This window comes from Aphelocoma coerulescens (genome assembly GCF_041296385.1).
Source record: "Aphelocoma coerulescens isolate FSJ_1873_10779 chromosome Z unlocalized genomic scaffold, UR_Acoe_1.0 ChrZ, whole genome shotgun sequence".
In the NCBI taxonomy this organism is placed as follows: Eukaryota; Metazoa; Chordata; class Aves; order Passeriformes; family Corvidae; genus Aphelocoma; species Aphelocoma coerulescens.
The window spans coordinates 69,541,882-69,607,715 of record NW_027184085.1 but is presented as its reverse complement, the minus strand read 5'-3'; the positions used below and the strand labels follow the sequence as shown (position 1 = coordinate 69,607,715).

Sequence of the window (65,834 nt, the reverse complement as noted above, 5' to 3'; positions counted from 1 at the left end):
TGCTGGAGCAGCCTGCACGGGCATCCCTCCTCTCGGATCTCCAGTCACTGGGGGGCCAATCCTTGCTGTCATTGTTTTCTTTATGTTAAGCTGTTTCTGTTCTGCGCCACAGGTGGTGCGGAAGACAACGTGAGAATTAGATTAGGTGATTAGATGACACCATTAGAGTGGTTTTCTTAATAATCTTCTCTTTACATTGTCAGTTAGGTTTGCACCAGAGGTGGGAGAATCGTCTTTTAGTCCTGGGAAAAGTAGCAAAAACCTTTAACCCTTGCAATTGTTGGGTCTGCAGAGGGCCAGGAGAAGCTGAAGACTGGCTGCTGACTTCGGCGGGGGAAAACATGCAGACAATCAATGTGATTGATAAAGCAAGCTTCGTTTATTAGCAATACAGAGGCACTTATATCGTGTGAAAGTACATGCTTATCAGTTCTTTAATTACCTTAAACTTACAAAAGCGCATTCTTACTTGTACATAATTGGGTTAGAGAAAAGACTACATTTGGCAAGCTTCTATGATTTATGTTTTGACTTGAGAGATCAAAGATCTTCCTCCCTTCTCATGGTCAGTATATCTTATCAGCACAGGACTGTACCTCCTTAAAACTCCCTTTTGGTTCTCAGGCCTGTTTCTCACACAGGCATTTTCTCATGCAAACATTTTCTCTTGCAGGCCTTTGCTTGTACAGTTCTGTTATTGATTTGTACCCTTTATCAATGACCCATGTCCCTGATCCTCTAACCGTTCTCCAACAACTGGCCATGGGTAACATCACAGGTTACCTCCAAACTGGTCAGGGATATGTTCTGTAGGGTATATTAGACTGTTGTTCTGCTTGCTACCACAAGTTCAGGGAAATCAGTTAGGAATCAAGGTCTATGACCATCTTAGGGAAAAGCAGTCAATTGATGCATGCCTGGCTGAAGTGAGCATGCAAAAGTGGGGAAAAGATGAATGGCCGCCTGAGCGAATCATACAACACTGTGGAGCAGCCACTTGGAATCCAAATGAATTAATATCAGGTGCCAGACAACCCATTTATAATTTAAATTGGATAATTAAGTTACAAGCCGTCTTTAAAATAATAACCAACCGGACAACTACAGCTCTTGACCTTCTTGAAAGTTAGCATATGTACTGGTTCAAACATGGAAAAGACAGGAATGGGACACGTTTTGTGGTTACCTGGTGGACTATGGGTTAAACGAATGCTTTTTTTTTTCCTCTTATGTGCTGTAGCAACTCTAATATTTTTGCCATGCATGACACCTTGCTGAGCTCAGCTCCTTCAGCAGGTGATCAAGGGGATGCAAGTGGCAGCCAGGCTTCCTGATCCAGAAAGGGCTACAGAAGGAGAGAATATGATGTCACTGCAAATAATAGCAAAAGCAAAAAAGACCCAGGAACAGAAGTTACCCAGTCAATGGTAACTAAAGTTTGTAAAGACAGTTCTTGAGAAAATAGAAAGAGGAGAGATTGAAAGAAATGAGAAGGAGGTGTGTTTACAAACTGTGGGTCTACTGGTAGATAAAGCCAGATACGGAGAGGTGAAAGAAGCAGTGGGAGGAACCATACATTCCATAGTGTTATAAACAAGTTATTCAGAGTTGGCTTTCGCCGTATGTTGTATGAGTTGAGAGTTATATTATGAATCATATTATGAGTTGGAATATTAAATATTGTGATGTTCTCCTTGAAAAGTGTAAGGATGGGGGGATATGTTGGAATGTTGTTGGGGTGGTCTGGTTATGGGGCTGGCTTTTGTGGGGGTTGTGTGGTTTTGTGTGTGGTAATGTCAGTTCTGTAAGCTTATAATAGGACAAGCTGCTGCTGCTAATCCGACTTTGAAGACGCAACCATAAAAGGAGTGGGATTCCATCCAACGAGGACCCCGAGGAGCACAGCAACAGAACTGCGCCGGCTCCTAAAAGAGTGACGTGGGGTGAGACTATGCAAAACTGTACACCAGTGTGCATAAGGCTGATGCAACCACAGGGGTATAAAAGGTAGCACCACCATTTTGTGATTGAGCCTCTGGCCCCTGGCCGTGCTCCCAGCACAATCCCTTTTGCTTTGCTGAATTTTATAGTTCTCGATAAAATTTTTAATAACTCATTTCCATATTGGATCTGGGTCGTTTACAACAATAGGAATTCCATTAATTGACACAGACTGTTACTCAAGACTGCGCTAAATCCCTGGATTTAGAGAAAAAGAACGGAGACACAAGGAAAAAAGTAAGAGGGGGGTATACATTAGAAGGGGGTCTTTATTAGGCGATTTGGGAAGTCTGTACCTCTCAAGTACCTCAGCCAATGGGGAAAGAGAGAGGGAAATGCGGCTGGGAAATTAGGATAAAAAGGAGGCTGCATCCTCCAACAACTTGAGAGACCCCATGGGAAAGACTCCATGGCCTCTCCCTTTATTCCAAAAAAGTAAAAGGACTCCTCTGTCTCCTTTTTGAACCTAAACCTCTGGTGTTTGTGGATTAATTTTCCTGACAGGATCAAGGGACTTGTACAGGACTCCTGTGTCTCCTTTGTGGACACGAACCTCAAGCGACATGAATTTTACCCACTGCGGGGTGGGTGTGGGGGGTGCAGGAGCTTGACTACCTGGGGAGGGGGGAGTATAAACCAGTATAAACCAGTGCAGAGTGGGGCAGGTGGAGAAAATTCCGAGTCACAAGGGGCCAGCAGCAGCGAGGCAGGGAGGGGCGGGAGTGATCGGCCGGGGAGGGGGAGAGGGGGAAGTTCCAGCCTCAGCCGGACCCCCCTCATTGATTGACAAGGGGGGAGCGGCTCCCGCCCAACCGGCGGGCGGGGAAAAGCGCCCTCAGCCATTGGCTGGGCGGGACAGGGGGCGGGGCGAGAGCTGTTCCCGCCTCAGCCCAACTCCCCTCAGCCATTGGCTGGGCGGGTACACAAAGGGACTCAGAAAAGGCCCAACGCCTCCTCGGAATTTCAACAAAACTGACGAAAATGGAATAAATTTGAATAGCTACGAAAGATTTAAGGCTCTATTTCAGTTACATTTAAACAGTGGAGAGTTGAAAAGGCATATTGTGCACTGAAGTGTGGAAAACCCCCCCAAAAAAAACCCCAAAACCCCTTTAAGAATCCCTTGGGATTAAGTAAAATTGAGTGAAAGCATAATAAATATGAATAAATATAAAGAAGTTAAAGCCCTTTTTAATGTATAATTAAAAACCGGGGCGGTGTGAAAGGGGCTTTGGGTGCTAAAATGCTTCAAGAAAGCACCAAAACACGCCAAGCACCAAATTCCCCTCCTGCCGGGGCTGACTGTCCAGCAGCTCAAGTAGGAGAGTCCTCCAGGAGCTCAGGGGAGCTGCAGCCCCCGTGCTGAGGCACAGCCCGTGGAGAAAGGGGTCAGTGGCCAGAATGCGTGCTTTGGCAATCAGAGCTGGGTTCCTAAATCCTGTCAGAACTCTCTCTCCCAGACCTGTGGTGGCTGAGGGTTGTATGAGGGAAGGGTTTGCCAGCCATGAACTGGACTCTTTGATCATCTGAGCTCCGTTCAGGGGCAGTGTGGGAGCCTGTTCCTTTCCCCTTCCCCAAGGGCAGAGTGTTGGTGAGGGCTGGAACTGGAGGCTGTGTCTGCCCCCACAGCCGGTACCGTGGGGCTGCGGATGCTCCTGCCCACGTGGGCTTGTCTGAGCTGGGCTTTCTGCCTCTTTCAGGCGTCCTTGCTGCAGTCACAGCTGGCCCGAGACCAACAGCACTGGCAGAACTACACTGAGAGGTGTGCAAGGACCAGCCAGGAGCTCAGAGCTTCACCGGGAGCTGTCCTGCTCCTTTGCAGCTGTGCTCAAGGAGCCCAGAGCTGCTGTTCTGGAAGCAGAGACTCGAAGCTGCATCGGTCTCTGAAGCTGAACTTGGCAGTGACATCCCTGGGCTGTCAGTCTCTGGAGAGAGACTGGAGAGGCCCTGGAGAAGGCAGGTGCCGTTCTTCTCTTCCCCAGACGATTTGTACCCGGCCAGAAACCAATTCCTGTCAACTGGGGCACAAAAATCCTCCCTAGAACACAGAAAAACGCTCTCAAGATGAGGGAGAAAAATATCTACCAAAGCTTTCCCAAGCATTTGGTTCTGGAAGGTCTGTTCCTAGCGAGGAATCTTTGAAATAAGCAGCAAGACTTTTCTTCTGCCTAAAGACCTAGTGATATATTGCCAAACAGAGAGCAGAGAAAAAAATGCACTCGTGTCTGTTTCAGGATTCTTCATCTCTTTTATGAGCCTTAAACACTGCAACTCTTGGCATTTCTCTGTAGGAATTTGAAAAAACCCTGAAACACCATTTCCTCCTCATGGGGCTGTTCTAGATGCAAAGCTTTACTTTCCATGAATATTTGTAAGCACCAAGAACCTTTTTAGGCTTTTTCTTACAGCTCCCCTTTGTCAGGGGAGACAGACGAATTCCTGTGACTCAGGAACTAAGCGCATCCCTAAAGAGCATGCGGGTCTCAGGAATGCTGAGCCTTAAAACTGATGCTGTCTGGGCCAGCAACTTTGAACTCATGTTTTGAGCCAGGTCCCTGCCCAGCTGCCCAGCTGGGCTGTGGGGATGTGGGGGTGCTGGTGCAGGTGCCGGGGCAGCAGTGAGCTGGGATGGGTGGAGAGCCAGGGGAGGGCCTCTCCAACAGCCCCTGGAATGTTGTGGTTTGGAGCCTGGAAACCATCAACAGCCCCTGGAATGTTGGGGTTTGGAGCCTGGCAACCATCAACAGCCCCTGGAATGTTGGGGTTTGGAGCCTGGCAACCATCAACAGCCCATGGAATGTTGGGGTTTGCACCCTGGCAACTGTCAACAGCTCCTGAACATTGGGGCTTTGACCTTGCAACGGCCAACAGCACTTTGATCTTGTGCTCTTGACCCTGCAAAGGCCAACGACCTTTGGAGATTGGGGTTTGACCCTGCGAAGGCCAAAAGCCTTTGGAGATTGGGGTTTGACCCTGCGAAGGCCAAAAGCCTTTGGAGATTGGGGTTTAGACCCTGCAAAGGCCAAAAGCCTTTGGAGATTGGGGTTTAGACCCTGCAAAGGCCAAGGGCCTTTGGACACTGACATTTGGTCACTGCTCGTGCCAAGGGGCAGATGGAGAGCCGGCGGGTGAGTGAGAGAGCTGCTGCCCTCTTTGTGCCAAGCCCAGCAGGGGCCTGGGTGGGCCTGGGCTGTGCCACTGGGAACAGTTCCCTTGGGGAATAGCAAGGGATTAACAGTTGGCTGTTCCAGAGCTGGCAGCAGCTTTGGTGCTGGCCATGGGGACAGGCCTGGGAGGGAATGGGGGGGCTCCTGGCCATCCCAGAGCACACCCACATCTCCTCCTCTGTCCTTGTCCCACTGGAGGGTGTGGGCACAAACAAGGGAGCAGCTTTCACTGCCTTCCCCTCAGCCCAATTCACAGCGCAGCCTGAGTGCTTCCCAGAGACAAGAATGGGTTTCTCCCAGACATCTCCAAGATGATCCCCAGTGGTGCAGAAGAGGCCACGAGGATGATAGGAAGATGCTCCAGGGGCTGGAGCACCTGTGCCAAGGGAAAAGGATGCAAGAGTTGGGGTTGTCCAGCCTGGAGAAGGTTCCAGGGTGACCTTCCAATGCATGAAGGGGCTGGAAGAGAGCTGGAGAGAGACTTAAGCCAGGGGCCTGCAGGGAAAGGACAGGGTTTAATGGCATATTGGGAGGGAATTCTTCCCTGTGAGGCTGCTGAGGCCCTGGCACAGGTTGCCCAGAGAAGCTGTGGCTGCCCCTGGATCCCTGGCAGTGTTCAAGACCAGGTGGGATGGGGCTCTGGGCAATTCCCCTTGTGGTGTTGTAAGAAGTGATGAGACACCTTCCAGCATGTTTGTTTGTGCTGCTGTCAACCTACTGGGCTGAAAATATTCCCAAGGAGGAGAGGAAGGAGCTGAGCTGGAATTCCAGGCTGGGAAGCATTTAGAGGCGACTGCCTCAGGGGCAGCCATGCAGTCTGAGTGTGCTCTTCCCTGTGCTCTTCCAGGGAGCTCGAGGCCTTTCTCACCAGGGACGTTTCTCCAGAGCCCCTGAGGTGAGTAAACTGTGCTGAGCTGGCTCGGATTTGAAACTGGTCCTCCACGGATGGACACTGGTTCTTGTGGAATCAGAAGAGGCATCTCAGTGGTACTTTGGAATAGGAACAGAGTACCTGCCTAACAGCTGGATGTGGGCTTTCAGGTGCTGTTAGACGGCAGTGACAGCATGGCCAGTTCCATCACCGGCGCTGACCGTTCCCAGCATGCAGCCTTCAGGAACCGCCTCTCAACTCCGACATCCACTCATGCACAGCATCCCTTGGACTTGGTTTGGGAAGCCACAGAGAATTGTGGGCGCTTGCAGCGATGTTTTGAGAAAATGGAGGAGCAATGCAAGAGGCTCAGAAGCCAGCAGGAGCACATAGACTCTGTGATTGAAGAAATCAGAAGGGGGTGAGTGTTTCTTCCTCCTGCTCCTGAGTTCCAGAGGCAATCTGCATCCAGGTCTGGGAGTTCGGAGGTGTTCTGGGCGAAGAACTCACCTGCCCTACCATGTGCAGGCCTCAGTGTGGCTCTCGAGCATCGTCCTGTCAGGGCTTTTCATGCTCTACTGTGACTCCCAAGGCTGCCTGGGAGATGCACAGCGATGTTGGAATAGAAGACTCCTTCCTCTCACCGTGCTGCTTCCCTGAATTCTGTTCTTTGAGAGCCCCTGTCCAGCCACTGCTTGTCACTGAAGGAAGGCAAAATCCTGCCTTCCTTTCCCTTTGCCTCTGGAGGATTTGCTTGGGAGGGAAAGAGCAAGGTCTTCCTTAGCCCACTGCCCCCAGCTCCATGGTGGAGGGCTGAAAATGGGATCGATGGCTCTTCAGGCCTCTTCCTTCTTCTGGCTGAGCCTTGTCTCTGCAGTGACTGTGAAAACCTTGAGAAGTCCAAGGAGAAGCTGCAGCAATGTACTGGAATTCCGGAGCCAGGAGCCTTGAGTCTGCGCCAGAAGAACACCAAGCAGCTGAAGGAAGTGTCAGCCCAGACAGAAAAGGCGGAGCAGCAGGACAGGATGGAGGTTGGTTTTGGAAATGAGGCTGGTTTTCCGTTGAAAACTTGTCTTGCCCCTTCTTGTACAGTGGAGGACTTGGCTGCACTCGAGGGAGAAGACCCATCACTGCAGAGGGAGCTGGAAGTCAACAGGCAGGCACTGGAGGAATTGCAGCTTCAGAGGGAGCTGCTGGAGCAAGAGGGGCATGATGTTACCGTGGCTCTGGACACCTTATTCCTAGGCAGCACCTGTGGGAGTGGGAGTTGTGCCAGCCAGATCAGGCCAGATGCCGTTTCTGGCAGTAGAAGAGAGGGACACGGCTGTGCACACCTGGCTCAAGATGGCCCACGCATTTATTAGCCAGGCATATGCATGTTCATCAGCAAAGGGTTACATGCTTCTGCAAAATTTGTTCCTTTGGGCAGCCCCAGAGCTTCTAAAAGAGGGAACGGAGCTGGGGAAGGGTCTGGAGCACAGGTGTGACAAGGAGTGGCTGAGGGAGCTGGGGGGGCTGAGCCTGGAGAAAAGGAGGCTCAGGGGGCACCTTCTTGCTCTCTCCAACTCCCTGTGACAGGAAGGTGCAGCCAGGTGAGGGTTGGTCTTTGCTCCCAGGGAACAAGGAACAGGACAAGAGGAAACGGCCCCAAGTGTGCCAGGGGAGGTTTGGATTGGGTGGTACAGGAGAGCTGTGAGAGAAGGGTTTGTTTCTGATGGTCTCTGTCAGACAGTCTCAGTTCTGGAGTATGTGGTAGGTTTGGCAAATACACAGCAGAGGTTTTGCTTTTGAAGACAAAAGCTCAAAAGCACAGTGTAGTCTTCAGGCTTGAATACCAGCAAGGGCCATGAGACACCTTCTTTGTGTAAGACAAGTAAATGGTATTGTTGGTGTGAACTGCTGCACAAATAGAGTCTGCTTTGGCCACATCAGCCAGACTGCCATCAGTCACTAAAGGACTGCTCACCACAAGAGCTGTTTCCCTGCCAGGCATGCCCTCGTTGCAGAGAGCTGCTTTGCACACTGGAGGAGGGGACACTTGGATGTGGGTTTTGTCCAAGAAGGAGAAACCCAGTGAATTTTCACTTGCTTCAGCAAGCAAAATTGCTTTCCTCAGCCATCCTGAAAATGTCCAGTACTGGAATAGATCCTGATAGACATTTTGCTGTTAATGATTGTGCAAGGAGAATTGGTGTGATTTTTTGCAAGGCTGGAGCTGTGGGAGATGGCAGGCTATGGGGCTGTGTGGAGCATGCCCTCCATGTCTTCTACATTGAATTTGGGGAGGTGAAAGGTGAACAGGGCTATCTTTGAGCCCAGGAATGAGCCCTCTCATAGGAAACTAGGCAGAAACATCAGCTTTCCATTGGGATTTTTGTGCTGCTCTTGTGCTCTGTTTTCCTAAGACTTACCTCGGAGGATCTTCACTGTTCTCTTATGGGTCCTCTTTTGGTGTGTACTGGTCGGAGTCCATAGCCAAACTGAGTTTGTAGGACTTTTCTTTTGTGGGCACAGGGAGGGCGCAGCGGGAACGCTGACAAGAGACAAATCTTTTTGAAGACTCGCCTGGAGTATTTCTGAACAGCAACCCAGAGATGTCTCCTGGGCTGTGTTCTAAGTCACTTCCTGGGGAGCTGTGTCCCCCCCAGGGCAGACAGTGGCCCAGGGGAGCAGCAGCCAAGTGCTCTGAGAGCGCGTGAGCCCATCAGTCTTTGCGTCTTGCCACACAGAGTTTGCAGGGGAAGTGTCAAGCCCTCTGCTCTTTCCTTCTGTGCAGGTCCTGCTGGAAAAGCAGAAGGAGAAGAATTCTTTATCAGAGACACTGCTCCAAACTCGGGGACAGCTAAGCCAAGCCTGCCAGCAGGTGCAGCAGCTCAGGCAGGAGGTGAAAGAGCAGCAAGAGAAGGGGCAGGTAAGTCTGAGCAGGCAGGGAACAGAGTGCAGGGCAGTGGCAAGGGCACAAAAGGCAGGTGCTGGGAGTGAGGAGGCAAGGGCTGCTTCAGGCCCTGGCAGCACAGAGCCTGGCAAGCTCCAGAGCTCAGGCCCGGGAAGGAAGGCTTGCAATGGAAGCAGAGCTGGGTAGAGAAGCCAAAAAAGTCGCTGAAGGAATGGGATTTTGAGACAGCAAGTGGGAAAAGCTGAGCCTGAGGGCAGGTGGCAGGAAGTTGCTCTGCATTTTGTTGCCAGACCATCCAGGCAAAGCTGCAAGCTGAGCTGCAGGAAGCTCGGGGGCAAATCCAGGCAGCGCAGAAGAGGCACAAGGACGAACTACGAGGCATCAAAGAGGAAATGAATCTCCTCCTTGAGCAGAGGGAGGCTCTAGAAAAGCAGGTGAGTGAAACAGCAGTGGCACCGCAGCATCCAGCAGGGGGTCTGTGCCCTTCTTGCTTTTCCATGGCAGAGCAGCAGCTGCTGGGGTGGTCCCTGGGGCTGCCTCGTGCTCTGGGCTCCTTGGCAGCTGCTCTGAAGGACCCTCAGTGCTCTGCTGCATCTCAGCTGCTGCCCTGGACAGCTGGGCTGGTCCTCTGGGCTGTTGGCCAGCAACCATCAGCATGGATTCCTGCTGGCCTCTTCTTGCTAGCCTTGGTGTGGGAGGTGCTTTTTCAGGTGCCCTTGGTGGGCCACGTAGAGATTGAAACAAGTTGTCCGTATGCATTGTGAATCTGGTGCTCTGAGGACAGGGAGAAATGGAAAGTTGGCCTTTGCCTTTTCTCACAGCCTCTGCTGTGGCTGACAGTGACAGGCTGTGGCTGTAGCCTCTGACTGCTTTGTTCTGTTTGACTGGAGGTGGGAGAGTTGACATCTCAGCTGGCAGCCTCCCGAGAGTCCCAGGCAACGATTGTTCAGAGAGCCCAGCAAGATGTGAGTGAGGCCCAGGAGCAGTCAAGGCAGAAGCTGTTGGAGGTTGAGCAGCTCCAGAAGATGCTGGAGGAGGCAGAACATCAGAACAAGGAGCTGCAAGTGCACCTGAAGAACTTGGAGATGGAAAGAAGTCAATGGCAAGAAGTGGCACACCAAAATTCAGGATTTCGGGCTTACTCGAACACCCTGGAGAAGGAAAAAGCCAGGTAAATGAAAGCCTGTGGGACTCTGCCTTGTGGGCAATGGATTCCCTCTTTGCCATCTTTGCACCTGCCAGGGGCTCTGGCAGCATTTCCTACGTGGCAGAGTTCTGAACTCTCCGTGCGGACGCGTCTCGTTGTCTGGATGTTGTGTTTCATTTTCTTTTCTTTCAAGCCTTCAGTTAGAGTTTTTCTGAAGACAAAGGCTTTTGCAGTAGCTCTTTCCCTCTAGGGGTGTGTTCTGTTGTGAGGTGGGTGTGCTAACACTGCCCAAGCTGCAGTGTAAGGAGCTGGACACATCCAGCCGCTCCGCCTTGGGTCCTGTAACTTGAAGCCTTTGGAATCTGGACCCGCCTGGCATCCTGATGCCTTTGCTTGGCAGAACCATCTCAAGGCCCTGATTGCTGACCTAGGCCAGATTGCCCTCAAAGGCACCCAAGAACCAAGAATGTCTCTGTTGCATCGTTCCTCAGAAAATGCCCCCAGGTGCCTGGGGGGGCTCAAGCAGGGTCCCTGCCAGCCTCCAGAGTCACAGGCAATACTGACTGTGCAAAGAATGCAAGAAACAAGAGCAAGGTTAGCGGGGCTCCTGCAGCTGACCAAGTGCTGCCGGTCTTCAGTGCCACAGGATTCTTCTTCCAAGAAGAAGACAAAGAAAAGGCAGGGCCCTCTTGCTTGCCTGCAGGTTTCTGCATCTTCCATCAGGTTGTGCTCCAAGGCTCTGTTGCCACTTCTGCTATTGGCCTTTGTTTCTCCAGCTGGAAGTAGGATGGGTGCTGGTAAATCCTGGGGAACTTCCCCGAGATCCACTGGCTGTAGGGTGCTGCTCCTCCTACCTGGACATACAAGATGGGGCAAGGAAATGTCTCTTCCACGTTGACCAAACCTTTCCCCCTTGGAGCCTGGGTAGTCAGAAGAAAACTCTTCCTCTCCCCTAATCTCTTCATTGCAAGACTTTGTTAGGTCTGCATTCACATTCCCATCTCAAGAAGAAGGTAGGACATGTAGGCAGCAACTGCCCATTCTTTCATGAATAAAAGCAGAGTGGGCACATGCTGGGCTGTGACTGCAGGGGGAACAAACAAACAGCCACGTTCTTTAGACAAACCTCATCAGACAGAGCAGTTTTCCCCCGAGGTGCTGCGAGTCCTAAGAGTTCCTAAACTGTGATACCGTGTAGTAATGAGTTGCATGCTTCCCTTTTAGGCTGCTTCTGGCTCTGGAGGAAAAGAACCTGTGCCTCAGAACACTGGAAGAAAAGAACGAGGCACTGAACAATCAGGTGTCTCAATTTCGTTCTGCTCTTCGCAAGGCCAAGCAGCTCTGTTCAAACCGCACAGGACAAGTGCTGGAGCTCAACACCCAGGTAATGTGTGCCCTGGCATCCTCTTCTCCAGGGACACACATCATCACCTTTGGCTTGGAGGCCCCAACTGCTTTCCCCTCCCAGCAGCATCCACTGCTGCCGTGTTCTGCCCTGGGGTGCTGCTGCAGCCACAGGCCAAGGCTGGATCTGGTGTCTGCTGCCGATGGTTTCCTCCGTTCTCTCCTGGGTCCCAGCAGGGGAAATGTGGGAGGAGAAGCAGCAGCAGACTCCTTTGGAGCTTCTCCATCCCTCTGTTAGCAGTGTTGTCCCAGATGGAGTTGGTGCCTGTGCTGGGCACCGAGCAATGGGGGCACACAGACGTGGCTATGGCAGGCTGGGGAGGGCACTTCCAGCGCAGCCAGTTCAGCCGGTGTTCAGAGCTGCAGCCTCAAGGATGCCCATTGGCTCCCTTTCCCTATTTTCAGGACACTTGTTTCCATTGGAATCCTTGGCTCTGTGCCTTCTGTTTTGGGCATGTTTTTTTGCCTGAAGTCATTTCTCCTTTGTTGCTTGCTCTACTGCCTGCTCTGCTGCCTCAGGAGCAGCCCTGTCCCTGAGGCTCTGTGCATCCATCTTCCAGATGCGGGCCCTGCAGGAGGCAGTGCTGGAGATGGAGGCTAGCCAGGCAACTCGAGAGAAGCAGCTGCTGCAGGAGCTGGAGGAGTCCCGAGCAGGAGAAGGGAGCTTGAGGGACTCTGTGCAGGTGCTGGAGGCTGAGGTGTCTGAGCTGCGTAGGAAGCTCCAGAGCTCTGAGAACAGAGCAGAGGCCTTGGCCACAAAGTGTCAACAGGCCAGTGGTGCTCACCAGGAAACTCAATCCCAGCTGGACAAACTGCTCCTGGTTCTGCACCACATGATCAGGGACAGCAGAGACTTGGTCACCTGGAGCTCAGGCAAGTGTGGGAGGCTGGGAGAGCAGGTGGAGCGAGGGGGTGGTTCCTGGTGGGATAAACAAAATTGCCCAATCAAAATTTAGAAAGAAATGGCATTTATTATGCGCCTGAAATATCGGTTTCAAAAGCCCCGATGGAGAAAAGCAGCACCGAGCCCGGGGTCGGAGCTGGGTGAACACGCCTAGATCTGATCTCTATCGCACCAGACCTCCCAAGTCACGACTGCTGCTTTGGCTGGTCCCTTCTTATACAGTTTTTGGGCAGAGTCCGAATTAATTCTATTCTTCTCGTATTGATGAAGTTTTCTTGTCCTGGAGTTGGGCCGCACAAAGCCTTTCCTGGGTCTGATGAATTGTCCCTCCTGGGTGATGAGTGGGCCATTTCTGCTGATGGAGGGGCCATCTCTGCTTCCTGGAATAGTTATTCTTAGTTCCCGGAATGTCCGATTCCTTATCAGATGCGATGTAGATATCAGAGTGTGGTGATCAAGTCTTCATGGTGCAAATGTCCTGGTGATAAGATCCAACCCCACCTAGGCAGAATCCTCACTTATTGTGAAAGAAATACTTTTAGTGTTGTGAAATTTTTCTCTCAGCCCGGCTGGTGCAGAGATTTTGAAACTGGGTCTCTGTAAGGTCTGATTCCATTCCAGTTTTATATATAATAGCACGAATTACATACTTGATTTATAACACTGGTCATCCTGGTATGACACACTCACCCTGTCAGTTCAGGCTGACTCAGGCCATGGGAAGTCTTGTCTCCCTGCAGAGACACAAGTCCATGTTTGTTTGTAGAGCAATGATCAGTCAGAAGGGAGAAGGGCCCAAGTCCTGTCAAGCCACAGGGCCCATGCAGTTGTCTTTGGGGCAGTGCTGACATTAGTGGTCATCAAAAGAACGTCAGCCTGTGACACACATCCTGCTGCAAGGCGAGCTCTAGGACAAAGGCACCTCCTCCTAGGTAGAAAGAGGCCTTGTTTGTTGGAGACCGTTGGATTAAATCTTGAAACAGAATGTCTTCTCTTTTCAGAAAAGGGTCATGTCCTGGGCCTAAGTGCTTCTCAGGATGGGGATGTCCCCGCAGAGCTCACAGTGGACAGAGTGTCAGCAGCTCTGCAAGACCTGCAGCAGCACCTGGAGCATTCCCAGAAAGATCTGGTAATATGCACCCAGAAATCTTGTCCTGCTGCTGGGCTGTTGGACAAGCAGAGTGCCAAGGCCAGGATGGGTGGAAGTTCTTGTAGGGGGGTTGTCTCACTGGCATGGGGAGGCAGGAGGATGACGATCTCATCTACCAGTACGGTCCAGCTGCCCTCTCCCACCTAGGCTATTTCTGCTTTAGTGTTTGTAGCCCTTTGTCTCCTGCCAGCAGTGGCACTGACAGGTGATTCTGCTCCTCTTGCCTCTTGCAGAATGATGCAAGGAAGAAGATACAGGCCTTGGAGCTGGAGCTGGGCACGGAGCAGGCTCAGAGGGACAATCTCAGAGCCAGCAATCAGGAGCTGCTGAAACAGTTGGATGCAATTCGAGCAGGTACACCTTCTCCTCTCCCACCCACTGCCCCATCCTGTCCCAGCAGGGCTCTCTGATGCCACCCAGAGAAAAAGGGCAGTGCCCAGAGATGGCAGAGAGGAAAAACAACCAGCAGGAGATTTCTCCATCCAGTGCCAGTGAAAGCTTTTTCTCGAGAAAGATGCCGTGGCTGGCAGTGCCATCTGGCTGAGCTATGGCTGATCCCGTGCACAGGTGGTGCCTTTCAGGTGCTGTGTCTGTGCTGAGGAGCTGTAGCTGGATGCCTCAGCTCCATTCCCCCCAACTCCAGGCCCTGCCAGAGCCCCCAGGCTATTGGCCTCTCTGGAGCAGGGCTGCACAGGCATCCCCGCTCCTTTGTCTCTCTTGGATTGCTCACTCTGCACAAGCCCAAGAGCAAAGACACTTTCCTATTCCTCTGAACCTTGCCCCTTTGATTCCTGCTTTTTTCTCCTTCATTTCTGTCAGCTTTGGAAGCCCTTGTGGCCTTAGGGGCTGGCAAACGCAGGCCGGCCGAGAAGACAGTGCTGTTGTCCCTGCAGGATGCACATCAGTTTGCCTTTGCTTTGCTGTTCTCATTCTCCTTCTCCTTCCTGCTGCAGCGCTGTGGAGGGCAGAACACCAGAAGACCTCTCGAGAAACTGCCCTGGAGAAAGAGGCCACTGCCCTGAAGGAAGAGAGTGTGACTCTTTGTCAGGAGGTGGCATCTCTGCAGAGGAAACTGGAGAGCCTGGAGAAGGAAAGGAAGGATGCACTGGTGAGAACGGCAGATGCCATGAAGGGCCATTTCCTAGCTATGTTTGGCCCTTATGTTAATCATTCTAAGGAGCACCTCTTTCCAGTTGAACTTTTCAAATTGCACTCTTCTGAATAAGGAGGAAAAGATGTCGTAGTCATGTCAAAGCCAGTTAGTGCTGAGGCTGCTGGGTGTCCTCCATGCTGGAACTCGGTTCCTGTCTTGCTGTGCTCCCACGGTGGACAGAGGGATTAGCTTTGGGCTGGAAGCAAATGGAACAGGCCCCGGTCCTTCAGTCCTTGTGACTGGGGCATCAGGGTGCCAGAAGGTGACACCTCCTTTTCTGAATGGTTGGCCTCAATGCTTGTGCAGGTCTTTCCCAACAGAAATGATTCCATGGTTCTGGGATTCTTCTGGGCTCTGCTGAGCCTGCTTTTAAATTCCCTGACAGGACACGGTTTCTGGAGAGCAGAGAGCCAGTGCTGTTGTCTTTTCAGGTTGGGGTTTGTGGGAGGGATGAAGCTTCACGTTTTTCAGCGAGGAGCTTGCCTGGGCACTTCAACTTGAAGATTTTTCCTCCCCTCCTCAGGCAAGTGAGCGGGAAAGGCACCATGCAGAGATGCAGGAGACGCTGCAGCAATGGGGAAAAGAGAAGGCAGAGAGAGAGCAGGAGCACGAGAAGGTGCTGGTTGAGATGAGGCAGAAAGTTGCCACCCTGCAGGCTCAAAGACAAGAGGAACAAACTAGATTTGAAAATGCCAAGCAAGAGGTAATGATTGTGCAAGGAGAATTGAGAATTGGTGTGATTTTTTGCAAGGCTGGAGCTGTGGGAGATGGCAGGCTATGGGGCTGTGTGGAGCATGCCCTCCATGTCTTCTACATTGAATTTGGGGAGGTGAAAGGTGAACAGGGCTATCTTTGAGCCCAGGAATGAGCCCTCTCATAGGAAACTAGGCAGAAACATCAGCTTTCCATTGGGATTTTTGTGCTGCTCTTGTGCTCTGTTTTCCTAAGACTTACCTCGGAGGATCTTCACTGTTCTCTTATGGGTCCTCTTTTGGTGTGTACTGGTCGGAGTCCATAGCCAAACTGAGTTTGTAGGACTTTTCTTTTGTGGGCACAGGGAGGGCGCAGCGGGAACGCTGACAAGAGACAAATCTTTTTGAAGACTCGCCTGGAGTATTTCTGAACAGCAACCCAGAGATGTCTCCTGGGCTGTGTTCTAAGTCACTTCCTGGGGAGCTGTGTCCCCCCCAGGGCAGACAGTGGCCCAGGGGAGCAGCAGCCAAGTGCTCTGAGAGCGCGTGAGCCCATCAGTCTTTGCGTCTTGCCACACAGAGTTTGCAGGGGAAGTGTCAAGCCCTCTGCTCTTTCCTTCTGTGCAGGTCCTGCTGGAAAAGCAGAAGGAGAAGAATTCTTTATCAGAGACACTGCTCCAAACTCGGGGACAGCTAAGCCAAGCCTGCCAGCAGGTGCAGCAGCTCAGGCAGGAGGTGAAAGAGCAGCAAGAGAAGGGGCAGGTAAGTCTGAGCAGGCAGGGAACAGAGTGCAGGGCAGTGGCAAGGGCACAAAAGGCAGGTGCTGGGAGTGAGGAGGCAAGGGCTGCTTCAGGCCCTGGCAGCACAGAGCCTGGCAAGCTCCAGAGCTCAGGCCCGGGAAGGAAGGCTTGCAATGGAAGCAGAGCTGGGTAGAGAAGCCAAAAAAGTCGCTGAAGGAATGGGATTTTGAGACAGCAAGTGGGAAAAGCTGAGCCTGAGGGCAGGTGGCAGGAAGTTGCTCTGCATTTTGTTGCCAGACCATCCAGGCAAAGCTGCAAGCTGAGCTGCAGGAAGCTCGGGGGCAAATCCAGGCAGCGCAGAAGAGGCACAAGGACGAACTACGAGGCATCAAAGAGGAAATGAATCTCCTCCTTGAGCAGAGGGAGGCTCTAGAAAAGCAGGTGAGTGAAACAGCAGTGGCACCGCAGCATCCAGCAGGGGGTCTGTGCCCTTCTTGCTTTTCCATGGCAGAGCAGCAGCTGCTGGGGTGGTCCCTGGGGCTGCCTCGTGCTCTGGGCTCCTTGGCAGCTGCTCTGAAGGACCCTCAGTGCTCTGCTGCATCTCAGCTGCTGCCCTGGACAGCTGGGCTGGTCCTCTGGGCTGTTGGCCAGCAACCATCAGCATGGATTCCTGCTGGCCTCTTCTTGCTAGCCTTGGTGTGGGAGGTGCTTTTTCAGGTGCCCTTGGTGGGCCATGTAGAGATTGAAACAAGTTGTCCGTATGCATTGTGAATCTGGTGCTCTGAGGACAGGGAGAAATGGAAAGTTGGCCTTTGCCTTTTCTCACAGCCTCTGCTGTGGCTGACAGTGACAGGCTGTGGCTGTAGCCTCTGACTGCTTTGTTCTGTTTGACTGGAGGTGGGAGAGTTGACATCTCAGCTGGCAGCCTCCCGAGAGTCCCAGGCAACGATTGTTCAGAGAGCCCAGCAAGATGTGAGTGAGGCCCAGGAGCAGTCAAGGCAGAAGCTGTTGGAGGTTGAGCAGCTCCAGAAGATGCTGGAGGAGGCAGAACATCAGAACAAGGAGCTGCAAGTGCACCTGAAGAACTTGGAGATGGAAAGGAGTCAATGGCAAGAAGTGGCACACCAAAATTCAGGATTTCGGGCTTACTCGAACACCCTGGAGAAGGAAAAAGCCAGGTAAATGAAAGCCTGTGGGACTCTGCCTTGTGGGCAATGGATTCCCTCTTTGCCATCTTTGCACCTGCCAGGGGCTCTGGCAGCATTTCCTACGTGGCAGAGTTCTGAACTCTCCGTGCGGACGCGTCTCGTTGTCTGGATGTTGTGTTTCATTTTCTTTCCTTTCAAGCCTTCAGTTAGAGTTTTTCTGAAGACAAAGGCTTTTGCAGTAGCTCTTTCCCTCTAGGGGTGTGTTCTGTTGTGAGGTGGGTGTGCTAACACTGCCCAAGCTGCAGTGTAAGGAGCTGGACACATCCAGCCGCTCCGCCTTGGGTCCTGTAACTTGAAGCCTTTGGAATCTGGACCCGCCTGGCATCCTGATGCCTTTGCTTGGCAGAACCATCTCAAGGCCCTGATTGCTGACCTAGGCCAGATTGCCCTCAAAGGCACCCAAGAACCAAGAATGTCTCTGTTGCATCGTTCCTCAGAAAATGCCCCCAGGTGCCTGGGGGGGCTCAAGCAGGGTCCCTGCCAGCCTCCAGAGTCACAGGCAATACTGACTGTGCAAAGAATGCAAGAAACAAGAGCAAGGTTAGCGGGGCTCCTGCAGCTGACCAAGTGCTGCCGGTCTTCAGTGCCACAGGATTCTTCTTCCAAGAAGAAGACAAAGAAAAGGCAGGGCCCTCTTGCTTGCCTGCAGGTTTCTGCATCTTCCATCAGGTTGTGCTCCAAGGCTCTGTTGCCACTTCTGCTATTGGCCTTTGTTTCTCCAGCTGGAAGTAGGATGGGTGCTGGTAAATCCTGGGGAACTTCCCCGAGATCCACTGGCTGTAGGGTGCTGCTCCTCCTACCTGGACATACAAGATGGGGCAAGGAAATGTCTCTTCCACGTTGACCAAACCTTTCCTCCTTGGAGCCTGGGTAGTCAGAAGAAAACTCTTCCTCTCCCCTAATCTCTTCATTGCAAGACTTTGTTAGGTCTGCATTCACATTCCCATCTCAAGAAGAAGGTAGGACATGTAGGCAGCAACTGCCCATTCTTTCATGAATAAAAGCAGAGTGGGCACATGCTGGGCTGTGACTGCAGGGGGAACAAACAAACAGCCACGTTCTTTAGACAAACCTCATCAGACAGAGCAGTTTTCCCCGAGGTGCTGCGAGTCCTAAGAGTTCCTAAACTGTGATACCGTGTAGTAATGAGTTGCATGCTTCCCTTTTAGGCTGCTTCTGGCTCTGGAGGAAAAGAACCTGTGCCTCAGAACACTGGAAGAAAAGAACGAGGCACTGAACAATCAGGTGTCTCAATTTCGTTCTGCTCTTCGCAAGGCCAAGCAGCTCTGTTCAAACCGCACAGGACAAGTGCTGGAGCTCAACACCCAGGTAATGTGTGCCCTGGCATCCTCTTCTCCAGGGACACACATCATCACCTTTGGCTTGGAGGCCCCAACTGCTTTCCCCTCCCAGCAGCATCCACTGCTGCCGTGTTCTGCCCTGGGGTGCTGCTGCAGCCACAGGCCAAGGCTGGATCTGGTGTCTGCTGCCGATGGTTTCCTCCGTTCTCTCCTGGGTCCCAGCAGGGGAAATGTGGGAGGAGAAGCAGCAGCAGACTCCTTTGGAGCTTCTCCATCCCTCTGTTAGCAGTGTTGTCCCAGATGGAGTTGGTGCCTGTGCTGGGCACCGAGCAATGGGGGCACACAGACGTGGCTATGGCAGGCTGGGGAGGGCACTTCCAGCGCAGCCAGTTCAGCCGGTGTTCAGAGCTGCAGCCTCAAGGATGCCCATTGGCTCCCTTTCCCTATTTTCAGGACACTTGTTTCCATTGGAATCCTTGGCTCTGTGCCTTCTGTTTTGGGCATGTTTTTTTGCCTGAAGTCATTTCTCCTTTGTTGCTTGCTCTACTGCCTGCTCTGCTGCCTCAGGAGCAGCCCTGTCCCTGAGGCTCTGTGCATCCATCTTCCAGATGCGGGCCCTGCAGGAGGCAGTGCTGGAGATGGAGGCTAGCCAGGCAACTCGAGAGAAGCAGCTGCTGCAGGAGCTGGAGGAGTCCCGAGCAGGAGAAGGGAGCTTGAGGGACTCTGTGCAGGTGCTGGAGGCTGAGGTGTCTGAGCTGCGTAGGAAGCTCCAGAGCTCTGAGAACAGAGCAGAGGCCTTGGCCACAAAGTGTCAACAGGCCAGTGGTGCTCACCAGGAAACTCAATCCCAGCTGGACAAACTGCTCCTGGTTCTGCACCACATGATCAGGGACAGCAGAGACTTGGTCACCTGGAGCTCAGGCAAGTGTGGGAGGCTGGGAGAGCAGGTGGAGCGAGGGGGTGGTTCCTGGTGGGATAAACAAAATTGCCCAATCAAAATTTAGAAAGAAATGGCATTTATTATGCGCCTGAAATATCGGTTTCAAAAGCCCCGATGGAGAAAAGCAGCACCGAGCCCGGGGTCGGAGCTGGGTGAACACGCCTAGATCTGATCTCTATCGCACCAGACCTCCCAAGTCACGACTGCTGCTTTGGCTGGTCCCTTCTTATACAGTTTTTGGGCAGAGTCCGAATTAATTCTATTCTTCTCGTATTGATGAAGTTTTCTTGTCCTGGAGTTGGGCCGCACAAAGCCTTTCCTGGGTCTGATGAATTGTCCCTCCTGGGTGATGAGTGGGCCATTTCTGCTGATGGAGGGGCCATCTCTGCTTCCTGGAATAGTTATTCTTAGTTCCCGGAATGTCCGATTCCTTATCAGATGCGATGTAGATATCAGAGTGTGGTGATCAAGTCTTCATGGTGCAAATGTCCTGGTGATAAGATCCAACCCCACCTAGGCAGAATCCTCACTTATTGTGAAAGAAATACTTTTAGTGTTGTGAAATTTTTCTCTCAGCCCGGCTGGTGCAGAGATTTTGAAACTGGGTCTCTGTAAGGTCTGATTCCATTCCAGTTTTATATATAATAGCACGAATTACATACTTGATTTATAACACTGGTCATCCTGGTATGACACACTCACCCTGTCAGTTCAGGCTGACTCAGGCCATGGGAAGTCTTGTCTCCCTGCAGAGACACAAGTCCATGTTTGTTTGTAGAGCAATGATCAGTCAGAAGGGAGAAGGGCCCAAGTCCTGTCAAGCCACAGGGCCCATGCAGTTGTCTTTGGGGCAGTGCTGACATTAGTGGTCATCAAAAGAACGTCAGCCTGTGACACACATCCTGCTGCAAGGCGAGCTCTAGGACAAAGGCACCTCCTCCTAGGTAGAAAGAGGCCTTGTTTGTTGGAGACCGTTGGATTAAATCTTGAAACAGAATGTCTTCTCTTTTCAGAAAAGGGTCATGTCCTGGGCCTAAGTGCTTCTCAGGATGGGGATGTCCCCGCAGAGCTCACAGTGGACAGAGTGTCAGCAGCTCTGCAAGACCTGCAGCAGCACCTGGAGCATTCCCAGAAAGATCTGGTAATATGCACCCAGAAATCTTGTCCTGCTGCTGGGCTGCTGGACAAGCAGAGTGCCAAGGCCAGGATGGGTGGAAGTTCTTGTAGGGGGGTTGTCTCACTGGCATGGGAGGAAGGAGGATGACGATCTCATCTACCAGTACGGTCCAGCTGCCCTCTCCCACCTAGGCTATTTCTGCTTTAGTGTTTGTAGCCCTTTGTCTCCTGCCAGCAGTGGCACTGACAGGTGATTCTGCTCCTCTTGCCTCTTGCAGAATGATGCAAGGAAGAAGATACAGGCCTTGGAGCTGGAGCTGGGCACGGAGCAGGCTCAGAGGGACAATCTCAGAGCCAGCAATCAGGAGCTGCTGAAACAGTTGGATGCAATTCGAGCAGGTACACCTTCTCCTCTCCCACCCACTGCCCCATCCTGTCCCAGCAGGGCTCTCTGATGCCACCCAGAGAAAAAGGGCAGTGCCCAGAGATGGCAGAGAGGAAAAACAACCAGCAGGAGATTTCTCCATCCAGTGCCAGTGAAAGCTTTTTCTCGAGAAAGATGCCGTGGCTGGCAGTGCCATCTGGCTGTGCTATGGCTGATCCCGTGCACAGGTGGTGCCTTTCAGGTGCTGTGTCTGTGCTGAGGAGCTGTAGCTGGATGCCTCAGCTCCATTCCCCCCAACTCCAGGCCCTGCCAGAGCCCCCAGGCTATTGGCCTCTCTGGAGCAGGGCTGCACAGGCATCCCCGCTCCTTTGTCTCTCTTGGATTGCTCACTCTGCACAAGCCCAAGAGCAAAGACACTTTCCTATTCCTCTGAACCTTGCCCCTTTGATTCCTGCTTTTTTCTCCTTCATTTCTGTCAGCTTTGGAAGCCCTTGTGGCCTTAGGGGCTGGCAAACGCAGGCCGGCCGAGAAGACAGTGCTGTTGTCCCTGCAGGATGCACATCAGTTTGCCTTTGCTTTGCTGTTCTCATTCTCCTTCTCCTTCCTGCTGCAGCGCTGTGGAGGGCAGAACACCAGAAGACCTCTCGAGAAACTGCCCTGGAGAAAGAGGCCACTGCCCTGAAGGAAGAGAGTGTGACTCTTTGTCAGGAGGTGGCATCTCTGCAGAGGAAACTGGAGAGCCTGGAGAAGGAAAGGAAGGATGCACTGGTGAGAACGGCAGATGCCATGAAGGGCCATTTCCTAGCTATGTTTGGCCCTTATGTTAATCGTTCTAAGGAGCACCTCTTTCCAGTTGAACTTTTCAAATTGCACTCTTCTGAATAAGGAGGAAAAGATGTCGTAGTCATGTCAAAGCCAGTTAGTGCTGAGGCTGCTGGGTGTCCTCCATGCTGGAACTCGGTTCCTGTCTTGCTGTGCTCCCACGGTGGACAGAGGGATTAGCTTTGGGCTGGAAGCAAATGGAACAGGCCCCGGTCCTTCAGTCCTTGTGACTGGGGCATCAGGGTGCCAGAAGGTGACACCTCCTTTTCTGAATGGTTGGCCTCAATGCTTGTGCAGGTCTTTCCCAACAGAAATGATTCCATGGTTCTGGGATTCTTCTGGGCTCTGCTGAGCCTGCTTTTAAATTCCCTGACAGGACACGGTTTCTGGAGAGCAGAGAGCCAGTGCTGTTGTCTTTTCAGGTTGGGGTTTGTGGGAGGGATGAAGCTTCACGTTTTTCAGCGAGGAGCTTGCCTGGGCACTTCAACTTGAAGATTTTTCCTCCCCTCCTCAGGCAAGTGAGCGGGAAAGGCACCATGCAGAGATGCAGGAGACGCTGCAGCAATGGGGAAAAGAGAAGGCAGAGAGAGAGCAGGAGCACGAGAAGGTGCTGGTTGAGATGAGGCAGAAAGTTGCCACCCTGCAGGCTCAAAGACAAGAGGAACAAACTAGATTTGAAAATGCCAAGCAAGAGGTAATGATTGTGCAAGGAGAATTGAGAATTGGTGTGATTTTTTGCAAGGCTGGAGCTGTGGGAGATGGCAGGCTATGGGGCTGTGTGGAGCATGCCCTCCATGTCTTCTACATTGAATTTGGGGAGGTGAAAGGTGAACAGGGCTATCTTTGAGCCCAGGAATGAGCCCTCTCATAGGAAACTAGGCAGAAACATCAGCTTTCCATTGGGATTTTTGTGCTGCTCTTGTGCTCTGTTTTCCTAAGACTTACCTCGGAGGATCTTCACTGTTCTCTTATGGGTCCTCTTTTGGTGTGTACTGGTCGGAGTCCATAGCCAAACTGAGTTTGTAGGACTTTTCTTTTGTGGGCACAGGGAGGGCGCAGCGGGAACGCTGACAAGAGACAAATCTTTTTGAAGACTCGCCTGGAGTATTTCTGAACAGCAACCCAGAGATGTCTCCTGGGCTGTGTTCTAAGTCACTTCCTGGGGAGCTGTGTCCCCCCCAGGGCAGACAGTGGCCCAGGGGAGCAGCAGCCAAGTGCTCTGAGAGCGCGTGAGCCCATCAGTCTTTGCGTCTTGCCACACAGAGTTTGCAGGGGAAGTGTCAAGCCCTCTGCTCTTTCCTTCTGTGCAGGTCCTGCTGGAAAAGCAGAAGGAGAAGAATTCTTTATCAGAGACACTGCTCCAAACTCGGGGACAGCTAAGCCAAGCCTGCCAGCAGGTGCAGCAGCTCAGGCAGGAGGTGAAAGAGCAGCAAGAGAAGGGGCAGGTAAGTCTGAGCAGGCAGGGAACAGAGTGCAGGGCAGTGGCAAGGGCACAAAAGGCAGGTGCTGGGAGTGAGGAGGCAAGGGCTGCTTCAGGCCCTGGCAGCACAGAGCCTGGCAAGCTCCAGAGCTCAGGCCCGGGAAGGAAGGCTTGCAATGGAAGCAGAGCTGGGTAGAGAAGCCAAAAAAGTCGCTGAAGGAATGGGATTTTGAGACAGCAAGTGGGAAAAGCTGAGCCTGAGGGCAGGTGGCAGGAAGTTGCTCTGCATTTTGTTGCCAGACCATCCAGGCAAAGCTGCAAGCTGAGCTGCAGGAAGCTTGGGGGCAAATCCAGGCAGCGCAGAAGAGGCACAAGGACGAACTACGAGGCATCAAAGAGGAAATGAATCTCCTCCTTGAGCAGAGGGAGGCTCTAGAAAAGCAGGTGAGTGAAACAGCAGTGGCACCGCAGCATCCAGCAGGGGGTCTGTGCCCTTCTTGCTTTTCCATGGCAGAGCAGCAGCTGCTGGGGTGGTCCCTGGGGCTGCCTCGTGCTCTGGGCTCCTTGGCAGCTGCTCTGAAGGACCCTCAGTGCTCTGCTGCATCTCAGCTGCTGCCCTGGACAGCTGGGCTGGTCCTCTGGGCTGTTGGCCAGCAACCATCAGCATGGATTCCTGCTGGCCTCTTCTTGCTAGCCTTGGTGTGGGAGGTGCTTTTTCAGGTGCCCTTGGTGGGCCACGTAGAGATTGAAACAAGTTGTCCGTATGCATTGTGAATCTGGTGCTCTGAGGACAGGGAGAAATGGAAAGTTGGCCTTTGCCTTTTCTCACAGCCTCTGCTGTGGCTGACAGTGACAGGCTGTGGCTGTAGCCTCTGACTGCTTTGTTCTGTTTGACTGGAGGTGGGAGAGTTGACATCTCAGCTGGCAGCCTCCCGAGAGTCCCAGGCAACGATTGTTCAGAGAGCCCAGCAAGATGTGAGTGAGGCCCAGGAGCAGTCAAGGCAGAAGCTGTTGGAGGTTGAGCAGCTCCAGAAGATGCTGGAGGAGGCAGAACATCAGAACAAGGAGCTGCAAGTGCACCTGAAGAACTTGGAGATGGAAAGAAGTCAATGGCAAGAAGTGGCACACCAAAATTCAGGATTTCGGGCTTACTCGAACACCCTGGAGAAGGAAAAAGCCAGGTAAATGAAAGCCTGTGGGACTCTGCCTTGTGGGCAATGGATTCCCTCTTTGCCATCTTTGCACCTGCCAGGGGCTCTGGCAGCATTTCCTACGTGGCAGAGTTCTGAACTCTCCGTGCGGACGCGTCTCGTTGTCTGGATGTTGTGTTTCATTTTCTTTCCTTTCAAGCCTTCAGTTAGAGTTTTTCTGAAGACAAAGGCTTTTGCAGTAGCTCTTTCCCTCTAGGGGTGTGTTCTGTTGTGAGGTGGGTGTGCTAACACTGCCCAAGCTGCAGTGTAAGGAGCTGGACACATCCAGCCGCTCCGCCTTGGGTCCTGTAACTTGAAGCCTTTGGAATCTGGACCCGCCTGGCATCCTGATGCCTTTGCTTGGCAGAACCATCTCAAGGCCCTGATTGCTGACCTAGGCCAGATTGCCCTCAAAGGCACCCAAGAACCAAGAATGTCTCTGTTGCATCGTTCCTCAGAAAATGCCCCCAGGTGCCTGGGGGGGCTCAAGCAGGGTCCCTGCCAGCCTCCAGAGTCACAGGCAATACTGACTGTGCAAAGAATGCAAGAAACAAGAGCAAGGTTAGCGGGGCTCCTGCAGCTGACCAAGTGCTGCCGGTCTTCAGTGCCACAGGATTCTTCTTCCAAGAAGAAGACAAAGAAAAGGCAGGGCCCTCTTGCTTGCCTGCAGGTTTCTGCATCTTCCATCAGGTTGTGCTCCAAGGCTCTGTTGCCACTTCTGCTATTGGCCTTTGTTTCTCCAGCTGGAAGTAGGATGGGTGCTGGTAAATCCTGGGGAACTTCCCCGAGATCCACTGGCTGTAGGGTGCTGCTCCTCCTACCTGGACATACAAGATGGGGCAAGGAAATGTCTCTTCCACGTTGACCAAACCTTTCCCCCTTGGAGCCTGGGTAGTCAGAAGAAAACTCTTCCTCTCCCCTAATCTCTTCATTGCAAGACTTTGTTAGGTCTGCATTCACATTCCCATCTCAAGAAGAAGGTAGGACATGTAGGCAGCAACTGCCCATTCTTTCATGAATAAAAGCAGAGTGGGCACATGCTGGGCTGTGACTGCAGGGGGAACAAACAAACAGCCACGTTCTTTAGACAAACCTCATCAGACAGAGCAGTTTTCCCCCGAGGTGCTGCGAGTCCTAAGAGTTCCTAAAATGTGATACCGTGTAGTAATGAGTTGCATGCTTCCCTTTTAGGCTGCTTCTGGCTCTGGAGGAAAAGAACCTGTGCCTCAGAACACTGGAAGAAAAGAACGAGGCACTGAACAATCAGGTGTCTCAATTTCGTTCTGCTCTTCGCAAGGCCAAGCAGCTCTGTTCAAACCGCACAGGACAAGTGCTGGAGCTCAACACCCAGGTAATGTGTGCCCTGGCATCCTCTTCTCCAGGGACACACATCATCACCTTTGGCTTGGAGGCCCCAACTGCTTTCCCCTCCCAGCAGCATCCACTGCTGCCGTGTTCTGCCCTGGGGTGCTGCTGCAGCCACAGGCCAAGGCTGGATCTGGTGTCTGCTGCCGATGGTTTCCTCCGTTCTCTCCTGGGTCCCAGCAGGGGAAATGTGGGAGGAGAAGCAGCAGCAGACTCCTTTGGAGCTTCTCCATCCCTCTGTTAGCAGTGTTGTCCCAGATGGAGTTGGTGCCTGTGCTGGGCACCGAGCAATGGGGGCACACAGACGTGGCTATGGCAGGCTGGGGAGGGCACTTCCAGCGCAGCCAGTTCAGCCGGTGTTCAGAGCTGCAGCCTCAAGGATGCCCATTGGCTCCCTTTCCCTATTTTCAGGACACTTGTTTCCATTGGAATCCTTGGCTCTGTGCCTTCTGTTTTGGGCATGTTTTTTTGCCTGAAGTCATTTCTCCTTTGTTGCTTGCTCTACTGCCTGCTCTGCTGCCTCAGGAGCAGCCCTGTCCCTGAGGCTCTGTGCATCCATCTTCCAGATGCGGGCCCTGCAGGAGGCAGTGCTGGAGATGGAGGCTAGCCAGGCAACTCGAGAGAAGCAGCTGCTGCAGGAGCTGGAGGAGTCCCGAGCAGGAGAAGGGAGCTTGAGGGACTCTGTGCAGGTGCTGGAGGCTGAGGTGTCTGAGCTGCGTAGGAAGCTCCAGAGCTCTGAGAACAGAGCAGAGGCCTTGGCCACAAAGTGTCAACAGGCCAGTGGTGCTCACCAGGAAACTCAATCCCAGCTGGACAAACTGCTCCTGGTTCTGCACCACATGATCAGGGACAGCAGAGACTTGGTCACCTGGAGCTCAGGCAAGTGTGGGAGGCTGGGAGAGCAGGTGGAGCGAGGGGGGTGGTTCCTGGTGGGATAAACAAAATTGCCCAATCAAAATTTAGAAAGAAATGGCATTTATTATGCGCCTGAAATATCGGTTTCAAAAGCCCCGATGGAGAAAAGCAGCACCGAGCCCGGGGTCGGAGCTGGGTGAACACGCCTAGATCTGATCTCTATCGCACCAGACCTCCCAAGTCACGACTGCTGCTTTGGCTGGTCCCTTCTTATACAGTTTTTGGGCAGAGTCCGAATTAATTCTATTCTTCTCGTATTGATGAAGTTTTCTTGTCCTGGAGTTGGGCCGCACAAAGCCTTTCCTGGGTCTGATGAATTGTCCCTCCTGGGTGATGAGTGGGCCATTTCTGCTGATGGAGGGGCCATCTCTGCTTCCTGGAATAGTTATTCTTAGTTCCCGGAATGTCCGATTCCTTATCAGATGCGATGTAGATATCAGAGTGTGGTGATCAAGTCTTCATGGTGCAAATGTCCGGGTGATAAGATCCAACCCCACCTAGGCAGAATCCTCACTTATTGTGAAAGAAATACTTTTAGTGTTGTGAAATTTTTCTCTCAGCCCGGCTGGTGCAGAGATTTTGAAACTGGGTCTCTGTAAGGTCTGATTCCATTCCAGTTTTATATATAATAGCACGAATTACATACTTGATTTATAACACTGGTCATCCTGGTATGACACACTCACCCTGTCAGTTCAGGCTGACTCAGGCCATGGGAAGTCTTGTCTCCCTGCAGAGACACAAGTCCATGTTTGTTTGTAGAGCAATGATCAGTCAGAAGGGAGAAGGGCCCAAGTCCTGTCAAGCCACAGGGCCCATGCAGTTGTCTTTGGGGCAGTGCTGACATTAGTGGTCATCAAAAGAACGTCAGCCTGTGACACACATCCTGCTGCAAGGCGAGCTCTAGGACAAAGGCACCTCCTCCTAGGTAGAAAGAGGCCTTGTTTGTTGGAGACCGTTGGATTAAATCTTGAAACAGAATGTCTTCTCTTTTCAGAAAAGGGTCATGTCTTGGGCCTAAGTGCTTCTCAGGATGGGGATGTCCCCGCAGAGCTCACAGTGGACAGAGTGTCAGCAGCTCTGCAAGACCTGCAGCAGCACCTGGAGCATTCCCAGAAAGATCTGGTAATATGCACCCAGAAATCTTGTCCTGCTGCTGGGCTGCTGGACAAGCAGAGTGCCAAGGCCAGGATGGGTGGAAGTTCTTGTAGGGGGGTTGTCTCACTGGCATGGGAGGAAGGAGGATGACGATCTCATCTACCAGTACGGTCCAGCTGCCCTCTCCCACCTAGGCTATTTCTGCTTTAGTGTTTGTAGCCCTTTGTCTCCTGCCAGCAGTGGCACTGACAGGTGATTCTGCTCCTCTTGCCTCTTGCAGAATGATGCAAGGAAGAAGATACAGGCCTTGGAGCTGGAGCTGGGCACGGAGCAGGCTCAGAGGGACAATCTCAGAGCCAGCAATCAGGAGCTGCTGAAACAGTTGGATGCAATTCGAGCAGGTACACCTTCTCCTCTCCCACCCACTGCCCCATCCTGTCCCAGCAGGGCTCTCTGATGCCACCCAGAGAAAAAGGGCAGTGCCCAGAGATGGCAGAGAGGAAAAACAACCAGCAGGAGATTTCTCCATCCAGTGCCAGTGAAAGCTTTTTCTCGAGAAAGATGCCGTGGCTGGCAGTGCCATCTGGCTGTGCTATGGCTGATCCCGTGCACAGGTGGTGCCTTTCAGGTGCTGTGTCTGTGCTGAGGAGCTGTAGCTGGATGCCTCAGCTCCATTCCCCCCAACTCCAGGCCCTGCCAGAGCCCCCAGGCTATTGGCCTCTCTGGAGCAGGGCTGCACAGGCATCCCCGCTCCTTTGTCTCTCTTGGATTGCTCACTCTGCACAAGCCCAAGAGCAAAGACACTTTCCTATTCCTCTGAACCTTGCCCCTTTGATTCCTGCTTTTTTCTCCTTCATTTCTGTCAGCTTTGGAAGCCCTTGTGGCCTTAGGGGCTGGCAAACGCAGGCCGGCCGAGAAGACAGTGCTGTTGTCCCTGCAGGATGCACATCAGTTTGCCTTTGCTTTGCTGTTCTCATTCTCCTTCTCCTTCCTGCTGCAGCGCTGTGGAGGGCAGAACACCAGAAGACCTCTCGAGAAACTGCCCTGGAGAAAGAGGCCACTGCCCTGAAGGAAGAGAGTGTGACTCTTTGTCAGGAGGTGGCATCTCTGCAGAGGAAACTGGAGAGCCTGGAGAAGGAAAGGAAGGATGCACTGGTGAGAACGGCAGATGCCATGAAGGGCCATTTCCTAGCTATGTTTGGCCCTTATGTTAATCGTTCTAAGGAGCACCTCTTTCCAGTTGAACTTTTCAAATTGCACTCTTCTGAATAAGGAGGAAAAGATGTCGTAGTCATGTCAAAGCCAGTTAGTGCTGAGGCTGCTGGGTGTCCTCCATGCTGGAACTCGGTTCCTGTCTTGCTGTGCTCCCACGGTGGACAGAGGGATTAGCTTTGGGCTGGAAGCAAATGGAACAGGCCCCGGTCCTTCAGTCCTTGTGACTGGGGCATCAGGGTGCCAGAAGGTGACACCTCCTTTTCTGAATGGTTGGCCTCAATGCTTGTGCAGGTCTTTCCCAACAGAAATGATTCCATGGTTCTGGGATTCTTCTGGGCTCTGCTGAGCCTGCTTTTAAATTCCCTGACAGGACACGGTTTCTGGAGAGCAGAGAGCCAGTGCTGTTGTCTTTTCAGGTTGGGGTTTGTGGGAGGGATGAAGCTTCACGTTTTTCAGCGAGGAGCTTGCCTGGGCACTTCAACTTGAAGATTTTTCCTCCCCTCCTCAGGCAAGTGAGCGGGAAAGGCACCATGCAGAGATGCAGGAGACGCTGCAGCAATGGGGAAAAGAGAAGGCAGAGAGAGAGCAGGAGCACGAGAAGGTGCTGGTTGAGATGAGGCAGAAAGTTGCCACCCTGCAGGCTCAAAGACAAGAGGAACAAACTAGATTTGAAAATGCCAAGCAAGAGGTAATGATTGTGCAAGGAGAATTGAGAATTGGTGTGATTTTTTGCAAGGCTGGAGCTGTGGGAGATGGCAGGCTATGGGGCTGTGTGGAGCATGCCCTCCATGTCTTCTACATTGAATTTGGGGAGGTGAAAGGTGAACAGGGCTATCTTTGAGCCCAGGAATGAGCCCTCTCATAGGAAACTAGGCAGAAACATCAGCTTTCCATTGGGATTTTTGTGCTGCTCTTGTGCTCTGTTTTCCTAAGACTTACCTCGGAGGATCTTCACTGTTCTCTTATGGGTCCTCTTTTGGTGTGTACTGGTCGGAGTCCATAGCCAAACTGAGTTTGTAGGACTTTTCTTTTGTGGGCACAGGGAGGGCGCAGCGGGAACGCTGACAAGAGACAAATCTTTTTGAAGACTCGCCTGGAGTATTTCTGAACAGCAACCCAGAGATGTCTCCTGGGCTGTGTTCTAAGTCACTTCCTGGGGAGCTGTGTCCCCCCCAGGGCAGACAGTGGCCCAGGGGAGCAGCAGCCAAGTGCTCTGAGAGCGCGTGAGCCCATCAGTCTTTGCGTCTTGCCACACAGAGTTTGCAGGGGAAGTGTCAAGCCCTCTGCTCTTTCCTTCTGTGCAGGTCCTGCTGGAAAAGCAGAAGGAGAAGAATTCTTTATCAGAGACACTGCTCCAAACTCGGGGACAGCTAAGCCAAGCCTGCCAGCAGGTGCAGCAGCTCAGGCAGGAGGTGAAAGAGCAGCAAGAGAAGGGGCAGGTAAGTCTGAGCAGGCAGGGAACAGAGTGCAGGGCAGTGGCAAGGGCACAAAAGGCAGGTGCTGGGAGTGAGGAGGCAAGGGCTGCTTCAGGCCCTGGCAGCACAGAGCCTGGCAAGCTCCAGAGCTCAGGCCCGGGAAGGAAGGCTTGCAATGGAAGCAGAGCTGGGTAGAGAAGCCAAAAAAGTCGCTGAAGGAATGGGATTTTGAGACAGCAAGTGGGAAAAGCTGAGCCTGAGGGCAGGTGGCAGGAAGTTGCTCTGCATTTTGTTGCCAGACCATCCAGGCAAAGCTGCAAGCTGAGCTGCAGGAAGCTTGGGGGCAAATCCAGGCAGCGCAGAAGAGGCACAAGGACGAACTACGAGGCATCAAAGAGGAAATGAATCTCCTCCTTGAGCAGAGGGAGGCTCTAGAAAAGCAGGTGAGTGAAACAGCAGTGGCACCGCAGCATCCAGCAGGGGGTCTGTGCCCTTCTTGCTTTTCCATGGCAGAGCAGCAGCTGCTGGGGTGGTCCCTGGGGCTGCCTCGTGCTCTGGGCTCCTTGGCAGCTGCTCTGAAGGACCCTCAGTGCTCTGCTGCATCTCAGCTGCTGCCCTGGACAGCTGGGCTGGTCCTCTGGGCTGTTGGCCAGCAACCATCAGCATGGATTCCTGCTGGCCTCTTCTTGCTAGCCTTGGTGTGGGAGGTGCTTTTTCAGGTGCCCTTGGTGGGCCACGTAGAGATTGAAACAAGTTGTCCGTATGCATTGTGAATCTGGTGCTCTGAGGACAGGGAGAAATGGAAAGTTGGCCTTTGCCTTTTCTCACAGCCTCTGCTGTGGCTGACAGTGACAGGCTGTGGCTGTAGCCTCTGACTGCTTTGTTCTGTTTGACTGGAGGTGGGAGAGTTGACATCTCAGCTGGCAGCCTCCCGAGAGTCCCAGGCAACGATTGTTCAGAGAGCCCAGCAAGATGTGAGTGAGGCCCAGGAGCAGTCAAGGCAGAAGCTGTTGGAGGTTGAGCAGCTCCAGAAGATGCTGGAGGAGGCAGAACATCAGAACAAGGAGCTGCAAGTGCACCTGAAGAACTTGGAGATGGAAAGAAGTCAATGGCAAGAAGTGGCACACCAAAATTCAGGATTTCGGGCTTACTCGAACACCCTGGAGAAGGAAAAAGCCAGGTAAATGAAAGCCTGTGGGACTCTGCCTTGTGGGCAATGGATTCCCTCTTTGCCATCTTTGCACCTGCCAGGGGCTCTGGCAGCATTTCCTACGTGGCAGAGTTCTGAACTCTCCGTGCGGACGCGTCTCGTTGTCTGGATGTTGTGTTTCATTTTCTTTCCTTTCAAGCCTTCAGTTAGAGTTTTTCTGAAGACAAAGGCTTTTGCAGTAGCTCTTTCCCTCTAGGGGTGTGTTCTGTTGTGAGGTGGGTGTGCTAACACTGCCCAAGCTGCAGTGTAAGGAGCTGGACACATCCAGCCGCTCCGCCTTGGGTCCTGTAACTTGAAGCCTTTGGAATCTGGACCCGCCTGGCATCCTGATGCCTTTGCTTGGCAGAACCATCTCAAGGCCCTGATTGCTGACCTAGGCCAGATTGCCCTCAAAGGCACCCAAGAACCAAGAATGTCTCTGTTGCATCGTTCCTCAGAAAATGCCCCCAGGTGCCTGGGGGGGCTCAAGCAGGGTCCCTGCCAGCCTCCAGAGTCACAGGCAATACTGACTGTGCAAAGAATGCAAGAAACAAGAGCAAGGTTAGCGGGGCTCCTGCAGCTGACCAAGTGCTGCCGGTCTTCAGTGCCACAGGATTCTTCTTCCAAGAAGAAGACAAAGAAAAGGCAGGGCCCTCTTGCTTGCCTGCAGGTTTCTGCATCTTCCATCAGGTTGTGCTCCAAGGCTCTGTTGCCACTTCTGCTATTGGCCTTTGTTTCTCCAGCTGGAAGTAGGATGGGTGCTGGTAAATCCTGGGGAACTTCCCCGAGATCCACTGGCTGTAGGGTGCTGCTCCTCCTACCTGGACATACAAGATGGGGCAAGGAAATGTCTCTTCCACGTTGACCAAACCTTTCCCCCTTGGAGCCTGGGTAGTCAGAAGAAAACTCTTCCTCTCCCCTAATCTCTTCATTGCAAGACTTTGTTAGGTCTGCATTCACATTCCCATCTCAAGAAGAAGGTAGGACATGTAGGCAGCAACTGCCCATTCTTTCATGAATAAAAGCAGAGTGGGCACATGCTGGGCTGTGACTGCAGGGGGAACAAACAAACAGCCACGTTCTTTAGACAAACCTCATCAGACAGAGCAGTTTTCCCCCGAGGTGCTGCGAGTCCTAAGAGTTCCTAAAATGTGATACCGTGTAGTAATGAGTTGCATGCTTCCCTTTTAGGCTGCTTCTGGCTCTGGAGGAAAAGAACCTGTGCCTCAGAACACTGGAAGAAAAGAACGAGGCACTGAACAATCAGGTGTCTCAATTTCGTTCTGCTCTTCGCAAGGCCAAGCAGCTCTGTTCAAACCGCACAGGACAAGTGCTGGAGCTCAACACCCAGGTAATGTGTGCCCTGGCATCCTCTTCTCCAGGGACACACATCATCACCTTTGGCTTGGAGGCCCCAACTGCTTTCCCCTCCCAGCAGCATCCACTGCTGCCGTGTTCTGCCCTGGGGTGCTGCTGCAGCCACAGGCCAAGGCTGGATCTGGTGTCTGCTGCCGATGGTTTCCTCCGTTCTCTCCTGGGTCCCAGCAGGGGAAATGTGGGAGGAGAAGCAGCAGCAGACTCCTTTGGAGCTTCTCCATCCCTCTGTTAGCAGTGTTGTCCCAGATGGAGTTGGTGCCTGTGCTGGGCACCGAGCAATGGGGGCACACAGACGTGGCTATGGCAGGCTGGGGAGGGCACTTCCAGCGCAGCCAGTTCAGCCGGTGTTCAGAGCTGCAGCCTCAAGGATGCCCATTGGCTCCCTTTCCCTATTTTCAGGACACTTGTTTCCATTGGAATCCTTGGCTCTGTGCCTTCTGTTTTGGGCATGTTTTTTTGCCTGAAGTCATTTCTCCTTTGTTGCTTGCTCTACTGCCTGCTCTGCTGCCTCAGGAGCAGCCCTGTCCCTGAGGCTCTGTGCATCCATCTTCCAGATGCGGGCCCTGCAGGAGGCAGTGCTGGAGATGGAGGCTAGCCAGGCAACTCGAGAGAAGCAGCTGCTGCAGGAGCTGGAGGAGTCCCGAGCAGGAGAAGGGAGCTTGAGGGACTCTGTGCAGGTGCTGGAGGCTGAGGTGTCTGAGCTGCGTAGGAAGCTCCAGAGCTCTGAGAACAGAGCAGAGGCCTTGGCCACAAAGTGTCAACAGGCCAGTGGTGCTCACCAGGAAACTCAATCCCAGCTGGACAAACTGCTCCTGGTTCTGCACCACATGATCAGGGACAGCAGAGACTTGGTCACCTGGAGCTCAGGCAAGTGTGGGAGGCTGGGAGAGCAGGTGGAGCGAGGGGGGTGGTTCCTGGTGGGATAAACAAAATTGCCCAATCAAAATTTAGAAAGAAATGGCATTTATTATGCGCCTGAAATATCGGTTTCAAAAGCCCCGATGGAGAAAAGCAGCACCGAGCCCGGGGTCGGAGCTGGGTGAACACGCCTAGATCTGATCTCTATCGCACCAGACCTCCCAAGTCACGACTGCTGCTTTGGCTGGTCCCTTCTTATACAGTTTTTGGGCAGAGTCCGAATTAATTCTATTCTTCTCGTATTGATGAAGTTTTCTTGTCCTGGAGTTGGGCCGCACAAAGCCTTTCCTGGGTCTGATGAATTGTCCCTCCTGGGTGATGAGTGGGCCATTTCTGCTGATGGAGGGGCCATCTCTGCTTCCTGGAATAGTTATTCTTAGTTCCCGGAATGTCCGATTCCTTATCAGATGCGATGTAGATATCAGAGTGTGGTGATCAAGTCTTCATGGTGCAAATGTCCGGGTGATAAGATCCAACCCCACCTAGGCAGAATCCTCACTTATTGTGAAAGAAATACTTTTAGTGTTGTGAAATTTTTCTCTCAGCCCGGCTGGTGCAGAGATTTTGAAACTGGGTCTCTGTAAGGTCTGATTCCATTCCAGTTTTATATATAATAGCACGAATTACATACTTGATTTATAACACTGGTCATCCTGGTATGACACACTCACCCTGTCAGTTCAGGCTGACTCAGGCCATGGGAAGTCTTGTCTCCCTGCAGAGACACAAGTCCATGTTTGTTTGTAGAGCAATGATCAGTCAGAAGGGAGAAGGGCCCAAGTCCTGTCAAGCCACAGGGCCCATGCAGTTGTCTTTGGGGCAGTGCTGACATTAGTGGTCATCAAAAGAACGTCAGCCTGTGACACACATCCTGCTGCAAGGCGAGCTCTAGGACAAAGGCACCTCCTCCTAGGTAGAAAGAGGCCTTGTTTGTTGGAGACCGTTGGATTAAATCTTGAAACAGAATGTCTTCTCTTTTCAGAAAAGGGTCATGTCTTGGGCCTAAGTGCTTCTCAGGATGGGGATGTCCCCGCAGAGCTCACAGTGGACAGAGTGTCAGCAGCTCTGCAAGACCTGCAGCAGCACCTGGAGCATTCCCAGAAAGATCTGGTAATATGCACCCAGAAATCTTGTCCTGCTGCTGGGCTGCTGGACAAGCAGAGTGCCAAGGCCAGGATGGGTGGAAGTTCTTGTAGGGGGGTTGTCTCACTGGCATGGGAGGAAGGAGGATGACGATCTCATCTACCAGTACGGTCCAGCTGCCCTCTCCCACCTAGGCTATTTCTGCTTTAGTGTTTGTAGCCCTTTGTCTCCTGCCAGCAGTGGCACTGACAGGTGATTCTGCTCCTCTTGCCTCTTGCAGAATGATGCAAGGAAGAAGATACAGGCCTTGGAGCTGGAGCTGGGCACGGAGCAGGCTCAGAGGGACAATCTCAGAGCCAGCAATCAGGAGCTGCTGAAACAGTTGGATGCAATTCGAGCAGGTACACCTTCTCCTCTCCCACCCACTGCCCCATCCTGTCCCAGCAGGGCTCTCTGATGCCACCCAGAGAAAAAGGGCAGTGCCCAGAGATGGCAGAGAGGAAAAACAACCAGCAGGAGATTTCTCCATCCAGTGCCAGTGAAAGCTTTTTCTCGAGAAAGATGCCGTGGCTGGCAGTGCCATCTGGCTGTGCTATGGCTGATCCCGTGCACAGGTGGTGCCTTTCAGGTGCTGTGTCTGTGCTGAGGAGCTGTAGCTGGATGCCTCAGCTCCATTCCCCCCAACTCCAGGCCCTGCCAGAGCCCCCAGGCTATTGGCCTCTCTGGAGCAGGGCTGCACAGGCATCCCCGCTCCTTTGTCTCTCTTGGATTGCTCACTCTGCACAAGCCCAAGAGCAAAGACACTTTCCTATTCCTCTGAACCTTGCCCCTTTGATTCCTGCTTTTTTCTCCTTCATTTCTGTCAGCTTTGGAAGCCCTTGTGGCCTTAGGGGCTGGCAAACGCAGGCCGGCCGAGAAGACAGTGCTGTTGTCCCTGCAGGATGCACATCAGTTTGCCTTTGCTTTGCTGTTCTCATTCTCCTTCTCCTTCCTGCTGCAGCGCTGTGGAGGGCAGAACACCAGAAGACCTCTCGAGAAACTGCCCTGGAGAAAGAGGCCACTGCCCTGAAGGAAGAGAGTGTGACTCTTTGTCAGGAGGTGGCATCTCTGCAGAGGAAACTGGAGAGCCTGGAGAAGGAAAGGAAGGATGCACTGGTGAGAACGGCAGATGCCATGAAGGGCCATTTCCTAGCTATGTTTGGCCCTTATGTTAATCGTTCTAAGGAGCACCTCTTTCCAGTTGAACTTTTCAAATTGCACTCTTCTGAATAAGGAGGAAAAGATGTCGTAGTCATGTCAAAGCCAGTTAGTGCTGAGGCTGCTGGGTGTCCTCCATGCTGGAACTCGGTTCCTGTCTTGCTGTGCTCCCACGGTGGACAGAGGGATTAGCTTTGGGCTGGAAGCAAATGGAACAGGCCCCGGTCCTTCAGTCCTTGTGACTGGGGCATCAGGGTGCCAGAAGGTGACACCTCCTTTTCTGAATGGTTGGCCTCAATGCTTGTGCAGGTCTTTCCCAACAGAAATGATTCCATGGTTCTGGGATTCTTCTGGGCTCTGCTGAGCCTGCTTTTAAATTCCCTGACAGGACACGGTTTCTGGAGAGCAGAGAGCCAGTGCTGTTGTCTTTTCAGGTTGGGGTTTGTGGGAGGGATGAAGCTTCACGTTTTTCAGCGAGGAGCTTGCCTGGGCACTTCAACTTGAAGATTTTTCCTCCCCTCCTCAGGCAAGTGAGCGGGAAAGGCACCATGCAGAGATGCAGGAGACGCTGCAGCAATGGGGAAAAGAGAAGGCAGAGAGAGAGCAGGAGCACGAGAAGGTGCTGGTTGAGATGAGGCAGAAAGTTGCCACCCTGCAGGCTCAAAGACAAGAGGAACAAACTAGATTTGAAAATGCCAAGCAAGAGGTAATGATTGTGCAAGGAGAATTGAGAATTGGTGTGATTTTTTGCAAGGCTGGAGCTGTGGGAGATGGCAGGCTATGGGGCTGTGTGGAGCATGCCCTCCATGTCTTCTACATTGAATTTGGGGAGGTGAAAGGTGAACAGGGCTATCTTTGAGCCCAGGAATGAGCCCTCTCATAGGAAACTAGGCAGAAACATCAGCTTTCCATTGGGATTTTTGTGCTGCTCTTGTGCTCTGTTTTCCTAAGACTTACCTCGGAGGATCTTCACTGTTCTCTTATGGGTCCTCTTTTGGTGTGTACTGGTCGGAGTCCATAGCCAAACTGAGTTTGTAGGACTTTTCTTTTGTGGGCACAGGGAGGGCGCAGCGGGAACGCTGACAAGAGACAAATCTTTTTGAAGACTCGCCTGGAGTATTTCTGAACAGCAACCCAGAGATGTCTCCTGGGCTGTGTTCTAAGTCACTTCCTGGGGAGCTGTGTCCCCCCCAGGGCAGACAGTGGCCCAGGGGAGCAGCAGCCAAGTGCTCTGAGAGCGCGTGAGCCCATCAGTCTTTGCGTCTTGCCACACAGAGTTTGCAGGGGAAGTGTCAAGCCCTCTGCTCTTTCCTTCTGTGCAGGTCCTGCTGGAAAAGCAGAAGGAGAAGAATTCTTTATCAGAGACACTGCTCCAAACTCGGGGACAGCTAAGCCAAGCCTGCCAGCAGGTGCAGCAGCTCAGGCAGGAGGTGAAAGAGCAGCAAGAGAAGGGGCAGGTAAGTCTGAGCAGGCAGGGAACAGAGTGCAGGGCAGTGGCAAGGGCACAAAAGGCAGGTGCTGGGAGTGAGGAGGCAAGGGCTGCTTCAGGCCCTGGCAGCACAGAGCCTGGCAAGCTCCAGAGCTCAGGCCCGGGAAGGAAGGCTTGCAATGGAAGCAGAGCTGGGTAGAGAAGCCAAAAAAGTCGCTGAAGGAATGGGATTTTGAGACAGCAAGTGGGAAAAGCTGAGCCTGAGGGCAGGTGGCAGGAAGTTGCTCTGCATTTTGTTGCCAGACCATCCAGGCAAAGCTGCAAGCTGAGCTGCAGGAAGCTTGGGGGCAAATCCAGGCAGCGCAGAAGAGGCACAAGGACGAACTACGAGGCATCAAAGAGGAAATGAATCTCCTCCTTGAGCAGAGGGAGGCTCTAGAAAAGCAGGTGAGTGAAACAGCAGTGGCACCGCAGCATCCAGCAGGGGGTCTGTGCCCTTCTTGCTTTTCCATGGCAGAGCAGCAGCTGCTGGGGTGGTCCCTGGGGCTGCCTCGTGCTCTGGGCTCCTTGGCAGCTGCTCTGAAGGACCCTCAGTGCTCTGCTGCATCTCAGCTGCTGCCCTGGACAGCTGGGCTGGTCCTCTGGGCTGTTGGCCAGCAACCATCAGCATGGATTCCTGCTGGCCTCTTCTTGCTAGCCTTGGTGTGGGAGGTGCTTTTTCAGGTGCCCTTGGTGGGCCACGTAGAGATTGAAACAAGTTGTCCGTATGCATTGTGAATCTGGTGCTCTGAGGACAGGGAGAAATGGAAAGTTGGCCTTTGCCTTTTCTCACAGCCTCTGCTGTGGCTGACAGTGACAGGCTGTGGCTGTAGCCTCTGACTGCTTTGTTCTGTTTGACTGGAGGTGGGAGAGTTGACATCTCAGCTGGCAGCCTCCCGAGAGTCCCAGGCAACGATTGTTCAGAGAGCCCAGCAAGATGTGAGTGAGGCCCAGGAGCAGTCAAGGCAGAAGCTGTTGGAGGTTGAGCAGCTCCAGAAGATGCTGGAGGAGGCAGAACATCAGAACAAGGAGCTGCAAGTGCACCTGAAGAACTTGGAGATGGAAAGAAGTCAATGGCAAGAAGTGGCACACCAAAATTCAGGATTTCGGGCTTACTCGAACACCCTGGAGAAGGAAAAAGCCAGGTAAATGAAAGCCTGTGGGACTCTGCCTTGTGGGCAATGGATTCCCTCTTTGCCATCTTTGCACCTGCCAGGGGCTCTGGCAGCATTTCCTACGTGGCAGAGTTCTGAACTCTCCGTGCGGACGCGTCTCGTTGTCTGGATGTTGTGTTTCATTTTCTTTCCTTTCAAGCCTTCAGTTAGAGTTTTTCTGAAGACAAAGGCTTTTGCAGTAGCTCTTTCCCTCTAGGGGTGTGTTCTGTTGTGAGGTGGGTGTGCTAACACTGCCCAAGCTGCAGTGTAAGGAGCTGGACACATCCAGCCGCTCCGCCTTGGGTCCTGTAACTTGAAGCCTTTGGAATCTGGACCCGCCTGGCATCCTGATGCCTTTGCTTGGCAGAACCATCTCAAGGCCCTGATTGCTGACCTAGGCCAGATTGCCCTCAAAAGCACCCAAGAACCAAGAATGTCTCTGTTGCATCGTTCCTCAGAAAATGCCCCCAGGTGCCTGGGGGGGCTCAAGCAGGGTCCCTGCCAGCCTCCAGAGTCACAGGCAATACTGACTGTGCAAAGAATGCAAGAAACAAGAGCAAGGTTAGCGGGGCTCCTGCAGCTGACCAAGTGCTGCCGGTCTTCAGTGCCACAGGATTCTTCTTCCAAGAAGAAGACAAAGAAAAGGCAGGGCCCTCTTGCTTGCCTGCAGGTTTCTGCATCTTCCATCAGGTTGTGCTCCAAGGCTCTGTTGCCACTTCTGCTATTGGCCTTTGTTTCTCCAGCTGGAAGTAGGATGGGTGCTGGTAAATCCTGGGGAACTTCCCCGAGATCCACTGGCTGTAGGGTGCTGCTCCTCCTACCTGGACATACAAGATGGGGCAAGGAAATGTCTCTTCCACGTTGACCAAACCTTTCCCCCTTGGAGCCTGGGTAGTCAGAAGAAAACTCTTCCTCTCCCCTAATCTCTTCATTGCAAGACTTTGTTAGGTCTGCATTCACATTCCCATCTCAAGAAGAAGGTAGGACATGTAGGCAGCAACTGCCCATTCTTTCATGAATAAAAGCAGAGTGGGCACATGCTGGGCTGTGACTGCAGGGGGAACAAACAAACAGCCACGTTCTTTAGACAAACCTCATCAGACAGAGCAGTTTTCCCCCGAGGTGCTGCGAGTCCTAAGAGTTCCTAAACTGTGATACCGTGTAGTAATGAGTTGCATGCTTCCCTTTTAGGCTGCTTCTGGCTCTGGAGGAAAAGAACCTGTGCCTCAGAACACTGGAAGAAAAGAACGAGGCACTGAACAATCAGGTGTCTCAATTTCGTTCTGCTCTTCGCAAGGCCAAGCAGCTCTGTTCAAACCGCACAGGACAAGTGCTGGAGCTCAACACCCAGGTAATGTGTGCCCTGGCATCCTCTTCTCCAGGGACACACATCATCACCTTTGGCTTGGAGGCCCCAACTGCTTTCCCCTCCCAGCAGCATCCACTGCTGCCGTGTTCTGCCCTGGGGTGCTGCTGCAGCCACAGGCCAAGGCTGGATCTGGTGTCTGCTGCCGATGGTTTCCTCCGTTCTCTCCCGGGTCCCAGCAGGGGAAATGTGGGAGGAGAAGCAGCAGCAGACTCCTTTGGAGCTTCTCCATCCCTCTGTTAGCAGTGTTGTCCCAGATGGAGTTGGTGCCTGTGCTGGGCACCGAGCAATGGGGGCACACAGACGTGGCTATGGCAGGCTGGGGAGGGCACTTCCAGCGCAGCCAGTTCAGCCGGTGTTCAGAGCTGCAGCCTCAAGGATGCCCATTGGCTCCCTTTCCCTATTTTCAGGACACTTGTTTCCATTGGAATCCTTGGCTCTGTGCCTTCTGTTTTGGGCATGTTTTTTTGCCTGAAGTCATTTCTCCTTTGTTGCTTGCTCTACTGCCTGCTCTGCTGCCTCAGGAGCAGCCCTGTCCCTGAGGCTCTGTGCATCCATCTTCCAGATGCGGGCCCTGCAGGAGGCAGTGCTGGAGATGGAGGCTAGCCAGGCAACTCGAGAGAAGCAGCTGCTGCAGGAGCTGGAGGAGTCCCGAGCAGGAGAAGGGAGCTTGAGGGACTCTGTGCAGGTGCTGGAGGCTGAGGTGTCTGAGCTGCGTAGGAAGCTCCAGAGCTCTGAGAACAGAGCAGAGGCCTTGGCCACAAAGTGTCAACAGGCCAGTGGTGCTCACCAGGAAACTCAATCCCAGCTGGACAAACTGCTCCTGGTTCTGCACCACATGATCAGGGACAGCAGAGACTTGGTCACCTGGAGCTCAGGCAAGTGTGGGAGGCTGGGAGAGCAGGTGGAGCGAGGGGGTGGTTCCTGGTGGGATAAACAAAATTGCCCAATCAAAATTTAGAAAGAAATGGCATTTATTATGCGCCTGAAATATCGGTTTCAAAAGCCCCGATGGAGAAAAGCAGCACCGAGCCCGGGGTCGGAGCTGGGTGAACACGCCTAGATCTGATCTCTATCGCACCAGACCTCCCAAGTCACGACTGCTGCTTTGGCTGGTCCCTTCTTATACAGTTTTTGGGCAGAGTCCGAATTAATTCTATTCTTCTCGTATTGATGAAGTTTTCTTGTCCTGGAGTTGGGCCGCACAAAGCCTTTCCTGGGTCTGATGAATTGTCCCTCCTGGGTGATGAGTGGGCCATTTCTGCTGATGGAGGGGCCATCTCTGCTTCCTGGAATAGTTATTCTTAGTTCCCGGAATGTCCGATTCCTTATCAGATGCGATGTAGATATCAGAGTGTGGTGATCAAGTCTTCATGGTGCAAATGTCCTGGTGATAAGATCCAACCCCACCTAGGCAGAATCCTCACTTATTGTGAAAGAAATACTTTTAGTGTTGTGAAATTTTTCTCTCAGCCCGGCTGGTGCAGAGATTTTGAAACTGGGTCTCTGTAAGGTCTGATTCCATTCCAGTTTTATATATAATAGCACGAATTACATACTTGATTTATAACACTGGTCATCCTGGTATGACACACTCACCCTGTCAGTTCAGGCTGACTCAGGCCATGGGAAGTCTTGTCTCCCTGCAGAGACACAAGTCCATGTTTGTTTGTAGAGCAATGATCAGTCAGAAGGGAGAAGGGCCCAAGTCCTGTCAAGCCACAGGGCCCATGCAGTTGTCTTTGGGGCAGTGCTGACATTAGTGGTCATCAAAAGAACGTCAGCCTGTGACACACATCCTGCTGCAAGGCGAGCTCTAGGACAAAGGCACCTCCTCCTAGGTAGAAAGAGGCCTTGTTTGTTGGAGACCGTTGGATTAAATCTTGAAACAGAATGTCTTCTCTTTTCAGAAAAGGGTCATGTCTTGGGCCTAAGTGCTTCTCAGGATGGGGATGTCCCCGCAGAGCTCACAGTGGACAGAGTGTCAGCAGCTCTGCAAGACCTGCAGCAGCACCTGGAGCATTCCCAGAAAGATCTGGTAATATGCACCCAGAAATCTTGTCCTGCTGCTGGGCTGTTGGACAAGCAGAGTGCCAAGGCCAGGATGGGTGGAAGTTCTTGTAGGGGGGTTGTCTCACTGGCATGGGGAGGCAGGAGGATGACGATCTCATCTACCAGTACGGTCCAGCTGCCCTCTCCCACCTAGGCTACTTCTGCTTTAGTGTTTGTAGCCCTTTGTCTCCTGCCAGCAGTGGCACTGACAGGTGATTCTGCTCCTCTTGCCTCTTGCAGAATGATGCAAGGAAGAAGATACAGGCCTTGGAGCTGGAGCTGGGCACGGAGCAGGCTCAGAGGGACAATCTCAGAGCCAGCAATCAGGAGCTGCTGAAACAGTTGGATGCAATTCGAGCAGGTACACCTTCTCCTCTCCCACCCACTGCCCCATCCTGTCCCAGCAGGGCTCTCTGATGCCACCCAGAGAAAAAGGGCAGTGCCCAGAGATGGCAGAGAGGAAAAACAACCAGCAGGAGATTTCTCCATCCAGTGCCAGTGAAAGCTTTTTCTCGAGAAAGATGCCGTGGCTGGCAGTGCCATCTGGCTGAGCTATGGCTGATCCCGTGCACAGGTGGTGCCTTTCAGGTGCTGTGTCTGTGCTGAGGAGCTGTAGCTGGATGCCTCAGCTCCATTCCCCCCAACTCCAGGCCCTGCCAGAGCCCCCAGGCTATTGGCCTCTCTGGAGCAGGGCTGCACAGGCATCCCCGCCCCTTTGTCTCTCTTGGATTGCTCACTCTGCACAAGCCCAAGAGCAAAGACACTTTCCTATTCCTCTGAACCTTGCCCCTTTGATTCCTGCTTTTTTCTCCTTCATTTCTGTCAGCTTTGGAAGCCCTTGTGGCCTTAGGGGCTGGCAAACGCAGGCCGGCCGAGAAGACAGTGCTGTTGTCCCTGCAGGATGCACATCAGTTTGCCTTTGCTTTGCTGTTCTCATTCTCCTTCTCCTTCCTGCTGCAGCGCTGTGGAGGGCAGAACACCAGAAGACCTCTCGAGAAACTGCCCTGGAGAAAGAGGCCACTGCCCTGAAGGAAGAGAGTGTGACTCTTTGTCAGGAGGTGGCATCTCTGCAGAGGAAACTGGAGAGCCTGGAGAAGGAAAGGAAGGATGTGCTGGTGAGAACGGCAGATGCCATGAAGGGCCATTTCCTAGCTATGTTTGGCCCTTATGTTAATCGTTCTAAGGAGCACCTCTTTCCAGTTGAACTTTTCAAATTGCACTCTTCTGAATAAGGAGGAAAAGATGTCGTAGTCATGTCAAAGCCAGTTAGTGCTGAGGCTGCTGGGTGTCCTCCATGCTGGAGTTTTGTGCCCTACAAGCTGTAGTTCTCAATGTCCACGCTGTCTCTATGGATATTGCATGGTCTGGGCAATTCCTCGTGTCCAAACTCACGTTCAGATTTCAAATACCTGGACCTGGAAAGAGGGGTGAGAAGGCCAAGTTTGCTGTTAATAGAAAGGTGTTTGGCCTTGGCCATCAGAGAGCAGCCAGTGGGGAGAAAAGAGAGAAAAGCAAAGTGCTGATGCAGATAAGGACGTGTGCCTGCAAGGGGAGAACTCATCCTGAGTGGCAGCAGAGAATGACAGACTGATGTGGCCATTGCTGCTGCAAGAGAAGGCAGTGGGGCTCTCAGGGATAGTGCCATGGAAACTCTACACAGGAGAGCTCCAAAACCACTCCTGTCACCCCAGCTGCAGGGAATGAAATGTTGGGGGTGTTTGCTCTTCCCTTTCTCCCTGATGGAGAGCACATCCTCATGGCACTGCCTAAATCCTGCTTAGCATGGACTTGGAATCCTGGCTGCAGTTCTGGCAGCTGCTCCCCAAAGGAACACTCGAGTGGAGCTGCAAGAGGTCGGGGAAGGGCCGAAAGGGAGCTGGGATGGGCTGAGTGAGCTGGGAAAGACTCAGCGTCAAGGGCGGTCCCAGCAAAGGTCTGAGGCCTCCCGAGAGGCAGAGAGAGAGGGGCAGCCTTTTCCTGCCTGTGGCAGGAGTCCCGATCTGGTATGAAAAGCAAACCGAGAGAGGGAATGAGTGACCTCCCTGTTTTGGCAGCGTGAACGGGAATTGTACGAGGAGCAGATGAGAGATCTGATAAAGAAGAATGAAATGAAAACACCTGAAATTCCAAGAAAGGAAACAACGCAACAATTGGACACTGAAAATGAAAGAAAAGAGGAAGAGTTGGAGCATGGGGCTGCTGCTTTGAAGGAAGGCAGAGGAAACGCTCAAGTCCTGTGTGCTCCAGTGGCCAAAGAGGCTCTGAAGAAACACTTGGCCTTCCTGAAGGGAAAGAGTCATCCCCAGGTAGGCACTGGCATTGATCTTCAGTCCACTGCAACGTCTCTCAAAGCATCCAATGAAGTTTCCCATGAAGAGGTGGGATTCTAGATCCCTGTCAGTCTAGGCCTGCTTCGGCAAAGCAGCCCGGGCTGCAGCAGGCAGCCTTGTGTGTCTGCCTGGCCCCAGCCAGAGCCCATTGGCTGCCAGATTGTTTGCTGGCACGCCTGGAACAACTGATGCAGCTCTGGAGCTGCTGTCCAAATAAGCTCCAGGCCAAAAGCTGGGCATGGGGAATTGCTTCTCCCATGCCCAGGCAAGGGGAGGCAAGATGTGGGGGTCGGATTTGGTGTGGAAAGGAATGGAGCAGGTGAGCAGAGTGATGGACTGAACTGAGCAGAGTTCTGTAGCGAGGGCTGAACAGCAGCTGCACTGCTGGAGCTTTGAGGATGCTTCCTGAGAGGGAGATTTCTGAGGGACTGCTCTTGTGGTGTTTGAAAGAAGGGAATCATCTCCTCTCTGAATACCCATCAGGCTGTTGGAGCAGAAGGCAAGCGGCTGTCTGAGCACTCCAGGAAGGGTGTGCAATGTGTGCGGGACCAGCTTGCAGCAGCAGCAAAAGACAAGCCAAAGAAGCGTGAGCTCAGGAGAACTTTTGAGGTAAAGTGGGCTTTCACTGCCTCTGCAGAGCCTCAGGCTCCTCTGGATCATGACTCGTGTGGCCAGGCAGTGCTTTGGAGTCCTCTGCTTGTTTCCTTGCCTCTCCCTGTCCCTGCTGTGGGCACACCCTTTGGTTTGTTCTCTCTGTTGTGGCAGCCCATGGCTTTCACAAAGGCACCTTCACTCCGCTGCCTCCCTCCCTGGCCCCGTGTCCCCGGACACACCCTGGCCTCTCCTGCACAGCCCCCAGCGAGAGCTCTTTGCCCCCAGTGTTGTCTGGTGCAACTGAGGGTCTCTGAGCAGAGATCTCCTTGCCTTGATGTCCAGAGGTCCTTTTGCCCCATGGTTGCTGACAGGTTTCTGTGACCCTTTCTCCCATCCAACGTGCAGGTGGAACCGGTAGGGAGGAGAATCAGAACTTCTAGGAGAGTGTTCCCCCCAGACTACTTTACATTGCCTGTCTCCGCGTCTGACCAGAAAAATGCATCAACCCCTGAAAGACAAGAGTCCTCCAGGAGCTCAGGGGAGCTGCAGCCCCCGTGCTGAGGCACAGCCCGTGGAGAAAGGGGTCAGTGGCCAGAATGCGTGCTTTGGCAATCAGAGCTGGGTTCCTAAATTCTGTCGGAACTCTCTCTCCCAGACCTGTGGTGGCTGAGGGTTGTATGAGGGAAGGGTTTGCCAGCCATGAACTGGACTCTTTGATCATCTGAGCTCCGTTCAGGGGCAGTGTGGGAGCCTGTTCCTTTCCCCTTCCCCAAGGGCAGAGTGTTGGTGAGGGCTGGAGTTGGAGGCTGTGTCTGCCCCCACAGCCGGTACCGTGGGGCTGCGGATGCTCCTGCCCACGTGGGCTTGTCTGAGCTGGGCTTTCTGCCTCTTTCAGGCGTCCTTGCTGCAGTCACAGCGGGCCCGGGACCGGCAGGATTCCCTGGAGAGCTGTGCAGGGAGCAGGCAGGAGATGCTCCCGTTGAGTCACAAGGACCTCCTTACTTCCTAGGCTTGTCAGAGAGGAGACAGCAGCTGGATGCAGTCGTAGCCTTAGATTTTGTCCATAGTTTATGTTTAAAGGATTGCAGGTGTAATTGTAGGATTGTAGGATAATAGGTGTAATTGAACCTTTATACAACTGTGTTCCATAGGATGAAGGATATATTTATAGAAAAAGAAAGTGTTTATTATGACTACACAAAAAGACCTTTATCAGAGTTATTGATACCCAGTACAGAGAACTATCACTTCCAGTATAGTGCATTATATTTGAAGCAACATGGAAGCAGTTATATTCAAGCCAGCAAAACCAATTAATAATTAAAGATTGATGCTTCTCACCCAAACCAATGACCGTGGGCAAATATTTCTGTCAGCCTCAAGGAGTGACCTTGAGGGGCATCCTCACTCCAGGGAGGAATCTGCAGATGGGAGACACGTGACATGAACCACTTTGGTGAGGGCAGGAGAATCCTGCCACATGTGGAGCTTTTTCATTTGTCCTTAGGAAACTGCAACCTGTTTTTTCTCCGAGTCACAGAATCTCAGGCTGGGGGAGGCTGGAGGCACCTCTGGAGGTCACCTTGCCCAGCCCCCTGCTCCATCAGGGCCACCCAGAGCCGGCTGCCCAGGATGTGTCCAGGCGGCTTTTGAATCTCTCCAGGGATGGAGACTCCACCACCTCCCTGGGCACCTGCACCAGTGCTCGGCCACCCTCCCTGTGCAGAAATGTGTCCTGAGCTCAGAGGGCCCCTCCTGTGTGTCAGTTTGTGCCCATGGCTCCTGGGGCTGTCCCTGGCCCCATCCCCTCTGCAGCCTCCCCCCGGGTGTTTGTCCACAGGGAGGAGATGCCCTGAGCCTGCTCTGCTCCAGGCTGGGCAGTGGCAGCTCTCTCAGCCTCTCCTCATGGCAGAGATGCTCCAGTCCCTCCATCCCCTTGATGGCCCTGTGCTGGACTCTCTCCAGTCTGTCCCTGTCTCCTGTACTGGGCAGCCCAGCTCTGGGCCCAGCACCCCAGGGCTGGCCTCACTGGTGTGGAGCAGAGCGGAAGGATCCCCTCCCTCCGCCGGCTGTGACACAGCTCCCAGTGCAGCCCAGGACGCTGTTCTGCATTACTGCAGGAGCACATTTCTGGCTCATGGGCATCCTGGTGTCCAGCAGGACCCTGCCAAACTTTAGTTTTCCAACTGGGTGGCCCCCAGCAGATACGGGTGCCTGTGGTTGCTCCTCCCCAAGGACAGGACTCAGCACTTGTCATTGAACTGTCACCCTTGTTGAACTGTCGTCCCTCTGGATGGCAGCACTTCTCTCTGGCCTATCAGCCACTCCCCCGGTTTTGTGGGAGGGCACACCCTGCCCCATCACCCAGATGACTAACAAAGGTGTCAGAAAGGACTGGACTCAGCACTGTCCTCCGGGGTACAGCACTAGACTTCATGGCCCTGATCACCAGGGATCCAAGAAGGTAGATTTTGTGCAAGGTGTCTTTGCTTGTATGTACGTATTCAGAAAGATTTGGCACAATTTACAACAGGGATTTCTGTTCCATAGCTCACGTGGGAAAAAATGTAATGATCCATGCTCACTCTGACTAGTGGCAAAAGTGGCCCTGTTGTTGGTGACAGTGGATGTCACCTGCATAGGAACTGTGCCAGACTGGTGTGACATCCTGTGGGAAGGAGCACTCTGAGGGAGGTAAAAGCTGGGGTGTAGAGATCATTCGAAGGCTGTTCTTCAAGCCATATAAGTGCCTGTTTTGTGGGCTTATATGGCTTGATCAGGGACAATTCCTAGGCAAGGGCTGAAACTGTGATTCTGTGAGTTCCTTTCCCTTCCAGATCAGTTTTTCCATTAATGATGAGTGATCGAAGTTGATAATGCACTCATCTTCCTATGACCTTTGACAGGAGGGAGGAATTCTTGGTCCTGGAAACGCTCAAGAACTGGCTGAGGATGAGAAGGTCAGGGTTGAGGGTGTGAAAAGTACATTTGATAGTGTTGGCTTTCGCAGATGTGTTGTGCACTGTAATGTTGGCTCCGGGAGAGTGGTTCTGTTGTTATGAGGGGAGGAGACTGGGTGTTAACTTTCACTGGGGTTTAGAGCTATTTTTAACAGGAAGGTTGTACTGAGGTAGGAGGATGGTTGTAACTGGATAACATCTAAGCAGTGAGGGAATCGAAACCTCTTGAATGTATTCAAAAGTAACAACTGCCCTGGACAAAGACAACTGCACATGCTCTAAAAAGGTGGGACAGGCGAGGAGCAATTAGTTCAAAAAAGGTTTTAATGTGAAAAATTATTTATAAATATGTAACTAGCTGATGCAATACCCAGGGGAATGTAAGGGGGGTTGCTGCTGTTGACTGTGTGCCTCTATGCACCCAGCGCTGTTACCTTTTGCCTTGTTGACTTTCTCCCCTATTAAATCTTTCAAACTTTGATTGAAAAGTGAGTTCTATTTCTCACAAGGGCCTAATTTAAAATAAGATAACTTAGCAAGGTGAAAAGCAGAATCACAGCCCTGGCTGACAGGAGATCAACTGAGCGGGGAACTCGTGATCAACCTCATCTCAGAAAGGAGGAATGTGGAAGAAAAAATTGTGGAAGAAGAATCAAGTTATCCAGAAGGAGTGAACAGACATTGCTGTGGAAGCAGTAGGGGAGGGGGAGAATAGCCAGGGAGCTCTTGAGCCAGGCATCCACCAGGGCTGAGGAGCTGTCTGTCATCTTCAAAAAAGCCTGGCCATTGAAGGTGGTTCCTGAGAACAGCAAAGAGTGTTACACCAGTCTTAAAGATGGGCACAAAGGAGGGTCTGAAGAACTACAGGCTAATCAGCTCCTTTGGAATGCCTGGGAAGGTGATGGAGCAAATGGTCCTGGACACCCTTTCAAGCAACTGCGAGGGAAGGGCACTGGGAAGAGCCAGCACAGATTTACCACGGGGAAATCATGGCTGGCCGAGCTGATGGACTCTGTGAATAATGGGGGACCAGGGAGGGTGCTGCCTGACACTGCAAACCATTCAACAGCCACACAGTCTCCTTACAGCCGGACTGGTGAGGTATGGACCGAGTGAGCTGCGAAGTGAGTGGAAAACTGCCCGAGCCAGCGGGCTCAGTACTGCTGGATCAGGTGCAGGAAGTGGCCAGGCTGTGGTGACACCACTCCCTGATCCTCCCTGGAGCTGATTCGCCCCAGAGACACTTCCGAGACAAAGGCCAAGAAGTGTGTCTTTGCTTTATTCAGCCTGCTGGGTGCGTGGGGGATGGCGCCTCTGAACGCACACACCAGGCATCCGGCAGTTTACAATACATGGGGACAATTTATGCATATTCATTGTTTTCCTTAGAAAAGATGTGGTTATGCAAACCATTTCTTAGAACTCGTTGCTATCATTGGCATACGCAGAGCGCAGGCGCAGTGCTCCCTGTTGGTCGTGCTGAGGAAGGCATGGTGGTAGTTTTGGTGAAGGCTGCATCTCTTCCTCACTTTGCACTTTTCACCTTTCTTTCCTAGGCATGTGCAGTCTCTTGCTAGCTGTTTTGTTAGCTGTTTCAGCCGTTTTTAAACTGGTTTTAGCAAGCTTTGTCCTTTATTTCTGCAGGCTTTGTTCCCTATCTCTTGCCAAGTTATTCAGCTAACTTCTACACTGGCTACAATGGATCTTATTCTAACCTCAGCATACCAAAGCATGGCCAAGGACAATGATTTTAACCCTTTCATTCCCCCTTCTCTTGAAAATTTTTAAATTCTTTTACAACTCCTGCATTTCTTGGAAGTAAGTTCCTTTTTCTATCTTATTTCTAAGCTTATGCTCTCGTCACTGTGCATAGGCATGTGAGTTCCAAGTCATTATAGTTATACAACAGTGGCTACTAATGCGAAGCGTAAATAGCAGGGCCACAGCACAAAGATTCTTAAGCCAAGCTATATCGGGTAGCCAAGAAGCGAGAGTTTTCCATACATTTGTTGACCAGGAAGTGTCATCCATCATGACTTCACGTAGTACTTTGGCATGGTCCCAAATGGTGTGGACATCTGTTGATATTTGTCCACTCTGATCCACATACGTGCAGCAGCTGGAATTGACTAAGGTACACACACCTCCCATGTGTGCTGTGATCATGTCTAGTACCATATGGTTCTGGAAAATGACTCCTTTCAAAGACTACTCAACTTGTGTTTATAACCTCTCTAAGGCATCTTCTGTCGAATCTGCAATTCTCTCCATGTCTGCTGAAATATTTACTGTTGCCGTCTCTAATTGTGCTATTCCTAAAGGAGATAGTAAGGCCCTGACAAAGCTGTGGAAGCCTGTTTTGTACCGAACCAGGAGTTTTGAACATACACTCCGACACAATCTTTTCCAAACACCCTTAACGATTCCCTTTATCTCGCTAGCATGATTTACAACCTGTACAGGTGGGACAAGGTATCCCACAGGGCATTGTTTTATGTCATACCACCCAGACAGCCGTTTATGAGCCTGGTGGCTGCGCACAGCCACCAAAAGCCTTCTGTCAAGCCACAGCCAGTATGTTGTAAGCCTACATCTGTTGGGGTGGCTCAGCCTGCTCTCGGGCTGAAACCATCAAATGTCAGTCAAACCAGGGCCATCCACTGGGTAAATTTCCCCACCCAGGACAGTGGATCGGAAGGCAGACCAGAAGAGATCTAGGTTACCTCCCCCTGGGCGGCTCCCAATCCTAAATTACCTCCCCCTGTTCCAGAAAGTTTGCCCTTTCTTAGTTATTAATTGGTTCCCTGTTATGACTCCTGCCTCCCTGTTTTCCCCATTTGTTCTGAAAAATTGTATCCTCCCCTCTGCTTGTACCCCATTGGTTGTTTTCTCTCTCCCTGCCTTGCTCCACCCCCCCATAAAGGGGTGAGCCCGCTTCTTCTCCAGGCGCTTTTTTCTGGTTCCTGGACCCTCCGGCAAATAAACCTGTTGGAACCCACACCAGAAGCCCCTCCCGCTTTCTTTGCCTCTGGACTAACGCGGGTCTAATCCATCGGCCGCCCAACGTGCTTCCTCTGAGGAGGAGCCAGCGCACGCACCCATCTCACGCCGATTCTACTGAGCCGTCCAGCGAGGACGTTGTGGAGGCCAACGCTGCGTCCCCTCTGCCCGAGGGCACGCCGGGGCTTGTGATTACAAGCCCCCGCTTGCGTTATACATCACACAAAAATGGACACCACTGGGGAGGAGCGGTGATGGTTGTGGTCCAATTGGTATTGGAAAACTGGATGCAACCTGGAACTCTTGTCCTAACCTAAATCACAGATTGATTGACAAGAGCCAAACGATAAGGAGGTGCCCCTAAGGGTGAACGGTAAGGTCAGCGTCGTGCACTAGCATTGTGTATAGTATATGGCTTTATCTCTGTCCAGTTACTGGCAGGTATGCCTAGGAATGGGAACTGCAGCTGCTGCATTTCCCCACACAACCAACAGTTCCGTATTCCAATATAATTTGCAATTGTGCCTATTATGAATACATAGTTGTTTTCATGGAAGGTCCCTGCAACTTGCCAAAAAGCAACAAAACACAACCAATTATTCATGATTTACAGCTGAGTTTCAACTTGAGTCCATCTGGCAATTGATCAGACATGATCCATTGATCTTCAGGTGCTTTCTTCACTGTGGTGAAGAAAGGTGTAATGAAGCCCGATTGACTTTCCTTGTACTTTTATAGCTGTATGAGTTGTCAGCAGGGTCAAGTATGGTCCTTCCCACTTCTCCTCCGGAGGATCACTTGTAAGAGACTTAACATATACCCAATTTCCTGGATTTCTATCATGGAATGGCTTATTAAGTTGTGGTGGCTGGCAGTTCACAACTTTACTTCGTATTGATTGCAATTTCTTGCCCAATTGCTTGACATAATCAATCAAGTAGTTCTGCCTCACCAGAGCCCCACTATGACTGTGAATCGTGTTTGTCCAGTAAGGTCTCCCATACAGAATTTCAAAGGGACTTAATTTCTCTAATTCTCAGCAAAGCCACGGGTAAAGCCTGGTACCAATATAAGTTAGTTTCTTGACAAATTTTGGCCAATTGTTGCTTTATGAAGTGATTCATCTTTTCTACTTGCCCACTTGCCTGAGGCCTGTACGGTGTATGTAATTGCCAGCGTATACTCAGTAGAGGGCTCACTCCCTGCACCACCACCTGGGCTACAAAGTGTGATCCCCTATCGGAATTAATTTCCCCGGGCACCCCAAATCATGGAATCATTTCCTGTACTAAAGCTTTAACACCTTCTCTAGCCTTACTTGTTTTACCAGGGAAGCCTTCCGGCCATCCTGAAAAAGTGTCTGTGAGGACTAAAAGATACCTGTATCCCTCTTTTCTGGGTAATTCAGAAAAGTCAATTTGCCACACCTCCCCTGGTAAAGCTCCTTTAGGGATAGTCCCTGTGTTTAGCCTAACAGTGGTATTAGGGTTGTTTTTGAGACAGATTGCACAAGCGGAAGTTATGTCCTCGATTGTTTCCTTTAGTTCTGATGCTATCACTTTGTCCTTTAAATGCTCATGTAAAGCATAACTCCCCAGTGGATTTTAGGATGCTCGCTTTGGATAAATAATTTTACCAGTATTCAGGGTATGACTATGAGATCCTCTATCCTAGCCCACCCATCAGATCCTATTTGTCCCTTTTCTTCTTGTATCCAGTTTGAATCATCATTGTCATACGGTGGGAGTTTTTCACCCATAAGGATGTTAGAAGGGATTAGAGCTAGGACTTGAATCTGAACACCACTAGCCACTGCCTTTGCTGTTATGTCTGCCATAGCATTCCCCACTTCGGGGATGGTGCTACCCTGGGAGTGCCCTTTACAATGCACTACCTTTGAGGGTTTTAAGACTGCTCCCAGCAACTCTAAGATTTCAGTAGCATGCTTGATTTCTTTCTCCTGTGAGGTTAATAAACCTCTTCCTTTCCAAATAGCCCCGTGAGCGTGTACCACCCCAAAAGCATACCTTGAATCAGTCCAAATGTTGATAGGTTTTCCCTAGGCTAATATACCAAAGCTTGAGTCAGGGCTGTTACCTCAGCCTTTTGAGCAGATGTCCCCACAGGTAACAGATTTGCTTCAATGATGGCAACTGATGTTTTGAATTGGATACAAGAAGAGAAGGGACAATTTGTCATCACAGTAAGCTGCCTCCATGGTTTCGATGCAGGCATGCTGTACAGGCTCCTCGGTAACTTTGCCCTGGAGGTAAGCTGCTGGATTTAAGATGTTAGTTACTTGAATACTCAAAAAAACCCCCCTCTGATTCTGCTAGGACAGCCTGGTATTTGAGAAAGCGAGATGGGGTTAACCAGCTATTTCCTTTCTGTGTGAGCACTGCTGGCACTGTGTGAGAGACAAAAACACTTATCTGCTGGCCCAGTGTGAACTTGAGGGCTTCCTCTGTGTTCAGGGTCCCAGCTGCCACTGCACGCAGGCAGGTGGGCCTTCCTTGGCTGACCACATCCAGCTGCTTGGAGAAATAAGCCACTGGCCTTTTGTACGGTCCCAGCTTCTGTGCCAAAAGTCCCAGCACCAGTCCTTGGCTCTCATGTGAAAACGAGTGAAAAGGTTTAGTGACATCTGGTATGCCCAATGCCGGGGCTCGCATTAACTCATGTTTCAGAGTTACAAATGCATTGTTAGTCTCTGGTGTCCAGCATAGGTGAGTTCCTCTGGTTTCTTTTAGGAGTCGGTATAAAGGTTTCACAATGAGTCCATAGTTGTAAATCCACAGTCCACACCATCCTGTCATTCCCAGAAAGGTTCTTAATTCCTTGATTGCAGCTGGCGGGGGCATTTGGCCGATTGCCTCTTTCCTGTCCTTACCCAGGGCTCTTTCTCCTCCTGCCAATTTGTATCCACTCTATGTAACTGTTGGAGAAGGAGTTGTGCTTTCTCGGGAGATACTCGGTATTGACTTAGTCCTAGGAAATTCAGGAGGCTCCCAGTCCATGCCTTAAAATGCTCCTGAGTTCTGGTGGCAATTAACGAATCATCAACCTATTGCAGAAGTGTAGCCTCTCCAGCTGGTGGTATCCAAGTCTCTAATTCTTTGGCTAATTGATTTGGCTAATTGGGACTATTCTTAAACCCTTGTGGCAATACAGTCCATGTGAGCTGGCTCTTTCTCCCTGTTTTAGGGTTGTCCCATTCAAAGGCAAAAATTTCCTGACTGTGTTCAGCTAGTGGCAGACAAAAGAAAGCATCCTTTCAATCTGAAACTGAAACCCACACCCAGTCACTTTGTAATTTTGTGAGTAAAGTGTAAGGACTGGCCATTACAGGATGTAGTGCTTTTGTTATTGCATTCATTGCCCTCAGGTCCTGAACTAATCGATAACCTCTATTTGGCTTTTGTACTGGTAAAATTGGGGTATTGTAGGAAGACCTACACTCTTTCAACAACCTTTGATTAATGAATTTAGTAATTGTCGGTTCTATTCCTACTCGTGCTTCATGCCTTAGCAGATATTGTTTGACTGACACTGGCTGTGCCCCTTCCAATAGTTCAATAATCACTGGGGAAGCCCATTTTGATCTCCCTGGAAATTCAGCATCCCATACTAATGGGATCACCTGATCTGTTATTTCACTATCTCTGGGTATTTCTCATTTTTCAGGGACATTTGCTAAACTTAAGACCATAATTAACTTTTCTTTGGGAACCTGTAGCCTCATTCCTTGCTCTGTGAATTCTATTTTTTCTTCTAACCAGGTTAATAGATCCCTGCCTAATAGGGGTTTTGGTGAATTTGGAAGATATAAAAATTGATGTATCCCCATCTTTTTACCTAATGCAAATTTTAAGGGTCTTAGAAAGTAGGCTTTTTCTGTTTTTCCTGTGGCCCCAACAACTTGGACATAATCATTGCTTATGGGACTTAAGGTCTGGTTCAGGACTGAAAATGTGGCTCCAGTATCTACTAAGAATTCAATCTCCCGTTCCCCTAGCTTAACTTTAACCAGTTGGTCTGCTAGGGAAGGACCAGCCGGTGCCCGTCACTCTTGGTATAGCTGTGCTACAGTCACTGGTCCCGGCCCTGATGGTGCTGATGGCTGTGTTGTCGGGATCCCAGCACGGCTCAGGGGACATTGGTTTTTCTAGTGCCCCTCCTGTTTACACCATGCGCACTGATCAGGGCCCAGGCGTTGCTGTCTTTGTCCTCTACGTAGGGGCCTTCCTCTTCCCTTAGGGAAACTCCCAGCTGCCTGGGCCAGAGCTACATAACTGGCTGTGATCTGTTCTTGTAAACCTCCCAAGCAACTGCCAAAAGCCTTTCCAAGTTACGATTGTCTGGTCCCTTAATCCATTGTAGTTTTCTGCGTATGTCTCCTCATTTCCCGTTGCAAGGAATGCAAAGGAGGCGTCTTTACAAACGGTGGGTCTGCTGGAGATAAAGCCAGATACTGAGAAGTGAAAGAAGCAATGGGAGGAACCATAAATTCCATAGGAATTCCACTAATTGACACAAACTATTACTCACCCAAGGCTGTGATAAATTCCTGAATTTAGAGAAAAAGAACAGAGACACAAGGAAAAAGAAAAAAGGGGAGTGGGGTTACACATTAGAAGTGGGGTCCCTATTAGGTGATTCGGGAAGTCTGTACCTCTCAAGTACCTCAGCCAATGGGGAAAGAGAGAGGGAAATGCAGCCAAGAAAGGAGGATGAAAAAGAAGCTGCATCCTCCAACAATTTGAGAGACCCCATGGGAAATGCCCCATGGCCTCTCCCTTGATTCAAATACAGTGAAAGGACTCCTCTGTCTCCTTTTTGGACATAAACCTCTGGTGGTTTTTGATTAATTTCCTGACAATTTGGAGGCTCTTGTCTGGGATATTTCCACTGTCCAGGGCTGGTGGGCAGTGAGCAGAGCTGAAGGCGCACCTCACCTGGTTTCGGAGATCAGTTCCCTTTGGCAGTGGCCAGCACCGGGTGATTGATTGGGTTCCCGAGAATGTCCAGGAGACAGACAAGTGGCAGACCAGGGTGGTCCGTGAAGAGTTCACAGGGAAGGACCACTGAAAATCTCACCGGCGAGCACAACGGGATCTTCAAGAAGTAAACCTGACAGGGCACCCATGGAGGGTAGCACAGCTAAAGCTGGGAAGGGGCCCCACCAAAAGGGATGATGATCCCAAAATAGCTCCGAAGAATCTGTAGGAACCCAGAGTGCTGAGAATATTTCTCTGCCTGTTTTGAAGGGTTTTTCCTGAACAACACTGTTCTAACCTCCAGCCTTGGGAAAAACTGCCTACGGTCAGACAAGAACTAGAAAAAACAATGTTGTGAATTAGGTGATAGACTACTATGTAAGATTGTCACAGGGTGAAAAATTTAGAGGTTTTAGGCTTCTCTTTGTAGTAAAGAGATAAGAGCAAAACACATCCAAATAGAGGATTGTTGTTGTTCTCCAAACCTTCTTTTTCTTCTTCTACTACTCCATATTCTGCAGTAAAAGTAATTTGGGATGATTGGACAAAAAATTCCACAGTTCCTGGCTGTGTTACTGAATAATTGGTAGGAAAGTGAAAATAATATATGTTTTTAGTCACCATTGGTTAAATGATCTTTAAAAGGCTGTGTAAATCTTGATAATTGGACTTTTCTCCTTCATTCTCTGCTCTGTGTTATGCCTGGGTCACGCTTGTGACTCTGTTTCTCTGATAAGACTTAAGAAACAGCTATCTGGCAGCATTGAAACTCCAGGAAAGTCTCCGTTTGTTTCTCAAACTCCTTGCAAGGACTTTTAAAACACCCTCTCCCATCAGGAGAGATTTGATTTATGGCACGGTTCAGTGTCCGAATCCCTTGGAAGAATGTGGAGTTGGTTTACACATTCTCCAAGAGGTAATTAAGGACATGGATGCCCAAAGAGGGTGCTATAAATACAGTTAAGAAGTTGGCTTTCGTAAATGATTGAGAGTGTGAATTAATTGTTAGATGTTACTGTTAATCGTTATAATTGCTATGTACCCTTGTTAATTGTTGGATGCTGTGTTAAAAGTTCTTGTTAAGAGAGGAGAGGTGTGGAGGTGGTGGGCCTGCCAATTCAGAGACCTCGAAGGTCCCTTGGAGGAAAAGTTCCGAGTCTACTACCTCTTACTCATGGAGACAAAAGAAGCCTCTCCCAGGATGCTTTGTTTAGTTATGTTAATTTACCCCAGTTCTGTTTCCCTGACTGGCCCATTGGCCTCCCTGCCCCTTTTCCACCTTCTGTGTCCCTGATGTGGAAAGTTCTCCCTTTCCCGCTCCCCCATGGGCCCCTGTCCTTTTGCCACTCCCTCGGACCTTCCCTGTTGGCCCCCTTGCCCTAGCCCCGCCTGTGTACTGCCCCTGCACCTTCAGATCATTGACCCCTGATGCTCTCCCCGCCCTGTATATAACCCTGGACTCTTCCCTGATCCCTTGTCTTCGTCCCTGGACTCCTTCCTGTGGCTGGAATAGACCCCTCCCATGGAACCCCATACGAAGACCCTTCCTGGTCACTTTGTTGTCGACTTATTCCAGACAGCTATCCGGCGTGTGTGGACGGTGTGTGCGTGTGTGTGGAGTGGCCTCTCCGAGCGGCTTCCCCTGGGAGATGCTTTCGGGAAGATCGCAGCACCTGCCACCCGGCACTGCTGTTGCGACAGGGGGGGAAGTGGGTGTCAACATTGGTGATCTACTTAATAGAAAGGGATAACTGGAAGGCAACAATTGGACAAACAACGGACCAATAAGAGCACCCTGGAGACAACAAGCCAGTCAGAGCTCTCCAAGGAGGTGGGGCTAGGGAGGGTATAAAAACTGTATCCCCTAGCCAGAAGGGTGTGCCTCTGGCTGCACTCTGTCGGTGGTCACGCACCCAGCGCTGTACCCCTCTGCTTTGCTTGTTGAGTTTTTATCATTAGTCCCCTATTGACAGTTAATCAACTGTTAAATTTTTTAAAAGAGTGAGCTGTTTCTCACAAGGGCAATAAGGGAAAGTTGAGAAAGGGTCTTGACAATCCATGCCCAGAGGGGGCAATATGGGAAAGTCGAGAAGAGATCTCGCCAATCCATGCGCAGGGGGACAAGAGAAAGTCAAGAAAAGGTCTCGACAGTCCATGCCTGGGGGGAGCAATAAGGAGAGTCGAGAAGGAGTCTTGACAGTAGGAGGTGGAGCAATAGTGTTGATATGGTGAAAAAAAATGAGCTGAAGGGGAGTGTAGGGAAATATGGTTGAGGTAAGGAGTGGCAAGACCAGGTGTGGAGCTGCAGGACCGGGAGCACGGGCTGGGGGCCTGTGGGGGCTGTGGGGTAGCCACAGTGCTCAGTGCCGGGCAGTGCCTGACCCCGGCACCCCCGGGCAGGGGTGGCAGTGGCTGCCAGCCCCCATGAGGCTGCAGGACGCCCCAGCTGGCCGTGGTGCTGCCAGCCGTGCCCGCCAGGAGTGCTGGGGGAGGGGAGCCGTTTGGACACTGCGGCAGGACAGAGACCGGCTCTGGTAAAAGGTGTGTGATGAAGAGAGTGAGCACAAGGAGGAGGAAGAGGGAATAGCCGGGAAATGCAAATTGTACATGGAAGGATTAGGATTTTCCTTTAAGGATTTTGTTTGGTTCATTGGAGAAACAAAGGATTTTGAGCTGTGGGAAAATGAGCACCCACAGGCAGCAGCGGGGGTGACTAGAGAAAGGGCAGAATAAGCCTCTGGATGAACTGGTTAGAAAGGTACAGCAGGTGTAGGTAAGAAGGGATGAAGAAAAGGTGAAGGCAAAAGCAAAGGTGATGGCAGAGTTTTTACGGCCCCCGAGGGATAAATCCCAGGACCCAGGGAGTCCCTGGGGATAGAAGGGACGGGGTTGCCACAAGGATGTAGCAGAGGCATTCCCTCCTCAGCAGGGGAGAGCCGACCCAAACAGCGGTTGGGAAGGAATCAGTGCGTGTCTGCAGGGCAGAGGGACACTGCAAGTGAGAATGTCCGCAGAAACAGCTGGATCCTCAGGAGGAGGAAGTGCAGAGGATAACGGAGATGGGTTGTTAGGGCTGTCGGGGCCCCCATTATACCAGGGACCCGCCACACTGGAGCCCTTGCTAACTTCTAAGGTGGGTCCAGATTGAGAGGAGGTGCGTTTCCTGGTAGACACAGGGGCCTCTCGATCCAGTTTGAATTTTATCCCTAAGGGGGAAAATTGTCAAAAAGCTCTTGGATTATTCAAGGGGTAAGTGGCAAGCATGAGCAGGTGCGTTTTATTCAACCACTATTAGTAAGTGTGAGGAATAGGTTTGAAATGCAGGAATTTCTGTTTGTTCCTAATTGTGATTGTAATTTACTGGGAAAGGATTTGATGGCTAAAGTGGGAATGCAAATTAGTATGGTGAAAACGACACAGGCTAACACTGTGGTAACTTTGTGTAAAGTGTCTGAGAAGGCTTCTGCTGAAAAAACCCACAGGTGTGGGCAGCCCCAGGGAAATATGGAAAATTAGATATAGACCCTCTCCAAGTTGCTTTGAAGCAACCAGGCCAAGTGGTGTCTAAAAGCAATACCCTCTTTCAAGGGAGGAAAGCAAGGGGTTACAGTCCGTCATGGAGTCCCTGCTAAAGGCAGGGCTTTTGGAGCCAGCGATGTCTCCCTGTAACACCCCTGTCCTGCCAGTTAAGAAACCAGATGGAACCTACAGAATGGTGCAGGATTTAAGAATAATAAACGAGGTTGTCAAACCAAGGCGTGCCACAGTTCCGGATCCCTGTACCATCCTGAATCAGATCCCTTCTTCACATCAGTATTGTTCACTACTGGATTTGAAGGATGCTTTCTGGGCGTGTCTGATTACAGAAGACAGTAAACAGTATTTTGCCTTTGAGTGGGAACAGGAAGAAGAAGAGAAAAGGGTAAAACAACAGTTGACCTGGACAGTCTATTACAGCTGGTGGTGGGGTCAGTGGCTCTGACCCAGGAAGAGGTGACCGGTCCGGAGTGCTTGGATGATTTTATGTACACTGAGCTGAGTATTTATACCTTTTCAGCAGTTATATAAGCAGCAATCCCTATAACAACCATATCTATGTGTTTAATAACATTGCAGAACAGAAGCTAGCACTGACTATCACAGGTACATACCAAGCATGCCTTTTATGCTGACTGTTTCATTACAGGCCATACTGCCTGCCACGGTTTGCGGCCCAGCAGCGTTAGCGCGTCTACTTCTGACATGAGGTTAGCAGTGCTCTCACTTCTGCTTTCCAGCTGTATCTCCACACTTCCCTGTATTCCTGATGAGCTGAAGTCACTCCTGGATTCCCCATGAGGGCTTTTCCATGCGCTCCCTTTCCCAGACAGGTGACAGGGGCCTGGTTATGGGTGTTGGGCCTGGCCTTTGCTTTGTGCCCCACCAGAGAATCCCTCCGTGGCCAAAATCGCCCTGGCTCCCGCCTGCACCTCCTTGGCCCCATATCCACATCCTGCTCCATCCCAAACTGCCAATGGGCTCCTGGATCAGCTCCTGCCTCACGCACAATCCTGGTTTGAAAGTCTGACAAGGAGCACTGGCACACACACGGGCAAAGAGGCGCGTCCTCTACTGAAGAAGATGCTGGGGGGGTGTCGCAGTGACCGCTACTGACCGCTTGTCAAGGCGAGCTCCAGCGGTGTGCGGCAGGAGTGGGGAGCAGCCAGAGGCTCTCAGCTTTAAAGCTGCTCCTCAGGAGCTCAGCTCTGCTCAGGGGAGCTGAAGCTCCAGGCACAGTAGGTGTCAGCAGTCAGGACGAGGGAGAGGATAAAAGGTAGCAAGGAGCCTTGCCACAGGAGGCAGTCCAACTTTCCTGAAGGAAACTCACAGGGGACAAGCCCCAGACAGCTCCTGGGAACCTCTTATAAAGGGAGGTGGTCCAATGGGGATGGCTTAACTAGGGACCAATGGAAATCCTTAGGAGAGGGATAGGGACAAGGATAGACATTTCCTTGGGCCAGTAGCCTTAAGGGGTGGAGGGAAAGGGATCACATGCCCCAATGGGGCATCGAAGTTTAGGGCATTTCCAAAGGGGGACGTATCTAGAGGGGTAGGATCTCGGGGGATTGATGGGGACCATATAAGGGTAAACTGGGAGGGTTTGGGTGATGGACACTGAACTTTCCAGAACAACAGGAGGGGTTTGGGTGATTGATAGGGAAAGAGCTAGAACAAGGGGAGGAGAACAACCATGTATGGAACCCCGGGTGGGCGGTTTGGGTCTGGGATAAACCATCTGGGAATAGGAGTGGGGAAGGTAAGGATGAACCATCGGGGTACAGAGAAGATATAAAAATACAATAAAAGACCTTGCATCATCACATCTCCCCCTTTTTTGTTTTTAAAAATTTAAAAACTGTCTTGACACTGTCTGCTTCACACATCCATTCTGGTGGAGGTGCACCTATCTCTTCTCTGTGATCTTCAGCCATCTGCATGTGGTTCACTTGAGGGGGTGCGGTGGTGACAGCCGCAAAACAAAATCTTTTCAACAAGCTGAGCATAAACAAAACTAACAGAATAACCAAAACAATCCAAAGAAGGTCCTTAATAATTGAGGAAGTCCAACCAGAAAGTCCCCACTGGTTCAGCCAATTTTCCAACCATCCTTTTGATTCTTCTCTGATTTGCTGGACCATGTCCTGCATCTTCCTCAGCGTCGCTTGTACGTCTGGGGCTGGGGATGACAAGCTCATGCAGCAAAGACCCTCAAACTCTGCGCATTCGTGGTTGTGTAGTGGCAGCAGGTAATCGATGGCAGCCTGATTCTGCAATGTCGCCTTCCCGGTTATTTCCTCGTCTTCGAGGAGGTCACTGACGGCGGCTGAAGTCAAATTGGCTTGTTTAGCCACCCAACCCTCTAGGGTGCCCAATTCCCCTAGAGCCTTTGGTGCTGCTACCCAAGGCAAAAAGAGAGACACGGAGGATCTTTTTAGGTGTGACCAGTGAAAAATTTCAGAGGCGCAATTTTCGTCCAAATTTTAGGTGTCGCTCTTTTGGCAAGCCAATTGTTTTGTTTTGCCAATTTTTAATTTGATACATGTTGGGGGTAAACAGCAACAGTGGCCCAAATGTGCACGGCCCTCCGAGAAGGCGAAAGGGGATGCCTGCCCAAGCACGATGGCCGCAGATAAGGAGCACCCCCTTTGGTAACAGCCGGGGTGCTCCATCCAGGGTGGAGGCCATTTGAACGTGGGCAATGCCTCTGCACCACTGGGCGGCCTGGTACTTCTGATCGTGCTGGACAACGGAAATATAAGACTCTTTCTGCGTCTTGGGGTTAAACATAAAATGAACACAAAACGGGGCGGGTGAAGAACTAAGGATGTCAAACCCAGCAGGCTCCTCGGGTAGCTTTGGGAGGTTCCCAAGCCAGTCCCACCAGAGGAGTAGGGGCTTCTTTACCGGGGTCTTTATGGTCCTGGCGATAAAGGACCAAGCTACCCAGTGAGTCTGCCGGTTCCAATTCTCTTGGATTGAAATCAAACGTGGAGGGTATCCAGAAACATTTAAGGGAACCCCCCCCAGGCAGGTCGACGTAGGGTTATTTGCGGCTGCCATATTTAGGCAAATGTGGTCTTGCCCGAGGGTCTTTGCCAGGAGCGCCCAGACGTTGGTCTTCGTTTGAGGGATGACCCACGGCGACGCTGGGAAGTCCAGGACTAGCAGGATGAGCAGGTGGGGGAGGTCTTGCATCTCCTTTCTGGTTAGTGACTAAAAACAGGCTTAAAAATCATTAGCAAAAAAATCAAAACATAAACATGAAAACTCAGGGATAAATAGGGATTTGGGGAAGTCTTGGGGATGGTGATGCCGCTTCCTCCTCCCACTGCACACGTCTACCTGGGGGTCTGGGGCTCTCACTGGATGCTTGGGAGTGTAAGGTTTCACCTATTTTTGTGGGATCCACCTTACACCTAGGGGTGTGGACATGCAAGAGTATCCATGACCCCACGTGACCAGCTTGTACGGTCCCTCAACCTTGCCACTCTCTGGATCTTTAATGAGGAGCGGCGGATGCTCACGCAGAGGGTAATTGCTGTGTGGGCCAAAGTGTCTTGCCACTGGCAGGTTCATGCTGTTCAACGAGCAGCTCAAAAAGTTGATCACAAAGAGAGCTTTGCTTGGCCGATCCTGTGGGGAAAGCTCTCTACTGCTCGCCCATTGGTGCTTCAGGGTGGTTTTGAGCGTTTGGTGAGCCCGCTCAATCACCGCTTGGCCAGTCGGGGAGTAAGGGATGCCCTTCTTATGTCTTACTTCCCACTCGTCCAGGAGCTCCTTGAAAGCCTCGGATCTATATGCGGGCCCATTGTCTGTTTTGATTTCCTTGGGGACCCCCAAGACTGCAAACGCCTGGAGGAGGTGTTTCCTGGCGTGTTCAGCCTTTTCTCCTGCGTGGGCAGAGGCGTAGACTGCTCCGGAAAAGCTATCTATGCTGACATGAACATACTTTAGTCAGCCGAATTTGGGAAAGTGTGTGACATCAGTCTGCCACAGCTCCCAGCTAGCCAACCCTCTGGGGTTCACCCCAGTGCCTAATGAGGGGAGGGCTGACCGCTGGCAATGTGGGCACTTGCATTAGCGGATCGTGACATTAAACTGGTGTCACGGACAGGATCTGACAGACAGAAGGCGTTGCAAGGTTGTGTGTGGTCTGTAATAGGGGAAGGACGTTTCGTTCCAGCCGCACCCAGCCTGACACCCTGAAAAGGGTGAGCGGTGTCTAGAAAGCAAGGGAGGGTGACTCGAATTTCCCACAAACTGCACACGCCTAGGTGAAAAGCACCCCATACTCAGTTGAGGGCTCTGTCTTCAGATTTTTCACAAAAGATCTCTTAGTGTAAAAGGGGGAACTGTTTTGGTGTGTGTGTGAATTTGGACTGCTTGGTGTAGCGAAGAGACAACCATAAGTAACTGAAGGAGGACCTCCCAGGCAGATTTTGGTCTCTTCACCCACCCAGGGAAGCAAAGGGAGACACAGGGAAGCTGTTTGTGTCACAGTGTGTAATTAACTTTTACCTCCTTGTGGTGGTTTTGATCCCTTCATAAAATGACTGAAAACCCCAGTGCAAAAGTTAAAGCTGCATTTTGTGCTCTGCTAGCAAAACATAATGCCCGGCCCTCTCCGGGAGGGGAAGAATGGGCTCAAAATAACTGGTTTAATTTGGAGAATGTGACTGATAGAGTATGTTCTTTACAACATGAGACTAAATTTAAATTTGGCCGAAATAAACCCATAATCTGCTCTGTTTTAGGGGCATGCCTTATGGCAGCTATAGATCATCGCTTAAAGTGATGTACTGAGGAGAAAGCAATCATAGATTCCCTTCAAAACCTAGTGGAGATTTTACCGAAACAATTAGATGAAGAGAAGAATAAAAATCATTTGCTGTGGGCTGCTTTGAGGGAGGAATATTTTAAGAATTCAAAGAATGCTGACTCACCAAAAGAGAGAGAGGAAAAGGAAACTCCTCACATTAACCAAATATACCCCTAGAAAGACCTAATGCTAATGAAAAATTGTGGGGAAAACTGCTGCCCTTGTATGAGACCTCTGATTAAAACAGAATATAATTATATCAATGATGAAGATTTTGAACCGCATATCACCACTAAACAAATACCATACACTGCTACTGAATTGGCAAAGTTAAAAAAGGAGTACGGGCGGCTCCCCCACGAATCTGAGACAGAATATGTCTTCCGAGTGTCTCTCACCGGAGGAGACCAAATTCAATTAACTGAACAGGAGGCCAGTGGATACTGGGGACATGGAGTTTTCTTGACAACAGGAGACAAATGTGGCACATGGTCCCTGACTCAGCGTGCAGCTTTCTGGGCCGGGGGACTCAGTCCTTTAGAAAGGGGAGACCCTTTCGCTATTGTTGGTACCCCCGATGAACTTCTAGAAAGCGTCCACAAAGCTGCCTGTCTGCAAATGATCCATGAAAGGAAATTAACTCCTGGATATGAATCCCCCATGCAATTACCTGTTAAACCTGAACTAATGACCCCTTTAATTCGAGGCCTTCCAGAATCACTCAGACCTACAGCAATTGTCCTTCAAAAAACCATAGCAGCTGTAGGTCCCATAGAGAGGTTGGATAGATTCCTTGGAAACCCGAGCGACCAAACTGGATCCACTGATCCTGGGTTTACTCCATACTCAACCCCCTCTCAGCCGCCAGGTTCACAATCGAATTCACCTGCTGGTGATCGCAAAGTTTGGACATGGAGTGAGGTTGCAGAAGATCTGATTAATTACAGTAGAAAATATGGACCTATAAAAATCCCAGAGGAAAAATCAGAAAAAACGAAAGGTGTCAGGTACATTCGGGCTCCTCATAGCGAAAAGCCAGAAAATGTAAAACAGATCCCTAACTGTCAGCACTGGTGGTTATTAGGCATCAAAAAGGGGGTCCTCAGAGATGTGATGGATGGCTTACCCCTTGATGAATTGAGGAAGGTAGTGTCTAACTGGCACTGCTGAAAACCCATTCTACTGAATCCGTCAATTCAACCCAGTGCACCCCTCCTCCCTCAGAATCTGGGCAGTGAGTCAGAGCAACCTCTCCCTCAAAACCAGGGAAACTAG

The 65,834-nt window shown here is 51.5% G+C and overlaps 1 protein-coding gene across 1 annotated transcript; it reads left to right on the top strand.

Annotated features, from left to right (window-relative positions):
• The first annotated feature begins 5,114 nt into the window (after positions 1 to 5,114).
• Positions 5,115 to 45,804, top strand: LOC138103890 (centrosome-associated protein CEP250-like). Its single transcript, XM_069002502.1, has 44 exons — positions 5,115 to 5,129; positions 6,016 to 6,063; positions 6,210 to 6,460; positions 6,917 to 7,070; positions 9,226 to 9,369; positions 9,826 to 10,106; positions 11,307 to 11,466; positions 12,047 to 12,359; positions 13,392 to 13,519; positions 13,774 to 13,894; positions 14,360 to 14,415; positions 14,589 to 14,648; positions 15,217 to 15,396; positions 16,013 to 16,147; positions 16,423 to 16,566; positions 17,023 to 17,303; positions 18,503 to 18,662; positions 19,243 to 19,452; positions 21,002 to 21,089; positions 21,689 to 21,843; positions 22,412 to 22,591; positions 23,618 to 23,761; positions 24,218 to 24,498; positions 25,699 to 25,858; positions 26,439 to 26,751; positions 27,785 to 27,912; positions 28,166 to 28,286; positions 28,752 to 28,807; positions 28,981 to 29,040; positions 29,609 to 29,788; positions 30,815 to 30,958; positions 31,415 to 31,695; positions 32,896 to 33,055; positions 33,636 to 33,845; positions 35,396 to 35,483; positions 36,083 to 36,237; positions 36,806 to 36,985; positions 38,012 to 38,155; positions 38,612 to 38,892; positions 40,093 to 40,252; positions 40,833 to 41,042; positions 42,593 to 42,680; positions 43,280 to 43,434; positions 45,649 to 45,804. Exons 1-44 carry the CDS (start codon positions 5,115 to 5,117, stop codon positions 45,802 to 45,804), a joined length of 7,119 nt encoding a protein of 2,372 aa, XP_068858603.1.
• The last annotated feature ends 20,030 nt before the right edge of the window (positions 45,805 to 65,834 follow it).

Coding starts and splice junctions, on each gene's coding strand:
- LOC138103890 (XM_069002502.1), top strand. Junction 33,056..33,635: donor TGCTGGAGCTCAACACCCAG/GTAATGTGTGCC, acceptor TCCATCTTCCAG/ATGCGGGCCCTGCAGGAGGC. Junction 36,238..36,805: donor AGGAAAGGAAGGATGCACTG/GTGAGAACGGCA, acceptor TCCCCTCCTCAG/GCAAGTGAGCGGGAAAGGCA.